Consider the following 72,089-nt stretch of genomic DNA (forward strand, 5'->3'; position numbering starts at 1 on the left):
CAGCAATCGATTTAAATAGTAGGTTACATGGGGTTTAATTTGTCATTTAATGAGATGTAGCCTAATATATGTTGTCCGCCTTCTTAAGTAATGTGTATCTTAATGGTCTAGTGGTAGAGCTTTCGCCAGCCGTGTCAGAGGGTCTGAGTTCGACCCGTCCTCGTATAGTTTTTTTTTTTCTCGTAGAGTTTTTTTCTCTCATCAAAACGATTATGTTCATCAGTGGTTGTATATCAAGCAGGGACACGCAAACGTTTGCATTATGTTTTGTGGTTTCACCAGAACGAATAGATAGTATCCGCAACGGATTGAAGCGCGCGTCCGAGTGAAGACAGTGCGGTGTGTGCGCGAGTCACACGAGAAAACACTGTATCCGCGCCACTGATCGCAGCGGCAACGAGCACTTTGATCACTTGATTAAAAAAAAAACACATTTCAGCGCTAGTCTCTTATTTAAAAAACGAACGAAATGAATGCTCTGCCAGTTAACTGGAGATGTTTTATTTATTTGTAGAATTGCATGAGTACACCGAAGAAAATTCCTAATCTGTGAAACCTTTCATTGACAAATATCACATAGCACATCCTGTTTTTGATTTGAACATTGTCTAGAGTTTATCTTATTTTTTATTCAGTGTACATAAGAGTTGCCTATACAGTTTTATCGGTAGACGCTAAGAGACATTTATTTATATATTACCTGTTTGCAAACTTTTTCACATTTTCCTGACCTTTTTGCTCCCCCATGTGCTTTACAGCTTTACAGGGGGAGCTTTACAGGGGGTTTGGCTTATCTAAATGATATGTAAATGAGCCCTATTGTCACTCCCAGCAGGAGAGAGAGGTGAGAACTTCACAATCTTTGGAGGGGTTTTCTCCCCTTTGAGCTTTTTTGAGTGCCTACCTGCCTACGTAGTTTTAAGAAATTGTTAGGTTAGGGGTAGGGGTAGGCTTAGTGGCTCAAACTATTTTTGAACGCTATATTGTTAATAAAACTGCAATTTCCCTACACATATCTGTCCATTACGTTTTATCCTTTTAATATTGTCAATAAAATGGGTATGTTTAAGTGTGGGAGTAGGGTTAAGGGATCTTACATTTATAATCTTTATAAAATGGCAACGTTAAAAAGGAATTTATACAGATATTTATGATATGAAATATTTGTAAATAGTTTACGTTTTTTAGCTGTAAAAACTTAATAATGTTACGTTTAAACGTTGCAGATACGTCCATATGATCCGTTTCAGCATACATCCAAACGTACAAAACAGTACGTTTTCTATCTTTGAAAATGACGTATTAATACCTACGTATTAACAATGAGACCAGGCTGAAATAAAGCAGCAAGTCTTGATCTGGACTGCTCACTTTAAACCAAAGAATAACAGTTACTTAAGCACTATGATATATAACACATTGACAATGAAAATGCCTATTTCTCTCTTTAATCAAATAGTGTATTGTAACTCTGTGCACAATCATAACACCAGAAAGGCAAATAAAGGTCATATAACGACCCCCTATCCAAAAAGTAATTTTATGAAGAAAACCGTCCTGTACAGAGCTATTGTCATCTGGAATAACATTCCCATTGTTCGTCAGCTTTGTAATAAGCTGTCATTTAAAAGAAGTCTAAGGTGTTATGTGTTGATGTAGGTTCTTATATTTTTTGATTAAGGTAATTGTAAATCATATTGTATTTATGTTTCGCCTTGTTATGAATCGAAACTAGATTGTATGTATGTACGACTGTGTGTTTGTGTATGTATATATATGAAATGTGTATATGTGTTAACTGTGATGATCGAAATGTTGTTGTTGTTGTTGTTGTTGTTGTTGTTGTTGTAGTTTTTTAGACTGGACCCCATGAAGACTACTGTAGCTGATTGACTTTCAGCTAATGGGATCCTTAAAAAATAAACAAATAAATAAAACTACACTCTATTGACTTTTTACTTTATGTAGTGTCACAGATAGGGTACAGTAAACATTTCTCAAGATGTGCTCAAAGAAAGTAGCCTATATAAAAGATTATTAAAGCTTGAGGATCATATTTTACTGAAGCAAATTTGTTTACTAATAATGTCATACTGTTGTATCAAAAAAATGCAAGCGGTGACTAAACAGACTTGAAACTGACTGACTGAAATTGTTCTGTCAGCAATGCTGAAAGATGTTTTCATCTAAAACATTTATGGTATTTCATGTTTATAATAATTTATTTTACATTACTTCCTTTGTATGATGCGACAAAGCTTTCAAGTCACTCGAGAAATGTCACTGTTTGTCCAACCGGCAGTATGTGGCTTTTATACCGTCCCTCATCCTCTCTGTTGATCATCACTTGGCAAATCTCAGAAGGTTTACTTCCTTCTTTCTTTTCACATTTACCAGGTGTGGTACTTTTTGAGAGGTCAGTCTGACTTCATTACTATGCATTACAGGAATGCAAAAAGTTACATATTTCTGTGCTCAGCTTCTTAACCCTTTAACTTTTACCCCTAGAAGCAACCAATGAAAAAAATTCTTATTATTGGACATGGACATGTTTTTTTTTTTTTTTTTGGCCAAATGTATCTAAAAGATGAAAAATAAACATACCTAGAACAATGTCTTAGATATACCTTCTATAATTATCAGGGTCTACATTAAATTAAATTTATTTAAAAAGGGTGTTTAGAAATAAATAATACATATAATTTTATATTGTGGTATTGTGGTGGCCATTTCCAGTGATTGTAATTCATAACAGTTTCGATAAATTCAGCAAATTTCAGTAAATTCAACAATTAAAAGCATTTTACACAAAAGGTGGAAAAAAATTCACATCAGGAATACTGCAATCTTTGTAAAATTTCTAAGTCCACTTACAGTATCGTCCTTGAATTATTTTTTTTAGTCATTTTACTTGAGATATTGGATGTTCAAACCATAGTTATTTATTTATTTATTTATTTATTTGACTTTTTTGATTCTGCTGACAGGTACAACCAACCTTTTCAAAGTGCTTTTATACATGTTTTACTAAGCACTCTCTTAGACTGAAATCATACACTATGTATGTGTTTAAATGCAAATACTGGCTACACTTGCTTGATTTCATACATTGTAAAATCAATTACCAATATTTGCAAAATAGACACTATTACTGTTGCAATAATTGTCTTCTTCTATGTCAGTTTTCTCTTACTACTTCGCATACTGTCAGAGTACTACATTTCAAAGAGAACTTAGTTCATGACCAATAAAAAAATGATATGTTCTATATGAATGCAATCCAGACATGCTACATCTGCCATTTTGGCATTGCAATATAAATTGTGTTGCTTACACACACTTTACAAATCCTCTTCCAAAGCTTCATGTGATAGTAAAGTGTCCTTTGTTTGCGTACTTCAAAATATTGCAAAATAGTAGTAGGTCATCCAGGTAGTTTTCTTCTACTTTTTATGAATTCTGTGAATTCAGACTCTCCTAATATAGCCTATTTTTTTTTTTGCCTTATAAATAGTGGGGAGAAATGAGAGAATGAGAGAAACCTGAGGCACAGAACTGAAACAATTCAAAACCCATCCAAACATAACACAAACTCAGATTATCCCTATGACAATATCTTGTTTGATTCATTTGATGACAATCAGCAACTTCATTCTTTTGTGTGACAGACTGAAGTGTGCAAACTGATGCTATCACCTGACAACTGAAAAGTCCCAAAACTCCATGCCTAAATCAGACAGGTTGGTACAGCTGTTGAAGATTGTCTCATTCTTTTTACTGATAACTATATGCCTCTCCTTCTTCTAAAGAAGATATTTAAGGAAATGACTCATTGTTTTTGTCCACACATCACTCTGTTAAGCGTCACTGAGGGAGTCGTATGCGGGCAACTGGTTTACTTCCTTCTTCCTTTTCACATTTACCATGTGTGGTGTTTTTTATTTTTTATTGTTTTGAGGTGACACTTCTTAGCATGCATTACAGGAATGCAAAAACAAGAACTATTGATTTCTGTTCGTAGCTTCTTAATACTGACTAGGGGTGTAACCAGACACTAAGCTCACGAGAACGTATTATTAAGAAAGTATTTAAGAAATCCCCAATGACAAAATTCATGACTGGAAAAATAGTCTGCAGGTGTATTTTGAAATGTTTTAACTGATCATTTATTCACCCTCATGTCGTCCCAAACCTGTATGCCTTTCCTTATATCTAGAAGATATTTTGAGAAATGTCTCATTGTTTTTGTCCATACATGGAGGTCTTTATCTTCTATCAAAATATCTTATTTTGTGTTCAGCAGAAGAACGAAAGGCATGCAGGTTTGGAATGACATGCGGGTGAGTAAATTATGACAGAATTGTCATGCACTGCGTATACACAATATGCCATTTTACAAGCTATATAAATATATATCATTTTTTTAATAAATGTTATTCAATAAAAAAATTAATGCATTATTATGTTGGTTAATGGTTTATATGAATATATGTCACAGGCCGGGGTGGAGCGCCAGCGGGCCGCCCACCCCTCCGCTTGCGTGCCGCCCCTGAGGAGCCGGCCGTGGACACGAAGGAAATGGCGGACACAGAATTCAAAATAAATATACTCTTTATTAAGTAATAAAAACAATTAAGTCTCTTCAGCATTCTCTTCTTTTGGAGAGCAGGTTCTTCACTAGACTCAGAGAGTGGAGGAAACGTATAACTCACAGCATTAGCAGGCTCTTCACTAACATTAGCAGGCCCTTCCAGCATTAGCAGGCTCTTCCAGCATTAGCAGGCTCTTCCAGCATTAGCAGGCTCTTCACTAGCCCCAGACGGAGAGTGGAGAATACGTATAACTCACAGCATTAGCAGGCTCTTCACTAACATTAGCAGGCCCTTCCAGCATTAGCAGGCTCTTCCAGCATTAGCAGGCTCTTCCAGCATTAGCAGGCTCTTCCAGCATTAGCAGGCTCTTCCAGCATTAGCAGGCTCTTCCAGCATTAGCAGGCTCTTCATTGGACTCAGGCAGAGAGTGGAGGAAACGTATAACTCACAGCATTAGCAGGCTCTTCACTAGCCCCAGACAGAGAGTGGAGAATACGTATAACTCACAGCATTAGCAGGCTCTTCACTAACATTAACAGGCCCTTCCAGCATTAGCAGGCTCTTCCAGCATTAGCAGGCTCTTCATTGGACTCAGGCAGAGAGTGGAGGATACGTGTAACTCACAGCATTCGCAGGCTCTTCACTAGCATTTGCAGGCCCTTCCAGCATTAGCCGGCTCTTCCAGCATTAGCCGGCTCTTCCAGCACTAGTAGGCTCCTCACCAGCCCCAGGCAGAGAGCGGAGGACACATGTAACTCACAGCATTAGCAGGCTCTTCACTAGCATTAGCAGGCCCTTCCAGCATTAGCAGGCTCTTTCAGCATTAGCAGGTTCTTCCTTGAACTCAGGCAGAGAGAGGAATGGATACGGGTAACTCACAGCATTAACAGGTTCTTCACTGGACTCAGGCAGAGAGAGGAGAATATGTATAACTCACAGCATTAGCCGGCTCTTCACTGGACTCAGGCAGAGAGAGGAATGGACACGTGTAACTCACAGCGTTAGCAGGTTCTTCACTGGACTCAGATAGAGGGCGGAATAGACACGTGTAACTCACAGCATTAGCAGGCTCTTCACTGGACTCAGACAGAGGGAGGAATAGACACGTGTAACTCACAGCATTAGCAGGCTCTTCCAGCATTAGCAGGCTCTGGGCTGTCTCAAAATGGTAAGTTGGGCGCTTGATATCTCAAAACCTTCCTTGGAGACAGCGGGTGAAAGACTGTAAGGAGAGAGTGCACAGCAGACTACTAATACTTCTCCACACGATGAACTTCACTCCATAACACAAACCGTGTGAATCGTCACTTCAGGCACTGCATTCGACTCGCACACCGTGCATTCGGGCCAGCACTCACCCACCAGTCTTTCTCCCACCAAAACTCTCGTCTCTCGCGAGGGCTCATCTTCTCTCAGAGACAGCCAAAACGGATGTAGCAATCGTCACATTCAGTGAAGGAAGAACAAAGGTTGGAGACAGATCAATAATTCACTCGGTGTAATAGTTCACTCGTGCCACACGCTTTCCAGACTCTCCACACCACTTCAGTGTCAGTGCATATAAACAACGGATCAAATACTCATCACTTTGCGTCTCTCCCACTGCTGACGATATCCCTTGGGTTTTCGTTGACAAAACTTCACTCTCTCCTTTCCATTTCTCGGCTTCAATCTTCGCCCTGCTGCACAGTCCAGCTTCAAATATAAACAACCTGCCGACAAAACACAGTATCTCACAGGAGGAGAACCACCCAGGCAGGGAGGAAAACCACCCGGGCAGGGAGGAAAACTACCCTCGACAGTCTGCTTCCTCTCTCTTTTTAAAGCCCCATCTGAATACGTGTCCTTCTCACAGCGCTCTCCGTAATTACTCCACACCTGTTGTCGATCGGACAATTGGCCTTGCTGCCATGGCAACAGATTCGCAGTGCAAGGAGACAGATGTCCACAGGAGGTCTCCAAATAACACCATTCACAAGGGCTTTAATCTCTTTTCTAATTTTTGTCACACCGTGACATACCCCCCCGCCAATCCGCTCCAGTCCCTGGAGCGGGACGCCGAAGAAAAGAAAAAAAAAAGGAGAAGAAAACAAAAAAAAGAAACAAAGCAAAAACAAACAAAAAAAGGGAAAAAAACTGGTCGCCATACCTTCGGCCCACGGTTGCTCAACTCAGGGCGGCATCCTGCCGACTACGCCATTTTACGTCGCAGGCCGGGGTGGAGCGCCAGCGGGCCGCCCACCCCTCCGCTTGCGTGCCGCCCCTGAGGAGCCGGCCGTGGACACGAAGGAAATGGCGGACACAGAATTCAAAATAAATATACTCTTTATTAAATAATAAAAACAATCTTAAAAGTCTCTTCAACATTCTTTTCTTTTGGAGAGCAGGTTCTTCACTAGACTCAGAGAGTGGAGGAAACGAATAACTCACAGCATTAGCAGGCTCTTCACTAGCCCCAGACGGAGAGTGGAGAATACGTATAACTCACAGCATTAGCAGGCTCTTCACTAACATTAGCAGGCCCTTCCAGCATTAGCAGGCTCTTCATTGGACTCAGGCAGAGAGTGGAGGATACGTGTAACTCTCAGCATTAGCAGGTTCTTCACTAGCCTCAGACAGAGAATGGAGAATACGTATAACTCACAGCATTAGCAGGCTCTTCACTAGCATTAGCAGGCCCTTCCAGCATTAGCCGGCTCTTCCAGCATTAGCAGGCTCTTCATTGAACTCAGGCAGAGACAGGAATGGATACGGGTAACTCACAGCATTAACAGGTTCTTCACTAGCATTAGCAGGCCCTTCCAGCATTAGCCGGCTCTTCCAGCATTAGCAGGCTCTTCATTGAACTCAGGCAGAGAGAGGAATGGATACGGGTAACTCACAGCATTAACAGGTTCTTCACTGGACTCAGGCAGAGAGAGGAGAATATGTATAACTCACAGCATTAGCCGGCTCTTCACGGGACTCAGGCAGAGAGAGGAATGGATACGTGTAACTCACAGCGTTAGCAAGTTCTTCACCGGACTCAGGCAGAGAGAGGAATGGATACGTGTAACTCACAGCGTTAGCAGGTTCTTCAAGCATTAGCAGGCTCTTCCAGCATTAGCAGGCTCTGGGCTGTCTCAAAATGGCAAGTTGGGCGCTTGATATATCAAAACCTTCCTTGGAGACAGCGGGTGAAAGACTGTAAGGAGAGAGTGCACAGCAGACTACTAATACTTCTCCACACGATGAACTTCACTCCATAACACAAACCGTATGAATCGTCACTTCAGGCACTGCATTCCACTCGCACACCGTGCATTCGGGCCAGCACTCACCCACCAGTCTTTCTCCCACCAAAACTCTCGTCTCTCGCGAGGGCTCAACTTCTCTCCAGAGACAGCAGAAGACGGGTACAGCAATCGTCACATTCAGCGGGGAGAGGACAAAAGTTAGAGACAGATCAACAATTCACTCGGTGTACTAGTTCACTCGTGCCACACGCTTTCCGAACTCTCAACACCACTTCAGTGTTAGTGCATATAAACAACGGATCTAATACTCATCACTTTGCGTCTTTCCCACTGCTGACGATATCCCTTGGGTTTTCGTTGACCAACACTTCACTCTCTTCTTTCCATTTCTCAGCTTCAGCCTTCGCCCGCTTCACAGCCCAGCCTCAAATACAAACAACCCGCCGACAAACACAGTATCTCACGGGAGGAGAACCAACCGGGCAGGGAGGAAAACCACCCTTGACAGTCTGCCTCCTCTCTCTTTTTAAAGCCCCATCTGAATACGTGTCCTTCTCACAGCGCTCTCCGTAATTACTCCACACCTGTTGTCAATCGGACAATTGGCCTTGCTGCCATGGCAACAGATTCGCAGTGCAAGGAGACAGATGTCCACAGGAGGTCTCCAAATAACACCATTCACAAGGGCTTTAATCTCTTTTCTAATTTTTGTCACACCGTGACATATATACATGATATTCAAGTTCACAAGATTCACCTGAAGGTAAAATGTTTCAGAATGTAAGTGGTCTGTGTTTTGATGTCATTTATTTCAGTGTCCTTGAGGATATTTGGGGATATTTACTTTAATTAATCAATCAACGATACTATTGATCAGCATTACCAAACGTAGACGTTCCACTAGAAACAAACATTGATGTATTGTTCTAATTTATTACTGTGAAGCTGCTTTGATACAACCTGTGTTGTGAAAAGCGCTATATAAATAAACTTGACTTGACTTGACTTGACTTGTCCTTGCAGATCTTGTCTAAAAGTGTGGACTATGTATTATTATTATGACTATTTTCCACGTTTTAGAATAATGATTGGTTATTAAAATATAATATAATATAAATAAGGCTATTTTTGCAGTATGTGGGTGTATGTGTGCTGTTTGTCAATCATTTAACTATTTAATCAGACATCAGGTGATGACCTGTAATGTGTATAGTTTTGTGCCTATATGGTTTGCTATTTCAAGCACTTCTCTTTCCGTGCCTGTGTTTTGCAGCAGGGGAGATTGGGGTAAGATGAGCCAGTGGGCGTCAAAGCAAATTTTTACCAGACAAAACTACCCAGGGACCCCTAACATTACATTACAGCACACCTTAAAAGACAATAACAATTCAGATTTTTTTTTTGTGAACTGGTTTCAGCATTGAAGCACAAGGAAGGAGGAACATTTCATATTATCCAACTTTCAATTTTGTTTTGTTTCCCTTTGTGTACGTGATTAAGTGCAAACTGTTTTTCCTTGCCTTGATTTACTGCATGCTATGAATCATTAGTTAGTAAATAGTTAATTTATCATTTATAAAGCAAAGTCCCTACATTAATAGACATTTGTAAGAAGTTATACATACAGCTATAAATGCTTCATTCTTCATGTATAAGCATATCTAAAATGTGTTTAATAATTGTAATTTAATACTTTATTAATAATCAATTTTAATTTCTAAATTATTACATTATACAAATTAGGAGTTGTCAGTGCTTCATAAGATCATTTATAAAGTGTAAGTAAATGATAAATAAACTATTTAAATATACATTTATACATATTCATACAAATAGTAATAGTTACTCAATGTGTCAATAATGCTTTTTTAACACATATTCCTACAGAAATCCATAATTAATTCAGGTAGTTATAAAACATTTAGTAGTTGTCAACTATTTTTGTGAGCTCATCTAAAGTGAGGACTTTTTATGCCTCTTAAAGCTTTTAAAAGGGAGATTTAAAGTCTCAGTTATCTTCTTAACAGAAAAAGGGAACAAATACAACACATAGTGATACAGAACATGGAAATATTTATTTCAAGATACAAAAATGTAAAGTGTACAGCGTTGGAGCAGCTGTACACTTGATATAAAATGAAAAATAAACCTCTGCAATGTCATATAAAATATAAAAAGAAACAAAATAAGCAATTAAATTAACAAAAAAAAAAACAAAATAAGCAAGAATATAAATAAAAAATATTTACTTTATAAATATAAAGTATTAAATATATATTTAATATACTTTTTTAAATATTTTTTTTTTAAAAAGCAACAAAACTAACAAAAAGCAACAACATTAGGAAAATAGGCTAAGCAAAACATTTAGGTCAAGTAAGAAGGTTTTCTTGTTTCAGTTTCATGGCTGATAGAAAATTCAGTGCAAACAGTGAGTCACAAAATTTCAATACTAAACAACCGCTCACATGCGGCACTGGCAGGTACACCAGTATTGCACTTAATGAAGACTGTCTTCATTTTTGATAGATGCTGAAAAGCACTATCATGTGTGTTTGCTGTAGACTGTAGAGAAATGTTCAATTCATCCAAAACATTCTCCTGGTGTCTGGAGAAGTAGTCTGTGATCTCATCACTTTCATTTTCTGGCTTCCTTGAAACAATTGTCTCTGCAACATGTTGACTGTGTATGTGAAGCCGTTACCATGAGATATCTTTTACCGGAAAGGTAACTGAACCTTCAGTGACTGCAACTTCTCAACAAGATTGTTGATTGTGGGGACCAAGACTCCGAAGAATGCCATTTTGTCTGACTGGGGAACATCTAGGGCCTTGGACAATGGTGCCATGACCTGCGAAATTACACATAAAACATGGCTGTATGCATTACTCATATTTGCATAAGTCAAATCACAGGATGCATAAGTCACGAAGATGATTATATTCTTAAGAGTTATTAATAGGTACTTAACTTTAAAATAATTTACTAAAGAATTACTAAAGTCATTTAGGTTTAATAAAAATAATATAGAACATATACCAAAAATATTTTTATGATAAAAATATGGGATTCTATGAAACACTAAAAATATTTACATAAAATGATTGATTCAGTACATCTAAGCCAGTTCAAACTCACCATGACATATTCTTTGATGAATTTTGTTATGTATGCATCAATATGCTATAATAACATATATTATTCTATTTGTGTTTCAGAATACACACGAGGGAAACCGGAGATCTGACTGCACTGTTTCAACCCCATTTGAACACAGCGACCCCATTGGAACTCAATTGAGACAAGTGAAGCCCATTTTTAGCGATTTCTTAGCACTTCCTTTCCTGACGCGCAGACTCAAACCGAGCAAAGCATTACACGGACCACGTGAGCAACCCGTCTGTCTTCTAGTAGCTGTGCCAAGAGAAATCTAAATCATTCCCTTCTGAAACTTGCAGAGACGGAGAGCGTGAGTAGGAATTGTCCATGAGCTAGGAGCAGGAGCAACTTTTGCTAGGTATTCTGATTAATTATATTGTCATTTTGCCTCCACGTCCCCCCGATTGCCCGCGAGCTTCTCCTCCCGTCCTTACGGTAATCTCTGTGCGACAGAGAGTCGCGTGGTTATGACGCATTCGTTAGCCTACTTTTACAAAAACTGCTTCTACGGGGCCATAACATAAGCTACAAGGTAATGGAGCATTTTATACATTGTCTTGTTTCTTTAGAAATAAATAATGGACAAATGGAGTCTTCAAAAGCATCAGATGTAAAGTTATTCGCTGTCAAAGTGACGCCAAAATGAATGGGAGTCAATGGGATGCTAACTGCAGGTGAAGTTCTGCTACAAGATGGTGGCACGTGGCCGGCTTCAACTTCCGGTCGACTTCCTTCCCGCCTGGTTTCAACTGGTTTATTCGGCACACTGTCTGCAACAACAACCAACAGCACGGGGGTGCCCTCTAGTGGCCCTCAGGTATTGTAACAACTCAAATACATTACAAATGTAATCTCTGATGGCTTCAGTCGTGGAAAGTCCATTTTCTCACAAACATCATGGAGCTCTTGAGGTTTCTCTTCAATTCAAGTTATCATACGATCCATTGCATTATATATAGAATTCCAACGAGTTACATTAGGCACAACAGCATGCATCCAAGAGTCAGGGTTCTGTCACGTCTGTCTGGTTTAATTAGTTTGGTGACAGAGCTCTGACTTTCCCGGGTTGTCATGTTCTTGTGTTCTAGTCCTGTCTGTTGTGAGCACATGGCTTGTGTTTTCTTGTGCCATGTGCTCTCCTGTCTATTGTCTAGCTCCTCCCATCTTGTTATCTGATTATTGATTAATTTGTCCCACCTGCCTTACTCGTTACACTCCTTTGTTTGCTCCCCTATTTAGTCTCCCTGTGTTTGTAGTCCAGTGCTGGTTCATTATATCTATGTTTCCTCGTGGTCCTGCTAAAGACCTGTTTGTCTTGTTTGCCTGCTTTGTTTTCATTTGTACTAGGGATGGGGAAATGACGCCTCATGAATCACTGAGGCTTTCCCCTGACTGTTCCGGGAAAAGATTCAAAGCTTCGAGAGTGTCGAGAACAGCGCCGAGAACAGCGCCACCTGGTGCTTATTTAAAATAAAGCAGCCAGAAGCCTGTGTTAGAAGCTCTGGCAGATGAAGCAACCACAACACACTCCATAGTTTCAATGTTATGTGTACAAATAAAAGCCTTACATGTTTGTGTTTGATTTGTTCATTAAATAAATTCATTTTCCCATTAAAGTGTGACAATAAAACATAGTTGCTTATATGATTCAATAAGATTTAATGTAGTCTCTCTCTCTCTCTCTCTCTAATTCAATTTTCAATTCAAATGAGCTTTATTAGCATGACTGTGTAACACAATGTTGCCAAAGCATCAACATATTATATATAAATAATTAAACAAACAAACAAAACATATATGTATATATCATGTCATATGTAGCATAGTAAATATAAATAAATAGATAAATAAACACAATTTATCCTAATAAATGAATAAGTACAGTGGGTCTCTCTAGAGAATTAGCTGACTCTGGCGTTGTGAATAGCTAACACATATTTAGCCGCTAGTGCAGCTGTACTATCTTCTTCTCCCAGTAAGAAGGACATTTTCTCAGTGTCACTCAGTTCAAAGAACGATGGAATCAAGATTTCAAATCTGGGCAGAAAGGTTTCTCTTATACTGGAGTATTTAGAGCAGAAGAGCAGAAAGTGTTCCTCATCCTCGATGTGCTGTAGATCACAGTGTCTACAGATCCTCTGCTCTCTCTCTGTCCATGTTTGTCTATGTCTTCCTCTCTCTATCTCTAGATCATGGTCACTTAATCTGTATTTGGAGAGGATTTGTCTTTCTTTAAAATGTTTAATAAATAGATAACTGGCCAATTTAGTGGTTCTATTGAGGGTCGAGTAACATTGGAGTTTATTCTGGAGGGCAAAATGTGCTTTTAGTGATTCATCATGGGTGTCTTAGATGTTTGTGGATTTCTTTAATGATAGGTTTGTGTCAGGCTGCAGGGTAGATGAAGTAGGAGGCAAACTCGCAGATGAAGTAATCCAAGGTTTTAATTCACAATCTCACAAAAACAAGGAACAGGGAGCATGTGCTCAGGCAAAGATCGCCTAACATAAAACATTGACCGACAAGTGAAGACTGAAACACTCAGGGCTTAAATACAGGGGAGAACAGATCAGGGAAACAAGACACAGCTGACAAGACTAACGAGGAACCAGGTGATACAAATGAACTAATGAGGGTAACCATGGAAACCAAGGAGTGGCGGGAAAACAGAACAAAGGAAGACATGTGACCAGTGACAAAAACACTCAAACAGAACAGAACTGTGACATAATTCCCCCCTCCCGGTAGGCGCGTCCTCGCGCCGTAGACAGACCAACAAATAGGGTGGGAGGGTGGGCGCCCTGGAGGCTGACAAGGGCGTGGCTTGACAGGACAGGGAGCCTCCAGGGCGGAGCTGGCCGTTCAGGTGACCAGGGCGAAGACAGCCTTTCAGGCGGCCATGGCGGAGAAGACCCCTTGGATGGCCATGGCGGTGCGGACCCTTCGGGCGACCACGGCGGAGACAACCCCTCGGGTGGCCATGGCGGTGCGGACCCTTCGGGTGGCCATGGCGGAGACGACCCCTCAGGTGGCCATGGCGGAGACGACCCCTCGGGTGGCCACGGCGGAGACGACCCCTCGGGTGGCCACGGCGGTGAAGACCCCTCGGGTGGCCACGGCGGTGAAGACCCCTCGGGTGGCCACGGCGGAGAAGACCCCTCGGGTGGCCATGGCGGAGAAGACCCTTCAGGTGGCCATGGCGGAGAAGACCCTTCGGGTGGCCATGGTGGTGAAGACCCTTCAGGTGGCCACGGCGGTGAAGACCCTTCAGGTGGCCATGGTGGTGAAGACCCTTCAGGTGGCCATGGTGGTGAGGACCCCTCAGGTGGCCATGGTGGTGAGGACCCCTCAGGTGGCCATGGCCCCTCGAGTGGCCAGGACGGAGCCCTATGGCCCCCCCCCAAAAAATACTTGGGAAAAGTCCCGGGTACCAGAGAGGGCTCGGTGCAGGGCAGCGACGAGGGCTCGGTGCTGGGCAGATCCAGCGACGAAGGCTCGGTGCTGGGCAGATCCAGCGACGAGGGCTCGGTGCTGGGCAGATCCAGCGACGAGGGCTCGGTGCTGGGCAGATCCAGCGACGAGGGCTTTGTGCTGGGCAGATCCAGCGGTGAGGGCCTTGTGCTGGGCAGATCCAGCGGTGAGGGCTTTGTGCTGGGCAGGACCAGCGGTGAAGGCTTTGTGCTGGGCAGGACCAGCGGTGAAGGCTTTGTGCTGGGCAGGACCAGCGGTGAAGGCTTTGTGCTGGGCAGGACCAGCGGTGAAGGCTTTGTGCTGGGCGGGACCAGCGGCGAAGAGGGCTCTGAGCTGGGCGGGACCAGCGGCGAAGAGGGCTCTGAGCTGGGCGGGACCAGCGGCGAAGAGGGCTCTGAGCTGGGCGGGACCAGCGGCGAAGAGGGCTCTGAGCTGGGCGGGACCAGCGGCGAAGAGGGCTCTGAGCTGGGCGGGACCAGCGGCGAAGAGGGCTCTGAGCTGGGCGGGACCAGCGGCGAAGAGGGCTCTGAGCTGGGCGGGACCAGCGGCGAAGAGGGCTCTGAGCTGGGCGGGACCAGCGGCGAAGAGGGCTCTGAGCTGGGCGGGACCAGCGGCGAAGAGGGCTCTGAGCTGGGCGGGACCAGCGGCGAAGAGGGCTCTGAGCTGGGCGGAACCAGCGGCGAAGAGGGCTCTGAGCTGGGCGGAACCAGCGGTGAAGAGGGCTCTGAGCTGGGCGGAACCAGCGGCGAAGAGGGCTCTGAGCTGGGCGGAACCAGCGGCGAAGAGGGCTCTGAGCTGGGCGGAACCAGCGGCGAAGAGGGCTTTAAGCTGGACAGGACCAGCAGCGAAGAGGGCTTTAAGCTGGGCGGAACCAGCGGCGAAGAGGGCTCTGAGCTGGACAGGACCAGCGATGAAGAGGGCTCTGTGCTGGACGGAACCAGCGGTGAAGGCTTTGAGCTGGACGGAACCAGCGGCGAAGGGAGCTTCAGGGTCGACGGAACAAAAGAAAACAAAAGCTCTGCGGGCATGACGCTGTCTGTCACAGGCGCAGCGGGCATAACGCTCACAGTCTCAGGGGCGGCGGGCATGACGCATACTGCCTTGGCTTCGGCAGATCTGGCGTGAAGTGCAGGCTCGGCTGGACTGGCGTGAAGTGCAGGCTCGGCTGGACTGGCGTGAAGTGCAGGCTCGGCTGGACTGGCGTGAAGTGCAGGCTCGGCTGGACCGGCGTGAAGTGCAGGCTCGGCTGGACGGGCGTGAAGTGCAGGCTCGGCTGGACGGGCGTGAAGTGCAGGCTCGGCTGGACGGGCGTGAAGTGCAGGCTCGGCTGGACGGGCGTGAAGTGCAGGCTCGGCTGGACTGATGAGAGGGAGATCAGAGAAGTCATCATCCCTGGAGATTGGTTTGATTGAACTGATGAGATGAGGATAGGACTGGGTGTGAAGATCTGGTTGGACACGTAGATGTTGGCTCTGGAGAAAGTGTCCGGCCCCATATCGCCCACATCCTCCCCTGTGACCTCCACGGGTCCCCCTGAACACAGCTTGGCGGGTTCCCACAAAGGCCTGCCTCCATGTCTCCATATTTTTTTAAGGTCGGTCAATCTGTCAGGCTGCAGGGTAGATGAAGTAGGAGGCAAACTCGCAGATGAAGTAATCCAAGGTTTTAATTCACAATCTCACAAAAACAAGGAACAGGGAGCATGTGCTCAGGCAAAGATCGCCTAACATAAAACATTGACCGACAAGTGAAGACTGAAACACTCAGGGCTTAAATACAGGGGAGAACAGATCAGGGAAACAAGACACAGCTGACAAGACTAACGAGGAACCAGGTGATACAAATGAACTAATGAGGGTAACCATGGAAACCAAGGAGTGGCGGGAAAACAGAACAAAGGAAGACATGTGACCAGTGACAAAAACACTCAAACAGAACAGAACTGTGACAGTTTGGGGTTGATGGGGAGTATATTCTGATGGACGAGTTGGAGAGCGAGTGTGTTCAGAGGATGAGGTTCTGCTGAGGTTTCATTGGCGAGGAGGGCTTTATATTGCACTGACTCTGGATCAGACTGATGGAGATGATGCCAGAACTGAACACATCTCTTCTGGATCTCGATGTTCAGCGGGTACAAGCCCAGCTCAGCCCTGCAGGCGGCAGTGGGCGTATTTCTGTGAACCCCTAAAATATTTTTGGCAATTTCCAATTGTAGTTTTTCTACTGATGTTTTATCCCAATTTTTTTAAATTTAGTACTGGTCCCCAAATTTCACATCCTTATAAAAGAATTGGTTTTATTATTGAATTATATAATTTTATCCAGGTTTTAATGGGTAATTTTAAGTGTCCACATCGTGACTTTATAGCATAGAAAGCCCTCCGAGCCTTTTCACCGAGTGTTTTCACAGCCAGACCGAAGCGTCCCGAAGCGCTGATGTCGATGCCCAGATAGCTGTAGCTAGAGCTGTGCTGCAGAACCTGGCCTTTATATATGAACTGGTGTTTGTGTCCCTGAGATCGGGCTTTCTTCTGGAACACCATGACTCTGGTTTTGTCCAGATTGACTGTCAGGGCCCAGTCGTGACAGTATTGTTCCAGCAGGGACAGGCTCTGCTGAAGGCCCTCAGGTGTGCGGGACTGGACAGCAGGACCAGGTCGTCCGCGTACAGCAGACATCTGACCCCTGTAGAGTGAGGCCGGGCGCAGTAGAGCGCTCCAGCGCTGATGCCAGATCATTGATGTAGATGTTGAATAGAGTTGGGCTCAGACTGCAGCCCTGCCTCACTCCACGGCCCTGCTGGAAGAACGCGGTTCTGTGGTTACCGATCTTCACCGCACTTTTGCTGTTGGTGTGCAGAGATTTTATAATGTCAAATGTTTTTCCGCCGATGCCAATTTGTAGGATTTTGTACAATAGACCATCATGCCAAATTGAATCAAATGCTTTTTTAAAGTCTATAAAACATGCGAATATTTTCCTTTGTTTGTCATTGATGTTCTTGTTGATTAGAGTGTGGAGAGAATAGATGTGGTCGGATGTGCGATGTTTTGGTAAAAAGCCAATCTGAGCTTTATTTAAGATGTTGTGTGAGACGATGCGTATGTTGATGATACTGCAAAACAGTTTTCCCAGCACACTGCCCACACTTATCCCGCGGTAGTTATTGGGGTCGAATCGATCACCGCTCTTAAATATGGGGGTGATGAGTCCTTCAGACCAGATCTCAGGGAAGTGTCCAGACCAGAACACCAGATTAAATAATTTGGCTATTGTTTGAATCATGCTGGGACTGCTGAGTTTAAGCATTTCGTTATTAATGTGATCTTGTCCACATGCTTTCTTTAATTTAAGATTTTTAATATGTTCTAATATTTCAGATATTGTTATTGATTTATCTAATGGATTTTGATAATTCTTAATAGTTTTTTCCATGTCTTCTAGTGTTTTCTTTATTTTACTCTGAGGTTGGTTGAGGTCAGCCGGCTCAATTTTTTGGTACAGATTTTCAAAGTAAGATTTCCAAATTGTGCCATTCTGGAGTGATATCTCTAATTTGGGTTTTTCGAGTTTTTTATATAAGGTCCAGAAAGTGTTTTGATCTATTGAATCGTCAATTTCTTCAATTTTAGTTAGAAAATATTTTTCTCTTTTTTTTCCAGAGAAGTGTTTTGTACTTTTGCAGACAGTCTGAATAAGAAAGTCGTAATGTCTGGCTGGACGGATCTTTGTGCTTTTTGTTGGAAAGTCTCCTTAGTTCTTTTCTGAGACCGGCACATTCACAATCAAACCAGACATCCTTTCTCTTTCTATGTTGATTGGTTCTATGTTTGGTTTGCTGTTTAATATTAAATAGAGTTATCAATGTTATGAATATGTAATTTAAGTTTTTTGTTGCTAAATTTATTCCATCAATATCTAAGGTGAAATCAGTGGACATAAAGTCATGTAGCATTTTTAATATAGTCGGATTGTTCATATTTTCTTTGAATTGTTCTGAGTTGGATTGATTCCACTTGAGTTTATGTTTCAGAGGAAACAGTTTTTCAGATTCAGGTGGAGCAGTTTTGGTTATTTGACATGGGGCTTTCAGATAAAGCACAGTTTGACGATGGCTTCTTGGTGGCTGAGAGCTTCGCCTGTTATCAGAGTTTCTGTTGTTTCTTGCTGTGTTTCCAAGGGCTGTGCTTTTCAGCACTCTGGCGAAGACTTTCACTCCTTGCTTATTGAGATGTATGTGGTCATACATATGATGAGGCTGTATGTCTTTGTGATGGGCAAGATGAAGATTGGGAATGAGTGCGCAGCTTCTGGAGAGTTCCACATTATTCCCGTGGATCACGTGGAACGGCACATCGGTGCGTGGCAGCAGTGTGGACAGAGTTACTCTAGCCTCTGGGAAGCGTTGTGTGGCTCTGATCGCCACCTCTCTCATCACAGGAGCCACACGGCCCTTCATGGCCCTTAAATCATTCGTCCCTGTGTGGATTACGATGTGCTTGTAGTTTTCATGTTTACTCTCAGACAGGATCTGAAAAGCACTTCTTGTGTTTGGGCACCAGATTTTCTTGACTCTCATGTTTGGTAGTAGAAGTCTCTCATTGACATATTTCCCGTTAGAGTCAGTCAGGATAAGAGCATGTGTTTCTCCCGGGTCCTGTGCAGAGGAGCTGTGTATCTGGTGCTGGATCAGTCGAACAGTGAGGCTCTTCTTCCACTGGCAGCTGTTCAGGTTGAGGGTTTTCCATGAGCATCTCTGGACGAGTCAAGGGTTTGGCAGAAGACTCTTTAGGTGCTGAAACAGAATCGAGTCTTTCTTTCGATCTGTGATAAGTTCATCTTTGGTGTGGGGTACTGACTTCAAGGCCGATAATTCCTCCTGCATTTCTTTCCTAACTTCTGTTAGTTGTCTTCCTAAAGTTGATTTAACTTCCCTTAGTTCATCTTTGGTTTTCTGAAGTTCTTCTGTCATTTCTTCTCTGTGTCTCTGCAGAGATTCAACTTCTTGTTTTAAGTTATTTATGTCAATTGTCACTTGTTCCATGTTGTTGTCTTTCAGTGGGATAGTATTAATTATTTTATCTCCACGGTCTCTACTTCCAGAAGTGAAAAGTTGTCTTTCATTCTTGACATTGGAGATGGAATGGCAGTTGCTGAAGTCACTGTCGTCTTTAGAACTGATTTTTCAGGAGAGGGAACAATGTTCATATTCTTGTCCACTTCATCAGACAGTGCCAGCTTTTTTATTAATTCAAAATCTTCAATGAAGACCTTGAGAGCAGACTCTGATCCCTGGATCATGACAGTGCCATTTTGATACAAGTTCAGGGTCAAAAATCTTGTTTCATCATTGTTTTCAGCATCTTCAAATGCTAAGATCTGTCTGCCTTTACAGATGCCTCTTTTCTTGGTAAAGGTCAGATGTTGACAGAAGGCAGTGTGCCATAAAGGGTGTAAAAGAGCAGGTTGTTCATGGCACTGTGGTCCTGTAGATCCGCAAACAGTGTGTCAGGCCTCTCCTTCATCTGCTTGTGTCTGAGCATCAGCCTGGAGGCCTCAGAGCTCTTCTGAGGGTAGATGAAGGGGCGGGGCCAAGATGATGCTTTGGCCATCATTGATTTGGAATGTAAACAATCAACTGAAATAACTGCCACTGTTTTGAATTGTTTTTGTTTATCATCTCCCAGTGGAGTTATAAAACTGGTAAAAATGAGTAAATAAGCCAAAAATGGGGAAAATATGACTTTCACTGATTTCTTTAAAATTCCAGTTGTGTCCAAAATGTCCAAGAATGTTTTTTCTGTGCTGTTCTTTCAAACAGGAATCAAGCAAAAGTCCAAAGAGAGATAAATAGCACTGTCTATTCAAAATGTTTTTACCTCTCTTTTCCTCCAAGTTTTCTTATAGTGGCTGTTGTTGTTGTTTTGCTTGATGTTATCCTTTTCCAACATGTGTATCGTCTTCTGCAGAGGTTATCCTGTGATCAGCTTCTCTTGAACTTTTCCTCAAATTCAGGTGTGACAGTGTAAAAAAAAAAAAAAAACTGTCCAGATTCAACAAAATCTTTGTTTAGATGTTGTCTAGATGTTGTTGTATGTTGAATCCTCTCTTTTCATTAGCTTGTTAGCAAATAAATCTTATTTTTCTTGCAATTTATCTGGAGCTCAACTCAAGTGTGACTTGTCTCCTTGAGTTTCTCTCCCTCTTTCTCTCTCTCTCTCTCTCTCTCTCTATCCACACACACACACACACAATGAATAAGGACATTGTCTGATAGGATCATCTGTTATTAAATGTCAATAATTGTAAATATCAACCAGACCGACTGAGGCAACAATGACTCGTTAAATACGATCTGGAGTTCGAGCCTTCTGACACCCAAACATAGGGCACCCAAAGCGAAACGCGCATTACCGTAGATTACCGTATGGACAGGAGGAGAAGCTCGCGGGCAATCGGGGGGGCGTGGAGGCAAAATGACTAAATAATTAATCAGAATACTTAGCAAAAGTTTCTCCTGCTCCTAGCTCATGGACACCTCCTACTCACACTCTCCATCTCTGCAAGTTTCAGAAGGGAATGATTCAGATTTCTCTTGGCACAGCTACTGGAAGACAGACGGGTTGCTCACGTCACATCTACGTCATCAAGCTCAGTTTGAGTCTGCGCAGTACGCTCAGCCATCAGGAAGTGAGTGCTTCTAATTGACTTCACTTTTCTCCGTTGAAACCTATGGGGTCGCAGTGTCCAGTTTATATACTGTCTATGTGGCTTCACTGTTTATGACGTCATGAGCTATCCAGTCATTCTATATAGAACAGTGGGCTGCCCACACAAATGTTGGAAGTTATGTGAACGTTAAACAGCATTACTGGCATTTGAAAAATGCACGTTAAACTCACAGCACATGCAGTGATGGAGTTTGCAGAATTTACTGTGAAAGAAGAATGTGAATCACAAGCAGCTAGTGTGTTTTCGCTCTGAAACCAGTCCAACAACTCTATACACCAATTTAATTAGATCAAAGCCTTTGTCGTTTGATAAACACACAACAATTGCTATATCCCAGATAGCATGTAACCATTGAAACAATGTTGAGTCAGTGTTGATGCGTCAACGCTGATTACATTGAAATAACGTTAGAAAGTGATGTTGCTTTACCATCACTCTTGCACCCTCAGTTAATATTGAAATAATGTTCAGATTTCAACCACAAATCAATAGTGTTAATATTGCTTCAACATTAAAAAGTGATGTTGTTTCAATGTCACTTTTGCACCCTCGGTTAATATTGAAATAATGTTCAGATTTCAATCACAAATCAATGGTGTTAATATTGCTTCAACATTACAAAGTGATGTTGTTTCAATGTCACTTTTGCACCCTCAGTTAATGCTGAAGCAATGTTGATATTTCAACCAAAAATCAACAGTAATAGTATTGATTCAACATTACAAAGTGATTTTTTATCAACATCACTTTTGCACCCTCAGTTAATGTTGAATCAACATTAAACTATGATTGATTCTACATCACTTCTATTGAATCAACACTGAAATTAACACAAATAATCAATGGTAATATTGAATCAACGTTACACTAAGATGTTGAATCTACATCACTGCTGTTGAATCAACACTGAAATTAACTAAAATAAATCGATGGTAATATTGTTGAATCAATGTTACACTATGATGTTGAATCTACATCACTGCTGTTGAATCAACACTGAAATTAACTTAAATAAATCGATGGTAATATTGTTGAATCAACGTTACACTATGATGTTGAATCTACATCACTGCTATTGAATCAACTCTGAAATTAACTAAAATAAATTGATGGTAATATTGTTGAATCAATGTTACACTATGATGTTGAGGCCACATTTACACATAGCCGGGTATTTAGAGAAACGAATATTTCTCCCTCTCCGTTTTCAAAAATAACATCGTGCACACAACATCATTTTCAAAAGAAGTTGTCGTTTACATCAACCCGCATAAATACAATGGGCGGCAGTGTAGGGAGAAGGATAAAGCCATGCAAGCCAATCAGAATCCTCAAAATCGACAACAACGAATAGCACGAGCGACTTCCTGTTCCTTTCAAAACAACAGACATGGCGCGAGGTTAGTTCGTGTGGACAGACAGCGAAGCAAATGCAAACAGGCCAAAAGCGTTTGCACAAAAGTAAAAATGAGTACCACTTTAACAGCATCCATGATCAAATAGTAGCCAAACAAACTCTAAACATAGGGCGCTCACATGACGTAAGCATTTTCTGGCGCATAATGTGACGTTTGAGAACCTAAAACCCCGTTTCTCCCAGTTGACACGGCAACACATAACCGGCGTGTTCAGAAATCTCCACTTTGGCCGGAGTTTTTAGAAATAATCGTTTTCTGGGATAAAAACGTCGTTTTCGTGTAAATGACAGGCCAAAACGCAGGGAAATATTTGCCTTTTCCCATTTTGTAAACGGGGCCTGAATCTACTACATCACTGCTGTTGAATCAACTCTGAAATTAACTAAAATAATCTTTGGTAATATGGTTTGATCAATGTTACAATGTGATGTTGATTCTAAATACATTTTGTTGAAACACTGAAAATACAACTGAAAAGGAATGTCAACCAATGTTGCCATCTGATGTACTAAGTTAATGTTGAAACAACATTAATATTTCAACTACACTTCAGTGATGCGTCAACAAATTCCTGACCAAAAATTTGGCAAAAACCTTTTAAAATATAAATGACACATTTCCAGCAGTTGAGTTAATTTATTTTATTCAATCAATCAATGACAAAAATATATTAAAAGATAATTCTTTAAAAAAGGAAGGGGGAGAAATAGGACAAAAGCATTTCAACCTTTAAAAATAAAATTGGCATCAGAAGTCTGATGTCATAACTACAGGTGGTCCAACGGTTCAGGTTTTTAAAAATCTGTCATACATCGGACTACTGCCTCTTTTCCTCTGGGTTCTCTGAAATCTGAAAAAGAAAGCATGATGTTACTCGAGAACAAGTCAATTCAGTTGCCACATTCAAGAATGTTAATATACTAAACACAATACGATTCGCTTTTTAAAAAAAGTTGCTGAACACAAAATATTCTAACTATGATTAAAGTATCGTTAAATTCTGATTATTTCATTTTTTTTTTAAATCTATTAATGCTTCGATATAAAAAAAAATCACTACGGCAGGGGTGTCCGATTTTATCTCCAGCCCTAATTAAACACACCTGAAGCAGCTAATCAAGCTAATCAAGGTCATTGGGATCAATGGAAACTTCCAGGCAGGTGTTGGAGCTAAACTCATGACTTCATGAAGAGGAACAAACACCTATGGGCTATAGCCATTAACAATATCTCAGTTCAATTTCTGTGAAACTACATAGCATTCAAGTAACACGTTTATCTTGTAGAATAAAAGAGCTTAGGTTTTTACAATGAAAATTTCTTTAAAGGGATGGTTCAGCCCAAAATGAAAATTCTGTCATCATTTACTCACCCTCAAGTTGTTCCAAACCTGTATGAGTTTCTTTCTTCTGTTGAACACAAAAGAAGATATTTTAAAGAATGTTGGTAACCAGAAAGTTGACGATGGCCATTGATTTCCATAGTAGAAAATAAATACCATGGAAGTCAATGGCTACCATCAACTGTCTGGTTACCAACATTCTTCACTCTCTTCTTTTGTGTGCAGCAGAAGAAAGAAATTCATACAGGTTTGGAACAACTTGAGGGTGAATAAATGATGACAGAATTTTCATTTCGGGATGAACTATCCCTTTGAAGCTGCAGATTCACCTTATGTAGAACTTAATCTCTTCAAATATCACAAAATAAAATAGCCATGTCAGTCACTTTCTTAATAAACAAGATGTTTTTTGTTATTGTGTTTCAGTGGAAATTTCTCAAATTTAATACAGATTCAGGAATATGAATGATTACCTGATTAAGCAGTGATAAGGCACAGGATATCATCAAGTCCCAGGTCAGGTGATTATGCTGTCGACAACAACTCGGTGTATAATCAATGTCAGCATTATCAGGAGGGGGGTGCTTTCTATTTATTTATTGTCCATCTTCGTCGGCCTTCATTCATACTAAAGGAGCAATGTGCTCTGCATGCAAGCACTGATGGATGCAAGACATGGGCTATGTTTGCAGTGTAACTTTCTTGCTCATGTTCATGTCTTCTGCACTTCAAGAAATGTGTTAAATGACGTTAGAACTTTAATCAGGAAATTCGTAATAAACTTTACTAAAGTAATGTGCATTTTTTAAGTATGTAGATGCACCATTGTTTGAAACTGTGCTAGAGAAGTCATGTAAGTATGTCAGGTGCTTCAACAAACCAGACTTCTGTATAGGATGCACCTATATTTTCTCTCTAATGAGGAAGCATTACACTACTGAGAAGTGCACATGAGAAGTGCACATGCAAAACCAAAATGGGCGTTTACCAATCAGTGGCCAATTTCAAACTACAATAAATGTTTTTCAACCATTTTTCAACAGACTTGCTAAACCACCCCACCCCTAAACCAAGCCCCCACTGGATTAGAGCAAATCAGGTAAAGCGGTTGAAAATGCCCATTGTGGTTTGAAAACGCCTCAATGATAGACAAACACCCACTAGTGTTCTTCAGAGATACCTGCCTGTATGATCTTGTGCTCATCAACTACAAATCACTGTTAGTTCAATGTCACTGTCTCCACCCATGTGTGCTGTTGGCTTTCATCAAAATTTCAATGCTGATCCAACACACTTTAAACACTGAAATGTCAATCTCAACCAAAATTAAGGTTTGGATCAAAACTCAACATTGTAATAATGTTCCCATGCTATCTGTGCGATTTATTTCAACACTTTACTTACTTGGAAAATTAATGTATGTTAGTAGATTTAGTAACAATAAATAAAATGCAAGTAAAAAGCATGCTAAAAACAGAAATACATTATATGCACCATTGTTTGAAACTCAGAGAGTTCATGCATGTCAAACACACAAGACTTCTGTATCGGATGCACCAGGGCCGTGCACAGACCTTTTGAGGGGCATGTGCTGAAACTGAAAAAGGGCACCCCCCCCCCATTTTCAATAACACAAAATAATAGTCTCAAAAGCTTTAGATTTATTCACGATTAATAACAACCATAATAATAATAATAATAATATAGATAATATAGATAAACAGGGTTTTAAGGGCTTCTTTAAACCTAATTACAACAGCAACCTCCTGTGAGCCAGGGATGTTGGTCTCTTGAAGGTCTCTTATTCACTACACTTTCCCTAAAATAAGCCAGCAATAAAAAAAAATAAATAAATAAAAAAATAGTGTGAAAAGTACAGTTGCAGTGAAAAGCATTTCTGAAGGATCAAGTGACACTGAAAATGCAGCTTTGATCACAGAAATCAATTACATTTTAAAATATATTCAAATAGAAAAAAGTTATTTTAAATTGTACAAATATTTCACAATATTTTTGCTGTATTTTGGATCAAATAAATGAAGCCTTGGAATGAATTAAATCATGAATTACATGCTGCATGATAAAATATAAAGATTTCACAGTGATCTTCTGTAATGTTTTTTTTTTTGTTACTACTACAACATTACTGTAGTAAAACCATGTTTTACTACATTTTATACATGTGAGGATGAGGGGAGAGTATAGAATACTATAGATTAAAAAAATAGCTAGATAGCGAATACGTGCATATCAACAGCCTTGAATTAACCATAATTTAATATTATTACGATAACATGATTAGCCTAAATGTTAATAAATTTAATTGTATCAACAATCATAAATCAAAGAAGAAATTTCTTACTTCTTAGAAATATGTTACCTAGGTGACGAGGATCACTCGTCGCTTTGTGTAAGTTCCAGTACGAAACAGCGCGGGGGCGCACGCACCTGTTATGATTTTCCGATGGTAAAAAAACTAATTATACTGTATGTTGTTGTATTACTTATCAATATATAGTTTTTGACTAGCGAATGTGCATTTTTTGTCCATCATTAAAACGGCGCCGGCGGCATCACATTACATTTTCATCAACAGGTTATAAACTAGTTTGTTGTAGCTATAGGCTATAGGCGGGGCGCTCAGTTTTTCCTGTTGTAAAATATTTGGCCAAAATCGCATTTTATAAAATATGAAATGCTACTGTATGCACAGGCTATTTAAGTGTATGCTATGTATTGGCTATGACTAGATGGCAAATGTTAGCCTAGACCTCTCTCTCAGGCGACGTCCCACATGTCTCAGTCAGTGAGTCAGACATCAAATAAATAAAATATGAGCCTTTATAGACATAGTGTTTAGTAGTACTTATTCAAACAACAAGATATTTATTTACCCTTCGCAAAACTTCGTTCAGCTGCTGTCTACATGCGGCTGCTGTGGAACTTCAGTTGATTCAGTGAATAGAGGGGACGGAGTTATCAGCTTACTGACAGCTTGAGGATCGAATAAGATTTACACAAGCTCGTTTTAAGAACTTTCATTGGCTAAATATTTCTAAAACAGGCAGACAGACGTAAAGGGTGACCAATAGCATTAATAAAAAAATAAAATAAATAAACACCACCAAAAAAAGGGCACTTCGAGTGTAAGGGCAAAAAGGGCATGTGCTCTGCACAGGTTGAGCCCTACCTGTGCACGTGCCTGGGATGCACCTTGTCTTTTCTCTCTAATAAGGAAGCATCAATTAACTACTGAGAAGCCCACATGCAAAACCAAAATGGGCGTATACCAATTAGTGCCAACTTTCAAACTACAATTGGTTTTTCAAAAGACTTGCTAAAATCATGAGGGCCCACCCCTAAACCAAACCCCCAGTGTATTAGAACAAATGAGGTAACACCATTGAAAGTGCCCATCATGAACTGAAACGCCCCACTGATTGGGAAACACCCAGTAGTGTTTTGCACAGATACATGCCTGCAAGATCTTGTGCTCATAAACTAAGTCTCACTGTTAGTTCAATGTCTCTGTCTTCAACCATGTGTGCCGTTCCCTTTCATCAACATTTCAATGCTGATCCAACACACTTTAAACATTGAAATTTTGATGTCAACCAAAATGATGGTTTGGATCAAAACTCAATATTGAATCAATGTTACCATGCTGTCTGGGATCGCAATTAAATTTTATTTTCGACTGACTAATTGACAAACAAAACGATAGCGCAAATGTTAGTGGTCTTTTATGTTCATTACCAAACTGGCAGACAGACCATGACGGGTCACTGAAATTAAATCAGAAATAGAAATTTTATGTAGAGAGCAATAAACCAGGATAATGAATGCATTTAAAATGGCTATTAGGCTACTCACCTGTATGTGCGTCCTTAAATGTGTGCTTGAGGTCTTCGACGTAGACAGCGTTTTAAACTTTGGTTTGCAAAGATTGCATATAAAAGTGTAACATTTACTTGTCGTGTCCTTGAGAGACATGAACTTGGACAAAATAAGGCCATAGATAATAAGTTGTTTCTCCATCCTCCGATCCTGTCGCCATGTCTTGCTCCACCATTGATAATATAGGATGGGTGTGTGGAATGTCAGTGAGTGATCCGTAAGCCGCAAGATGCGTGATTAAACAACAGGTGCCGGTAATGCACAAATTTACTTTGTGATCTAATAAGAAGAAGCTACGCTGCTTCAATGCATTGTTGCCAGATTGGGCGGGTTCCCGCCCAATTGGGCTGTTTTGAATTTGATTGTGCGGGTAAAAAAATTGGGCTGGTTTGGGGTCAGTTCGGCGGTTTTCAAACATCTACAGTACATGTCTAATTGGTTAAAAAACTAAACTAAAGTGTGCATGTAGTCGTCCATAAAATCAGTCATCATGACATTACTGTACACACGCCCATGCAGAGTCAGCTGGTGTTGGCGCACTTTTAGCCAATCAGCGATCCGCAGGCAGATGCGATTGAGCGCGATGAGTTGTAGCTGTATATTCAAGTGATCGCTAATGCCAAAGTGATGATAGCCTACAGTAAGTTGTATCTACAGTAAAGAGTCAGATAGTGAGCAACTCTAAAAACGTACACATGTAGTGGGAGATGACTCAATGGTGAATATAACTCTGAGAGGAGAGAGCACAGTTGAATGACTTGAATTGAAATCAAATATGGGACGACTCCGGTCATGTGCACACTAGCCTAACCAGACATCTGCAACTTTTACCATCCAGACTGCACTCTGTCCCTGACAGCTGCTGAAAAAGGTTTGAATCAACGATAAATCCGTTTTGACTGCTAAATTCAGTGTTATGTTCTGCAATGTGTTCTTCCGAGGGTTAAAGTCATCAGTTTATTTCTTGATTGCTGTTTTGACAGTGTCCACCTGGACATTTTAGTTATATTGGCTAATTCTCCTTAATTATTGCCCTGTTTTGATCTGTTCTCCTGGAAAAATTATTTATTTTTTATTTTATTTTATCATCATTTATTTTGTTTTAAGGAGATACTAATTGTGCTTATATCAACTTTGAATGACATGGTAATGAAATTATATAACATTATTTTGGCAGTAAAATTTTGGGCGTTTTTTTTTCTTGTAGTGGGCGGGTTTTGGTGAGCTTTTGGCCTGGATCACCGTCCAAATCTGGCAACACTGATCGCAGGCTCAACAAAACACAATGTAGATTTTGTTCACGCTAGTACGCTACACCGCTACTTGCTGCAAAAAAGTAGTTAGCTACTGGAAAAGCTGCACTCAATAACTCAGGGAAACAGATAAAACACCTCAAAATAAATGGAGACAGGACAAAGAACTGATCAGAACACAAGGCTTAAATACACAGGGACTAATGAGTAATTTAACGAGTAATCTCCAGGTGAACAGGACAACTAATCAGACACACTGGAAAACTGTGTGACAGGGAAACATGGAAAAAAAAACACATTGAAAAATGGGAAACCTGACAGTTACTTTCCTGTACGCAAGATTTATTTTGCAAATCGAGCACTTTTTTGCCTGCAGCTTCAGTGGCTACTGCAAGTTTAAAAGCAGTCTCAAATGACAGATTTGTTTCTGAAAGCAAATGTTTCTGAATCTGAAAATCTATGCCACAAACAAGTCAATCCCTCAGCATTTGGTCTAAAGTTAATTGTTAATCCATAATTGCAGTCTTGCGCTAAGCAACGCAACTCCGCTACATACTCTGTCGTTCATACATTTCATTCTCTTAGTTCTCAAATCAAATTTAAATCTCTGTACAATCTCACTTGCCTGAGGATTGAAATTATTTTTGAGCATTGTTACCAGTTGCTGATAAGCCCTTTCACTTGGTTTTGTAGGGCTGAGAAGATCACCCTGTATATTTGTGGTCCCACAACACTTATGAGAATAGCTCTTTGCTTACTCTCATCTTCGATTCCATTAGCCACGAAAAATTGCTCCAGTATTTAAGAATATTCTTCCCATGTTTGAGCTTTTGCATCAAATGCTGCTAGTGAGCAAATCGTTCCTGTAGCCATAGTTCCTCTTCTTCTCTCTATCCTTTAGATTATGTATTGAGTTGAACTTGACACTTAACTTTCTGTTTGCAGCAGTTACTGCAGCAGACATTAACACTCCATGCCACCTACTTTGGACATCTTCAACTACCTTTACAGGTAAGAGAAGACAACACTTGTAATACAAAAACGACACCTAGTGGTAATCCAGGATATTACAAAAAACTTTGCAGGATTTACAATGCTGATGATCTTTAAAAGGCATCATCACAGTCTGTGAAAAGGGTCCATCTTTTCCATCACAGCATGAGTTTATCAGTGGCTGAGTTCTGGACTCTCACCAAAACTCCCATTATAATCAATGATTACGTCTACTCTGCACAATGAATCTCCTAATTAAATCATGTTTGCATTCTTAGATATGATGAAAGATTTGTGAATGTGCAGATATCCACAGATCACTGCATTCATGTCTGTCATCAGCTACAATGCTCATTGCTGCAACCTCTCATGGGAAGGGAGATCTTAATATGATGCTAAAATCAAAACTTCACATGATTATTCTCGAGAGCTGTAATAGTAAAAACATAGTCAATGTTTTCGAGAGAGTTCCATGTGTAATACTTATTTCATATGCAAAGATGTTCAATCATAGCAGTGGCAGATTATACTGAAGTCTCACAGCAGACACATCCCTTCCAACAGCGTTTAAATCAGAGAGCTAAAATCTAAATTATTTCTAAATTATAACCCTTTATAATTGTACATTTAAATAGTTTATTAATCACCTTTTAAGTGATCTTTTGAACCACTGACAGTGACAACTCCTAAATAACTTGGTGTAAATTATGCAATACTTCATTTAGAAATGATAAATTGATCATTAATATGAAAATACAATTATTAAACACATTATAGATATGCTTACAAATCAAGAATAAAGAATTTATAGCTGTATTTATAGTATTAACAGCTTATTAATGCCTTATAAATTATGAATTAACTGTTTACTAATGCTTAACTAACGATTAATAAATAGCGTGCAGTTATTATAAAGTGTTACCATTTTTTATTTAAAGTCATACTAACATTATAAGTGCACTTCATTATTAAATAATAAAGACATTGGAAAAGTAGCAGATTTACAACTTGCATTTTATTGACTTTTTTTCTGGCTTTTCTTATCCGCAGGATATATGCATTTGTACACAACTGCATTTAAAATGAATAAATAAATAAATAAAACATTTACATAAAAGTAAAATAGTAATGAATTAAGTCAAGGCAAGTATCCTCTTCCCTTCAGCTAATGATAGCCTAATTAAGGTTGATTATTTCAGCAGTTAGCTGTACATTATAGTTTGTCTTTAAGGTCACAGTGCCCAAAGTCCGAGTTCCTATGCATGAGAACTGGAATTCATATACACCAGGAATGCTGGCAGAAGAACAACCCTGATGTTTGGTTATTTGGTCAATTTCAATTTATTTAGTTTAAAAAAGAGACAATGTACATTAATCAACATTCATGAATGTAAATGTACTCAAATTAGATTATTTCCTGCTGTATTAATGCGGGCTACTGGGGCTCATGGGGCTCCTGGGGGTCCTGGGGGTCCTGGGGGTCCTGGAGGTCCTGGAGGTCCAGGTGGGCCTGCTACACCTTGTGGACCTGGAAAAATTAAATATTTGATATTGATACATACAGAATATCATATTTGTAATCTTGGCTCTGTTGGTCAGTTATGGTATCTGGCTTAAATAATTAAAAAGAAAGTGAGGTTGGTGGCTTTATGTTGAAGGAATATTTAAAGGCCATGTTTAATGTACAGTATGACTGGCTTACCAGGTTGTCCTTGAGGTCCTATGAAGGAATTGGTGTCTGAAAGGTAATGCATTTATGTTACATGTTTGTACTATAAGCCTAAGTGTTCACATTAAATGTGAAAAAACTATTTTAAACGTGAAAGAGGCCCCAAAGCCAGGCAAAACCCAAAGAAGCAAGCGAAAGGCAGAAATGACTAAACAGCTTACAAAGGCTTGGCACAGTTCATGAAACAGTGCTTGACAGTTGTGATATCCAAATGTATTAATATATGTCACTGCACCAGTACAGTGTACAGCAAAAAATAAATTACTCAAGCAGTGTCAGGTTTAGAGATTTTACAGTGAATTAATTGCCATTTTAAGGTAAATAGGTCATGTGCACAACAACATTACTTTTCTTTTTCCTTTCAATTAAGAGAAAACAAACACTTGTCTAACCTCTTTTCCAATGTCTGTAATGTTGATGCCACCAACACAAGGTGAACTAAACCATGGTGACCATGCGAACAGATTGTAAAATGTCTTCAATACCTGTTTGCCTATACTACCATAAATCAACCTCTACAAGCACATAAAAAGGCAGTAAGAAGCTTAGAAATTTGCAGTCAGAGGAAGAAGATTTATGTATGACCACACAGCAAATAATCATTCAAGAGCTCTAATACTGTGGTGCCTTACCAGTTTCAATCCAAGGGTTGAGGTCGAAGGCGGGGATATCCCCACAGTTAACGAAACTGGCTGAACTTGTGAAGCGGAAAGGATCTCTGGGAACTCTGCTGATTCCAGTGTTGTCACAGATGATGCGGGCCAGCGACACAGAGGCCAGTGATGCTTTTTGTTGGGTGGTAAACACTCCTTTGTTCTCCCACCATAACCTGAACACAACGTGCAACTTGGCATTTACACCACTCAAACACATGCTGTTCTCTTAGACTAAATCAGGGATGTCCAATCTTGCTCCTGGAGGGCCAGTGTCCTGCAGAGTTTAGCTCCAACCTGCCACAGGACATTTACCTGGAGATTTCCTGAAGACCTTGATTAGCAGGTTCTCTCTTCCAGGAGAGGGATTGGACACCCCTGGACTAAATACACAGAAATCTTTACCTGTCACCCTCGCGAATGTGCTGGAACTGTGTAGAGATAAGGCAGGCAAAAAGAGAGCCAACACGACCACCAGGAACAAAAGGCTCAGCAACACCTCCCAACCAAATGTCAATGTTCTCAGGGGTGCCATAAAGCTCAATCAGCCTGCGAGCCAATTCAGTGTTGTTCATCACCACAGCCAATTCTTGCTCATTCTGAGGTACCGACAGTCCACAGAACCGACGCCATGCATTATAGCCTTATGAGGAACAACAGATGGATACCGGTAAGTCTTCTCTCAAAAACACATGCAGTGGTAATGCACCATGAAGCTGAGTTGGCTTCACATGGTTCAGGTTAAAGGGTTCCAAGACTTGGTGTGCATGTTGTGTATGAGTCCAGAATATTTACCTGGTATAGCGTGGTCACGGCCTCTTTGCATATTGAGGGCAGCCAAGTCCAAAGCAATGTGGGCTGTAAAGGCAAACAGTCTCTCTCTAAGAGCATTCACCATCATGTGGTCTTGCGTGTTCAATTTTGCCGGCCGACCAATCAGTCCACGCAGCAGAGGATCGATGCCCCCTACGCAAAAAGCAAAGCAGAAATAAAGTGAGCTTGAAAGAAGACAGATTTAGGTCTCTGTAGGTATGCTGCAAGCCCCACAAACTCACCCTCGAATATCACCCTCCATGGCGAGAAGAAGGCCTCATAGAGGGGCACACTTGAAAATTGAGGATGGTTCTGGTAATTTTTATCAAGACGAGGTATGATGGGTTGGATGGCCAGGTGGGCAAAACGGAAAGCTGCAGTGGCAAAGACGTTTGCAATGGTAGGGTCCACATTTTCATTGTAACCTGGATATTGTCCAAGGCGACTATTGTAAGCTTCAGGACCCACAATTATCGGCAAGTAGTCCTTAATCACCAAGATCTAAAAGAGAAAGGAGAGGTTGAATATATTAATATATATGTTGAATATATGTTGTACTCCGCATGTAACTGTTTGTGCTTGTGTTAATGCACTGAGTGTGCACATTGAGTGTCTTTACCTGGTTGTAGGCACCCACAATTTTTCTTGCCTCTTGATAGAGGGTTTCACTATTCCAGGTAGGATTTTGCACATGGAGGGCACGAGCCAATCTATTGTGCTCTCTCAAGAAAAGTGCATGTACTGAGGTAAGAGCAATGTTCTCAACAACACGAACATCCCCTGCACACATCAAGAGTTCATTAGCATTTGCAAATAGTAGGCATATACCACACATTTTAGATGCTGCATTTACCAATGACAACTAGGAAAATGCCTGATACTTGCATATGAAGGCATAAGATTTTCTAAGAATGAAAAAGTTACTGACCTGCAATGAAGCAAGGCACCTCTGTTAGGGTGGTGTCATTGAGGGTTTTACTACGAGTGGCACACATGTTACTTTTTACACTAGTAAAGGGCAGGTGATCTCGTCCATTATCCTTGAACTGATCGTTGACACGCAGAAGACCACCATCATTAGTCAGGTCTCGTAGTTCCTTTGCTAGCCCATCCTCATTCCCGTAAACCTGTCCAGCATCTAGGAAAGCTGTTAGAGTGTTGATCTGTTCCCGAACTTTGGGGACACCACCAAACATATAGGCAGTGTTCCCAGAACCACAGGCCGGTGACGAACGGAAGAAAGGGAGACAGGAGTCAGGACGCAGGCGTTGATCTCCTGGAGGAGCCTGTGTTTTGACAATAAGTATAGCATGAAAGATCATTATTATACAACAACAATAGTGGGATAATATCTGAAAGAAAGGACAATCTTTAACTGACCGGAATTGGGAAGCAGGGTTCAGAGCGCTCACAGCTCTCGTCACAGTTGAGGCCACTGCTGAAGGACCTAATGCTTGGTGAGGTGGGCGTAAAAGTCAGATCGTGGTCAACCCATTGCCCAAAGATGGTAAGCATGAAGGTAAAGTCATGATCACTCTCTACGTCAGCATCTGCAGTGCTTAGAATACGATTGGAAACCAGTCTGACCTGTAATCAATGAGGTAGACAGAATTAGGACATTATTATCTGATTGGTTAGGCCAAGTAGATTGTCAAGTAGACTTCTGTAAACTATTCATTATCATCATACCAGGGGCAGCGCTGCACCATTAAGCAATCTGTTGGGATCCCATCCTTTGGCCTGGGATATGCCATCCTCATAGACAGCAGGCAACCATCGGGCAAAAGGGGTGTTGGATGCACCAAGAAGTGGTTTCCTCCTGGGAATGATAAATTCAGTTGTTTAGCAAGGCAAACACTGAGTCTTTGATTAAGACTCCTCTGAATAACGAGGGCAAGACAGACCTGTTGTTGCAGACATTGCTGGCAGTTCGATACTTGTTTATGTGGGGTGTGGTCCTACAAGAAGGGGGCCGAACTTGAGCAGCACAGCCTGTCAGACGTGTGATCGTGTTAAGCTCGTCTTGAGTGAGCAGATCTAGGGGACAAACACATAACAACAATTTATAGAAAGGAACATCAGTCAGTGATGGATCTTTTCTGAGCTTTGCAAGTTTTGCAACATGTTTTACTCATACTTGTAGCATTGATGGACCTCTTTTGTACATGATGGGCTTTCTCACTGATCAGTCTGAGCGCTTGCCCCATGTAGTCTGCGGCTCTCACAGCGTCTCGTGTCTTTCGAGCTGGCTGTTTCAGCAGACGTAGCTTGTCGGAAGGCTTGATGACATCTCTGCGCACCCTTGCTAAGCTCCTGGAAGAGGGGAGATTTATAAAAATAAAATGGATCAATGACCAATGATGGCACAGGAATATTAAGCAACATTCTTACAAACTTTACTCACTCATCACGAGAATACTTGTAAGCAGCATCTACTATTTGCTTTGCTTCCTCGATTGAATCTAGAATGAAACGTCTCCTGGCACTCTCTTCTTCTGCTAAAAAAAAGAAAAGGGTATTAAATCATCAAATCATTGCCCCATAAATACTAATAATGACTAATTGTATTGTACCTGTATTTTTTTTATTGCTAATCATTAGCTGATTAATTTTTGAAAGGCCCCCAATATATTTCAAGTGAAATTGAAGAATGGAAAAGGACGTTTTGTACAAAATCAGGCCTAGATGAAGTTCATTTTGGCAGTTCGAAACAGCTTTGCAAAGCTAACTTTCCAGAAAACTTCGCTCCAGCTGGTAAACACCTTCGTACTACCATTGGTCCAAGGTGATTACTTAATAGGTTGGTGTGCGCAGAGGCTCCGTTTTTCTTTTGATAAGGAAATCTCTGGTTCATTTCTTCTGTTCAGTCTGTCAGACGTCCGCAAGAAGAACATGAGATGCTTTATAGAAGAGAATTAAGTTGTACTTTGGATAACATGAGACACTGACACCGTTTTTCATGTTTAATACTGTAAAGTTGCTTGATTTTAAGAAATCTATTGTTTAAACTAAACTATTTAAACTAAGTGATAAATGAAGACTTCAGATGCAAAAGCCTCTAAGTCCGTCTAATGTTTTTCTTTAATATTAACATTTTTATCAGGCTCCTATGTATAGGTTTCTACATAAGTACCGACATTTCTGAATGGGATGAGGCTGGGATTTAGTGAGTTTGAAGTGAAAGTATTTGATGTACTAAGTGCGGAGAGCATTCACTCAATATTATTATCTTACTTTTTAATAGGTGGCTTTTAGAGGCTTTCGCATCGGAGGTCTTCATATATAAACTTGACGTGACTTTACTGGAGTGCCGATTTGCTGAGCTCGTGCAAACATATCCAAGTTGGTATGATCAGATGCTTTTCTTATGTTTTCTTTAAAAAAGCTTGCTGTTTTCTGTTTTTTGTTGTATGTTTATTTTGTTATTGAGAGGAAAGCATGCAGCACATATTTACAAATTCATCTAAAACATTGCGATGTTCGCTAACAGTATATCGCTGGTCACGTATTTTCAAAGCGAAGAACGAAAAAGAACTTAGAGTCCTTGAGTATATCAGGGCCTTAACTGATAAACTTACCACCCATTGAAAGGGCACAACAGCACCCGACCACAAAAAGCAAGGTGCAATGATTCATCTCTGAAACACAAAGTGTGACCATATATGAAAAACATTGCTTATGAAAATTGCACTTTTTGTTTTATGCATTTCCTCAGTTTTGGAAGATAAATTCCTCTACATTTAAGTAAAAAAAAAAAAAGTATTAAAATAAATAAATTAGATTAAAAGTAAGATTAAAATGTTATTTTATACTGTAGTCATTTGGAGTATAATATATGATAGCAGTTTTTAAACAAAATAAATATGTTTCAATATTGAGCATATTTTACATTTGAAGAGACACAGGAAAAATAATACAGATTTATTGTGAAAGAATCTGAAAAAATTGACAATTAAAAAAACATTCTAGAGTGAGAAGTGTCTATACAATGTAACAAATAATAAGATTTAAAAATACATTTGCATTTATACTTTGCATTTGCAATCAGCATCACAGAGTTTCACAACAACTACGTAAAAAGTGCAATTAAATTTATTTACAACAACAACAAAAAAAGCCATCTAACGATAAGGTTTAGATTGGTTGCATTTCTCACCTGGTTACAGGTCTCAGGCTCTCTGGTTCCGGACTCAAGGCTCTGAGAGTGTGTTGGACTGACTGGATGGACTGTGCTTTATACCGTCCTTCATCCTCACTCTGTTAAGCATCACTGAGGGAGTCCTAGGCGGGGCAACTAGTTTACTTCCTTCTTCCTTTTCACATTTACATGTGTGGTGTTTCTTTAATTGTTTTGAGGTGACACTTCTTAGTATGCATTAAGGAATGCAAAAACAATTAGCTACGTATTTCTGTACGCAATACTGTCTTAATACTGACACAAGGGGTAGTTCATCAAAATAATTTAATTCTGTCATCATTTATTCACTCATTAAACTGAAGAAAGGACATTATGTAGTTACCAAAATTCCAAAAACTATCTTAAATAGTGGTCAAAGTAAAAGTGTAAAACTCTCTTAGATCTCAGAATTACAACACAGGAGTTTGATGGGCACTTGTTGGCTTTTCTTTCATTGTCTGCTCCAGTTCACCCATTAAATAATAATAATAAAAATAAATACAATAAAATTTTATGTATATATATATATATAATATATATAAAGTCACACTTTAGATTAGGGTCCATTTCTCACTGGCTAACTATTAATTTTGACTCACCATAATTTTCCTCAGTAAACTCCAAATCACTGCTTATTAATAGTTAAGGTAGTTGTTAAGTTTAGGTATTGGGTAGGATTAAGGGATGTAGAATATGGTCATGCAGAAAAGGGTGTGCTTTATTAGTACTAACAAACTGACAATATCCTTGTAATATTCATGCTAATTAAAGCAACTAGTTAATAGTGTGAATTGGACACTAAACTAAAAAATCATATTCATACATTAACACAATTTATATTGTCCACACATTTTAAGAATTCAAGCACAAGACTTTAAGAGAAAACGTTTTAAGGTCATGCAGGGCAACAAATTCAAATGAAGTGGGTTGAAACATTTGACTGGTAGACAGTGTATATTACAAAACGTTTGTTTTTTAAACTTTTATAACATTTAGGAAATTAAAAAAAAATCTAAAATAAGTTGAAACTAAAATTGTTTAAATTGAAACTAAAATTGTTTAAATTGTTTAACAGCCTATTGACCTATAATCTATCACTGAGATCAGGAAGCACTTTTTTGTGTTAATTTTTACCAGCACTCCACTTTATGACATCAAACCCCATGCATGTGATGAATCAGAGCCTGATTATGAAGTTATGATATGCTTTGCTTTCCTGGTCACAGAATTATTTCATGTAAAACATGCTGGCACACACAAGGGCTCTACCAGTAAAAATATATTTAATACTCACCTTAAACCTATCATTTATCAAAATATTTTCAATCAAATGTGTTATCAGGTCATTTGTTTTTTGTCCAATTCACTACTTTTTACTGGGCAATGTCTGTGTGTTTTTAATTTCTTTTAATTTCTGTTTTTCAAAAATCCTCATTATGCAATTTCACTACTAAAAGTAAACGCCTGCACAACTGATTCATTTTTCTGGCCTTGCAGAATTTTTCAGATATGTTGAAAGTATTTACTTGAACTTTCTTAACTGTTGGCTAAGAGAAGGCAAACCTCAAGACAAATTTTCAATAGAGTCATTAATATTAGATGAACTACAAACTGTCACGTATTAATATACAGATCTGAGACTCTCAAGTGTTGTGATTGAACTTATTGTCATGGTATAAGTCAATCCAAACTTAGTTTAATTTAACATTTAATTACACTTCCATGAACTTTCAGTTTGTTTTCTTCAGTCACATATTTCTTTGTCTTTGTTTCCTGCCACTAACACTACTCTTGATTGATTAAAATCACTTCGTATTGGATCCTGTGTACCTTCGTTTTAATCTTCGTGACAGTCTCATCTTTAGCACAACTTTAATAATGTCAGAAGATTTGTCTAAAGATCAACAAAACTGAGTGCGTGTGACAGAGACGTGTCTTTGTGATTTGAGATCCATTTTATGCAACACAGGCTCGTTGGAAAAAAAAACGTACCTGTGGCAACATTTTGTATCTCTACAGTTTCCAACAGGAATGAACTCTAGAGGCAGTAAGACAGCAAGCACTTTTAATCGTTTTCACACACAATTATGATTACAGGAGCAGATTATAGATTAGGCTAATAAAGACTTTTTTCACGTGGCTCCTTGCACAATTATGTCATAACCCCAAAACACTCTTTACCATAGTAAACGAATATATTTTGGAGTTTGCATCACTTAACCAGCTCCATTTGTTGTTTACTAAGCTTGCTCAGTAGCTCATCTGGTACAAAATTGTACTTGTGATGCGGAGAGCTTGGTAAAAGACGAGTCACGATTAAAGAGCTCAGAGGCAAGAGTTCAAAAACAAGTTGCTAAAGTGTTATGGTTACGATTGCGTTTTTTGGTCACATATGCTTTAGTAAACACTATAGGGTAGGTTTAGGGTTAGTGTAGGTGTACGTTAGCCTGACGTCGTCATACTCAGATTCTAGACAATAAATGAGTCTGATACTGCTCCATTGGGCTGTGATTAAGGGGCGTGTTTCAACCGGACCAAGAAAATAGGCTTGTTCGACTTGAACCGCTGCACAGACCGATCGGTGAATGACATCAAAGTACCGCGAGAGTGAATAGAAAGTAGATGGCTCCTAATGCTTTTTAATTGCTCTTGCGGTACTTTGATGTCATTCACCGATCGGTCTGTGCAGCGCCGGTTCAAGTCGAACAAGCCTAAAGGCCCTTTCACACCGGATGCGTAACGAAAAAGCGAAACGGAAAAGCAAATAGTTCGTGTGCGAATAGTTCGCGTTAAAACCATTCACATCAGCCGCGACGCGAATTTGTGACCTCTGTGACGTTCAGAGAGCTTCAACATTCCAAAACTTTCTCGCAGACAGCTGAGAAAACATGGACACTTCATCATCATCATCCAGTGAAGACGAGCTTTTCATTTTCTTTAAAAGACAGAAAAGAAGGTTTTGGGTGCACCCAATCTTAAAGAACAGAGAGTCTGAAGGGGAGTATGCTAATGTGCAGTGTTTTTGCATCTTCAACTAAACACAGTGCATTTTGTCACTACACATTTACATGTAACACACGAAGTAAGTAAGTTAAAATCATTCGACTAGAAACTGTAGATATCACACAAAGAATGTATAGTACTGTATACTAAAAGCAGCCCTAAATAGTCTCACTACATTTTAACGTTACATGTTCAAAGTAAACACGGTCTCTGTGTCTATCTTTGACGATAATAGTGTTAGCTTTCTATCCCAAATGTAGTTTAGCCTGCTAGCCTACACAGCACAGGACTATACAACGACTAAAACTATCACACAACATACTCACAGTCGTGATAACCGAGTTGGTTGGCAATGGTACGCCACACATTGTCTTTCAAATCGTTGTCCTGGCAGTATATGATTGGCTGAAGCCTTTTCTGTCGCTGCAAAAGTAAAAAAAAAAAATCGACATCGAAGCGAAAAAAATAAAAGTAGTTTTTTCGCCGCAACAGATTCGCGTTCGGTGTTGAAGCACTCATTACACAAACAGCTGATCAAAAAATAAAACCATCGCGCAAATTATTCGTGTGTCAAAATCGCGTCCAGTGTGAAAGGGCCTTAATGCCTCTGCACTAAATTGGATAGACCTACAACCAATCAGAGCAACGGAGTAAGTGACGTATGTTCTTCATTCATCTTTCCGGTCGACAAATGCCTTGATCGTGGTTCTCTGTTCCTCTTTTAAAATTAATGCGCTGTCGATATCTTCTATAACAGACGCGATGGCGGAATCTATGAATCTCAATTCTCCAGCGGCAGCCATCTTTGTTGTAAACGAATTCAACCCAAGCGCTCTTTGGTGACGTGGATGATTCTGTTACTGTTGATCATCTTTCCATCATCGTATAAAGCCCGCCCGCATAGTTGCTCCACAACAGATCAGTCCAGACCTAACTTCTTGACCTCAAATTTTGTGAGCGGGGCTAAGTTCGGTTGGCATCCAGGCTAGGTGTAAATTATTTTAATATGGCATTGAGCTTTTAGAGCCACTCACCCGACATTTAAATTCAGAACTGGGTGATAGCCAACTCCAACATAATAAAACGTAGCCATATTTATGATCATCTGTTACAGAAAAAAAAAAAAATGTAACATGCTTTTAGCGCCACTTACTGAACATTTCGCTTTGAAACTGTCGTAAAATGAGCACGACACAACGTGTTCTGCAAAATTGTTGCCACAGGTACGTTTTTCTAGGAGCCCCATGACATGCAGAGAAAAAATAGTAGGCTAAATCGTGCGCACGATTTACTAATTCGTTCCCACGATTTATAAATTGTGTGCACGATTTAGACCATAAGTATGGAGCCAAATCAATCTCATTAATAATTCATGCAAAAAACATGATTCATACATGCGTAGACAATTTCACATTCATGAAACCTAATTCACGCACCCAAAAAGAATTTTCACGTGCATGAAAAAAATATATATTCACAAAAAGCAATTCACATGCGCAAAATAAAATTATATATTCGTAAAATATATTTCACAAATGCAAACACAATTCGTAGATATACAACTGTGCTCAAAAACCTTTGAATGTTTAAAATGTACGAGTTTATCCTTGAATGTGAATGTGCAAATCGTCACTCATGTGTGTGAATCGCCTTGGATGTGTGTGTGTGTGTGTGTGTGTGTGTTTGAGACTTTCCTGGCAGCACAATCCTCTTCGAGGTCTCCAGTCTCTTTAGCCGATAAGATTTAAGCTTATCAATCGACCAATCAGTATCACGTGAGGGCGGGCCTACATGCATGTTACGTCATCAGCTTTCGACCAGTTCTTGGCTAAGCAGAGGTATGTGCAGTTGATCGTTCATTGCTGTTAAACACTTGTTGTTTCCCTGCATTTTTCAGGATTACTCACCTTATGACATCCGGATAGCAGTCACAAACATCTTAATTCATGTTGTTTCTTCATTCTCTTTTATACTTTATTTTCTTGTATTAATGTCTTGGTAACACTTTACAATAACGTTTCATTAGTTAACATGAACTAATAATGAACTGCATGTATACAGTGGTGTGAAAAAGTGTTTGCACCCTTGGTAAATATGATCAAATATGGATGTAAAAAATAAATCTGCATTTTTAATCAAATCAAAATGTGCAAAAATCTAACCTTTCATTGAAGTAAAATAATTGAAAGTGGGGGGAAAATCACATTATGAAATAAATGTTTTTCTCCAAAAAAACAATGTTTTTCTCCCTTTTATTAAATACTTTTTGCAACCTCTTTTTTCCAAGATAACAGCTCTGAGTCTTCTCCTATGATGCCTGATGAGTTTGGAGAACACCTGACAAGAGATCAGAGACCATTCCTCCATACAGAATCTCTCCATCCTGTTCTCCGTTATAAGATTTCTAGCACAGGCTGTCAGGTTTAGATTTTTTATCTGTTGGTATTTGTTCAAATCTGTGATGCCATGTATCTGAACAAGATGTCCAGGACCCCTGGCAGAAAGTTAGGCCCACAGCATTAAAGATACAGCAGAGTATTTCATTTTACACATGGGTTACTTTTTTTATCCCTGTGTGCACCAAACCCATCTTAAGTGTTTGCTGCCAAAAAAGCTAATGTTTTTGTTTCATCTGACCATAGAACATTTGAAAAGTAACTGACACTACTGGAACTTCAAACGGGATGGGTTCTATGGTCAGATGATGCAGCCTGGTCTCATTGTTAATAGCCTACGTAGTATTAATACGTAATTTTCAAAAGGTAGAAAACGTACGTTTTGTACATTTGGATAGATGCTGAAACGTATGATATGGACGTATCTGCAACAATTAAACGTAACAATATTACGTTTTTTACAGCTACAAAACGTAAAATATTTACGAATCTTTCATATCATGAAAGATGTTTTCATCTTTGTTCACTTTGTTCACAAACAGATCACTGTTTTCAACATTGATAATAATAAGAAATGTTTCCTGAGCTGTAAATCAGCATATTAAAATCAATTATTATCATGACTGGAGTAATGATGCCGAAAATTCAGCTTTGATCACTTGAATAAATTACAGTTTAGTATGACATAGAAAACAGATAGCCTATGTTAAATTGTAATATTACAGTTTTTACCGTATTTTTGATAAAAAAAATGCAGAACAGAATTAAAAGTCTTACAGACCCCAAACTTTTGAACATTAGGCTAGTGTACAATAGTACTTTTACTATAATTAGGGTAGTTTTGTAAAAGTCACTGACTAATAATAATTACAGGCGAGTTGAGAGCACAAATCACAAAATATTTAGTATTCATGAAAACGTATTCAGATTTAGCATATTAATGATGCATTCACCTCATAAATCATGACACACTGCTCTAGCACAGGAAAGTGCATACAAGCTCAAGTGCATGCTTTTAAAATGAAAAAGTATTGGTATCGATATCGGCGATACTGGCCCTGTATTTCGGTATCGGATCGATACCGAAATTTGCAGTATCGCCCACCCCTAGTACAGAGCAGAATTTAAGTTATTTATCCATGAAAATGTTAATCCGGCTTCGCTCTGTGTGAAGGCAGAAAACACATTTTGTGTCTCACTGTAAATAAATTAAATATTACAAAATGGTTAAACGATTAAATAAGGTATGTTTAAGGTTTTAAAGTGTATTCTTGTGTAACTGCATGTAGGCTAATCCTCCAAAACGAGTTTGCAGCAGAAGGCACGAACAGAGCGAATGGTTATTAGCCTATTTCTTGAGTAAACTGCATTTAATAATAATAAATGCGACTGAAAACGTAATTGATAAGACATTTGAATGCAATACAGTCAAAACATTAATGCCACGATTTTAATATGCATAAATAAGAATACGTACAAATAGGTACGTCGGCAGAGTTGTTCATACGTAAATAATTTACGTTTTTGTGCTGTTAATACGTAAATATTTTACGTTTTAGTGCTGTAAATACGTCAGTATTATACGTTTCTGTGTGTATAAAACGTAAGTAAATGTACGTATGGTAGAATTACACTTTATGTAAAAATACACACGTATTCTCATGAGATCACGTTGGATGATGAGGTTTTTACTATTTTAAAATATCAGACCAATATATTATATGTCCTAACAGAGAGGTCTAGTGATGACTGGATTGAACAATTCATTTGTTAACTTTTCACTTGATGTATTGCACTTATATTTATACTTAAAAGCAAAGAAGACTCTGACTGGATCTCACAGCTCTGGAAGAGATATGTGGGCAGATGACAAATAAGGGTGAAACAGCATTTTTGAAAACAAAGTTCTAAATTGCTAAAAAAGTTCAAATACTGTTGTTTTTGAAATTGTAAGAGGTTAGCAGATTTTTTTTTTCTCATCATGTATTTTATTAAGCTTTTCTCACAGCTCCAGGCAAAATATGTCCTGCGGTGTGACATGACATTACTATAAAATTCAAATATTGAAATATGATTAATTTCAAATACAAATCAGGTATGTTTCAAGTTTAACAAGCATTCTTAAAGAATGATCATTAAAATTCTGCATATATTTTTTTTTCACCGCTGTTTTTTGACTATATTCTTTGCTTGTGCCATCTTTTACCACTCTCTCCAGTGGAAATATTGTGTAAAATGAGAAAAAATATTTGAAAATGTTTATTTTTTTTTATATAGTTATATTATGAAATGTTTTCAAATGCATATAATCATTTAAGCTAGTTAACATAGTAAAAGTCGTTTAATTGTGTTTGAAGTGATGTCACACCACAGGACATCCCGCCACACCACAGGACGAAATGAAACACTGTATGAACATTTATGGTGAAATGTATTGAATATTTTTGTAACAAACAAATTCATTTGCATCTCTATTTGAACATTAATGAAAATGCAACATATCAGTACAATCTTATTACTTAGTGTATGAATTTGAACTAAAAACATAGTAAACAAGACATACTGAATAATTAACATTTTGGAGGCGTCAAATCTGACCCAGTCATAAAGACCATTCATTCCTATTTTTAACTTAAAAGACGAAACAAATATCTTGTTTTTCAGGAGAAAGTCATTAAAATCATGCTAAAATAATTAAAAGCATGTTAAAATCATCAATTCAGCTCTTTGAACAAAGATTCCAGTGAACAAAAGAAATTTGACTTCATCCTATGCTAACCTTTCCCTGTACCTCCTTGTCCTTTCTTTGCTCATGCCTAAAAACTGACAAAAATCACTTTAAAAACAATGATCAGTGACTGTTAACATACACATACAACAAACAAATGAAGACAGATATATATTTAAGTTTAATATATGTATAATATAGGTATATTATGTATAATGAAGACAGATATATATTTATGTTTAATATTATATATAATATACCTATATTATACATATATTTGCAATATTTGTTTAATATATATATAGAGAGACAGAGATATATTTATATTTATGTTTAATATTGCAAAGATAACAGTCTAGAATCTAGCTAGACATCTGACTTAATTATGTCACACTACAGGACAGGCTGTCACACCACAGGACTTTTTCACTTTTGCAGCCATTTTGAGTAATTGCTATACAAGATTGACCTTGGGCATTACAGGAACATTTGTGTTTCAAAACTAAATGTACTGTAAATATTATTTTAGTACTTTTTAGCATTTTGAAAACTTAAGTTAATTAAGTAAATACATACAAAATAATGCCAAGGCATTTATTAGCTGCTCCAAACATATCTGCTTTATTTTACTAATATTTACATTTGATGAGTCATCAATGTTACAGTCACACCGCAGGACATTTTGCTATTCACCTTGAAATATGAACAACACCAAATACATTTTACGTCCCAAAATCATAATATTAAAATAAAATGATGTTCTATGCCCCACTGGCATGTGTTGTTTTAGTTGAGAAATGCAGTTCAGTAAACATTTACACTTAGTTACAGAAAAAACAGGCGTCACGTCATCTGCCCATATATTTCTCTGTACTGAATGTTGTGCTTCATACTTAAGATTGTCAGTTCATGATCTTCATATGTAACAGGAACATTAATCATTATCAAGTAATTTTATGTATATTTTGTTCCCAAAGGATTCGGAAACTTTCAAATGAATAAAATGTGTACATCAAATGTAACTATGTCTTTGCATCTTTTAATTCTGACAAGAACATTTAATAATGCATGAATAGCAGTGCTTTATTCCTAGAGTGTGTACATATAGTCCGCAGGAGACAAATGAATACAGTAACAATGCATCACTTTCAACCTCTTGTTGAAACAACTGTCAAAATGGATGGCTTGCAACATGACTGTTTTGAACGAATTAAAGTAGGAATGGTAAGATCACAGTACTGGTTGTCTGCATCTTCATACATCATGTGTCTCGGAAATCTGAAACAATAAAACTACATAATATATGCAGCTTAAAACAAAACATGTCTCCTATGCACATCATTACATACATTAATGTGTGGTGGACAGCACAGGACATGAAAATCAATCAATATTAACAATAAATGTTTATGTTCACATGTGGACTTAACTTCAGTTAACACACGATGTTATGCCCTAAATTAATACATGATTAACTAACTTGCATTGCTGTTAAATGAGTTTTATGAATGAATGGCTTGCTCTAACTGTTGCTGGTCTTCGTCAACAACACGCACTTTTGCACCACCTGCTGGTGAGGTTGACTAACAGCAGATGGAGAGTATCTCGGTAATCTATTGCTTTTCCTGCAGTTCCGTTGAATTTACTGTCGAATTTGAACCACTGAATTTGTGGAAGCGAATTTGCAAAGCGAAATAAAATGGACCGAAAATTGCCTGTTGAATATTATAGGTTGTATTTTTAAACAGTTTGAATATTTTGGAAGTGAAATATGAAAGGTGAATATGGATTATTGAATTTTTAATAATGAAAATGTGTTTGAAATGTTTTTAATTGAAATATTCACAGCTTAAATATTCAACCATGCTGAATTTCAGCCCATAAAAATGCAAGCCCTAAAAATACAATGCATTAAAATGCAAGCATGGTTAATGCAATGCCTATTTTTTTTTCAAGTAGTGCAATTCAACAGGCTTTTTGTTTCAAAAACATTTGACATTATTTTACTTCCATAGGTGCAAGACTTACAAACCCACACACGTGTAAACTGTGAGAGCTCAGTCATACTTGAGGTTTCAGGCCTCATGTGGAAATAAATCTGATAGGAATCTGAAACATGAGTTTGCACCATAGACTGTAAAAAATAGGTTTGCACCTGCCGTGTAAGCGGACAGATCGGATATTCCCCGTCAATGCGAGTCGTAAGAATGTGACTTTGTGAAACATTTTGCGTTACAGATATATCTATAACAAATTAAACAACTCTAGTTGACTAGCAGACTATTAATTTTGTTCGATTGTGTGAAATAAGAGGCAATCTGGCGCTGAAATGTGTTGCTTTTGAAATCACGAGTGCTCATTGCCGATGCTGTCAGTTTAGTGTCAAGCAGTTTTTCTAAATAACAAAGGATGCACAAAGAAAAATAAATTACTTTCCTATATAAGTGTCTGCAATTTACATCAAATTGTTAATGTGCCAACAAGAATCTTTAACAACAAGGTGGGCATTACAACAGCAACATGTATTAACCACATTTACACTAATGTACCAGAACTGTGTACTGATGTTGTGTCAACACCAGCAGGGTTTAGTGACCATAATCTCATTGCTGTTAATAAGAAAGCTAAAGTCCCTAAAGCTAAAGCTATTTTTGGTACTCATAAAAGGTTTTATAAAGTATTCGCTATTGAAAAGATTGTGGGAGAAGTAAAAAAATGTTGATTGGAAAGATGTGTACAGTGGCCACAACCCAGGAGATTCTTTGGATGCTTTCATGAGTAATTAAATTATGGGTAGAAATAGAAATGCATCACCTTCTTTTGTAGAGTCTGATGGAGGTTTTATAACAGAATCTAAAGACATTGCAGATTATTTTAATAATTATTTTATAAAGAAAGGGTTTTAGAACACAAGACTTTAAATACTGTGAAATCATGTCTGATAAAATGTGTAACTTTAACTTTAATTGTGTGCAAACTGCAGAAGTGATGGCCCTGTTAAAGTCTCTTCCAGCACATGGTAGTCCAGGCACAGACAACTTGGACAGCCTAGTATTGAATTAAACAGCTGAATATATTGCTGCTCCGTTGTGTCATATATTTAATCAGTGTATAGCGAGTGGGATTTATCCATCTCTGTGGAAGGAAGAGAAAATAATTCCATTGATAAAAGACAATTGATTATCTTATAATGGGCATAACTGTGCAGACCTATAACAGAACAGAAATCATGAGTTAACAATCGCAATTTTGTCCGGTGGAAAATTGCGCTAAAAAATGCAAGTGGTGACTAAACAGACTTGAAACTGACTGACTCAGGGTTGCCAACTCTCACGCATCTGGCGTGACAGTCACGCATTCAGCCTCAATCTCACGCTCTCACGCTTAACAAAGAAATCTCACGCTAAATTAGACATTCTTCTGTGCTGTATTTTTTTTCACTCGTGTGCACTAAATTTCAGAATTACTATAAACAATTCAGGCTCTTAACTACTGGATGGACCACTATTTATGGCGCAAATTAGTTAAAATCTCCCGGAATCTAGAGCGAGCACGCATGCGAGACAGAAACTGTAGCGCACGCACGGCGTACGGCAGCGTTGAGCATTGTAGCCAATCACTGACATGTCTGTTGAACGCATTGGCCAATCAGAGGCGTTTAAATGAGTCGCTGTCCTGAAGATGTGTTTTGCGCGAGCTCACCGAGTTCTACACTTTCGCAAACCAGTCATTATTATTGCCTATAAACTTAAGATGCAAATAAAAGATTCACTGCAATGTATTTGATATTCTTGATGCTGTTCTGATGCGCTCCATTACGCACCGCTCTGTTTGGTGTTAGGATGACTAAAAGTTCAGCGGTCTAGCTCTTCAATGTCAGAATGATTAAAGAAGTGAACGAATGCCTGGCAAAATGTAAGTGGAAAACATTTAATATTTGACTGTTTTACAATAGAAATGTTCAACTACCGACAGTATCCGGTGACGCGAATTACTCAAATTTTTATTTATTTACGTTACTAAATTTAGCCTTTTTGAATTGAAAATATGCTATAATTTCTTTGATTCATTTAGAGAGAATGCATGCATAATTAAAAATAAAATGTTATTTGCAAATAGTTACAATTATTTCACTAATACAATAAGCTTTTTTTCTTTATTCCCTTAAATCGCTTTTATAATTAATTCCTTTAAATAAAAATACCCCCAAAAAATTGGGTTGGAATACCCCCCCCCCCCCCCCCCCCCGTTGAAATATATCCCCCCCCCCCCCCCGTTGGAGAAGTGTCACTCCGAGCTAAACTCAAAAGTTGGCAACCCTGCTGACTGAAATTGTTCTGTCAGCAATGCTGAAAGATGTTTTCATCTAAAACATTTATGGTATTTCATGTTTCTAAGAATTTATTTTACATTACTTCCTTTGTATGATGCGACAAAGCTTTCAAGTCACTCGAGAAATGTCACTGTTCGTCACAATGATTCTTGGAAGTAAGGCTATTTTGGCAGTATGTGGCTTTATACCGTCCCTCATCCTCTCTGTTGATCATCACTTGGCAAATCTCAGAAGGTTTACTTCCTTCTTTCTTTTCACATTTACCAGGTGTGGTACTTTTTGAGAGGTCAGTCTGACTTCATTACTATGCATTACAGGAATGCAAAAAGTTACATATTTCTGTGCTCAGCTTCTTAACCCTTTAACTTTTACCACTAGAAGCAACCAATGAAAAAAAATCTTATTATTGGACATGGACATATAAAAAAAATACCTCAAGCTGTTTTTTGTTTGTTTGTTTTTTTGGCCAAATGTATCTAAAAAATTAAAAATAAACATACCTAGAACAATGTCTTAGATATACCTTCCATAATTAAATTATTTTATCAGGGTCTACATTAAATTAAATTTATTTAGAAAGGGTGTTTAGAAATAAATAATACATATCATTTTATATTGTGGTATTGTGGTGGCCATTTTCAGTGATTGTAATTCATAACAGTTTCGATAAATTCAGCAAATTTCAGTAAATTCAACAATTAAAAGCATTTTACACAAAAGGTGGAAAAAAATTCACATCAGGAATACTGCAATCTTTGTAAAATTTTACTTGAGATATTGGATGTTCAAACCATAGTTATTTATTTATTTATTTATTTATTTATTTTACTTTTTTGATTCTGCTGACAGGTACAATCAACCTTTTTAGTGCTTTTATACATGTTTTACTAAGCACTCTCTTTGACTGAAATCATACACTATGTATGTGTTTAAATGCAAATACTGGCTACACTTGCTTGATTTCATACATTGTAAAATCAGTTGCCAATATTTGCAAAATAGACACTATTACTGTTGCAATAATTGTCTTCTTCTACGTCAGTTTTCTCTTACTACTTCGCATACTGTCAGAGTACTACATTTCAAAGAGAACTTAGTTCATGACCAATAAAAAAATGATATGTTCTATACAATCCAGACATGCTACATCTGCCATTTTGGCATTGCAATATAAATTGTGTTGCTTACACACACTTTACAAATCCTCTTCCAAAGCTTCATGTGATAGTAAAGTGTCCTTTGTTTGCGTACTTCAAAATATTGCAAAATATAATAGTAGTAGGTCATCCAGGTAGTTTTCGTCTACTTTTTATGAATTCTATGAATTCAGACTCTCCTAATAATATTAGGAGAGTCTGAATTCACAGAATTCATAAAAAGTAGATTATATTATATATTCATATATTATAGCCTATTGTTTTTTTTTTACCTGATAAATAGTGGGGAGAAATGAGAGAATGAGAGAAACCTGAGGCACAGAACTGAAACATAATTCAAAACCCATCCAAACATAATACAAACTCAGATTATCCCTATGACAATATCTTGTTTGATTAATTTGATGACGATCAGCAACTTCATTCTTTTGTGTGACAGACTGAAGTGTGCAAACTGACAGTGACGTGCGGTCTGGGTAGGCAAACTAGGCACTGCCTACCCTGCCAAAATTCAAAAATAAAATGGTTTATTAAATAATAAACTTGTATTTGTATTTTTACTGTTTATTCTTGTGATTTATATATGCAATATGTGTGTTATTTCAATTATTTAGACGTTATGATGACAAATGTAGCAGTTACGCATAATCAAATAAAAAACAAATCGTAGAATAAGCAGTGCTTTTACTGTCCATTCATTGCAGACGGCAAGCGAAAAACCCATGTTGCGCATGCGCACTTCGATCCTGTATTCTTTAACATGTACGTCAAAAAGCACATCTCTGCTGTGCCTTTGGACGTAAATATGGTATGCCCGTAACATCTCCGTAACATATCAGACATGGACCAATTAAAATCAAGATATTACTGGACATTTGCGCAGCTAACGTGATTAACGTTACACACCACAGATAGCCTACATGCCTAATCCCCGCGGCAAATTCAAAGCCAAAATGACAGCACCAGAGTTAAAAGGCTGTCATCAGAGAGTTAAATGTTTTAAATTGAGAGCCAGAGACTGTGCAAACTGAAGGCCCGTAAAGATGAGTTTTACAAAGCTGTGATCGACGTCTTCATGAGGAAATGGCGGCGGATGAATTTGATGTAGGCTACAAATAATCTACCGATTGGTGAGTCAAAAACTATTTTGGGCTTAATATTGAATTGATAAATATGGTTGAATTAATGCAAGCCATGTGACTTCATATTCAATTGAGCGGTGTGTGATTTTACTTTTACTTTTGGCCGCTGTGCAACAATAAGGATTAATGGTTGCATTCTAATGCTGAAGTGGAGTGGACATAAACTACTGTTACTCGCGGTGTGTGCCTGTGCCGCTCTTGTGTGTGTGCGACGTGCGTGTGTGTGTGTGTGTGTGAGAGAGAGAGAGAGAGAGAGAGAGAGAGAGAGAGAGAGAGAGAGAGAGAGAGAGAGAGAGAGAGAGAGAATACACGCGATATACATCCTGATTTGTACATTTCTTGATATGCCGCGCTTGTGCGTAATGTTTACTGGTATTATTAGCCTTTAAACAATAAATCAGGTAATATTTCATAACTCAGTGCCTAGCCTCTTTAAGACATCACCGCACGTCACTGCAAACTGATGCTATCACCTGACAAATGAAAAGTCCCAAAACTCCATGCCTAAATCAGACAGGTTGGTACAGCTGTTGAAGATTTTTGTCTCATTCTTTTGACTGATAACTATATGCCTCTCCTTCTTCTAAAGAAGATATTTAAAGAAATGTCTCATTCACTGTAAAATGTAATACGTTGACTTTACTTAGAAAAGGTGAGGAAACCGATTGCCTTAAAATTTCCAAGTAAAGTAGTGTATTATGTTGTTAATCAAGTAAACTCAAGCACTCTTGAATCAAAATCATTAGTTGTGTTAACTTCTCATTAGAGTTCACATTACTAGGAAAATATCAGGAAACCGATTGCTCTAAAAAAAGCAAGTAAAGTGAAATAGGAATAGTATGTGGTACTGACAAATGCTTAGTTAGTATAGTTCACTTACACAAGAGTTCCTGTAACTAAAAAATAACTGTAGAGAGTACTTGATAATTTACTTTAAATGAAATGTATTTGTCACCATGGTTGTGTTTTGCATGCTGAATGATGAAGTCTGTGTGAGTCAAGCATGATCAATTACAAGATTTTCACAAATATAGAGGGATTATATAAGCCCAATAACTGTTTCAGAAGGTGTTTAGGCATAAACAGTAGCAACAAAATTATAAAAGATCACTAATTGACACGATTTACATTATACACCATTCATATTTTCTCTCACACACACAAATATATATATATATATATATATATGTGTGTGTGTGTGTGTGTGTGTGTGTGTGTGTGTGTGTGTGTGTGTGGTATTACTTCTCTTTCTTTGACACTAAACAACTGATTTATTGTTGCATCACTGCATCAACAGAAAGAGAATCATAATAAAGAAACGTCTCGGTTACGGATGTAACCCTCGTTCCCTGAGTGGGAACGGAGACGTTACGTCGGATGACGACGATTGGGGTTTCGCTTAGAAGCCTATCACCTTCGAGTATTAGAAAACGAGCCAATGGCAATGAAATGCCATGGGTCTGCGGAATTTGCATAGCGTAACTCCGCCCGCCGCAGGGGGTATATAAGGAAGTACGCGAGCACAATGCAGACATGCCTTCGCTGAGGAGCCGAGACTGGCCCCAGGCGTTTTTCAGCGGTACAGCGGAAGTGGCAGGAAGACGTAACGTCTCCGTTCCCACTCAGGGAACGAGGGTTACATCCGTAACCGAGACGTTCCCTTTCGTGGTCACTCCGAGTTACGTCGGATGACGACGATTGGGGTTCCAGTCTAATCACGCCACCTCGGCTGTCTTCCAGTGCCCTGCGTAAGTCTGAGCTCCCTGTTGTGAGACTAGCACGAACGAAGGAGTCCCACTTAACACAGGGATACCAAGGTACACTGGGAAGCATATCTCCAGAGAGAAATATGCAATCATGCCCAGCCATTGATGGGGGGGACTTGGAATACACATATGGCCAGAGGCTGCATATGGAAGATCACTGAGGTGTCCAGCCGCAGGTGGAATTTTAAACCCCAGGGGTGGCAAGGTGGCTTGCCAAGGGAAAGACACACGCTCACAAGGAGACTTACAGCGGAATACACATGTGGGGGTCGCCCAGAGGGGGGACCATGCACATGGTGGCACCTAGTCAAGCGCAAAAGCTGAGTATGGAATTTTGGCATAACTCAGGCGTTGACATAAGCAGTGCTGGAGGAAACTCAGAGCTTATCAGACTCACCTGAGGAATATATCGTACGTATCCCGTCCGTGGAGGGGAATGGCGAGCAAGCGAAGACACCTGAGCAGAATCTAGCACCGGCTGGTTGAAGCGAGTACATGAGAAGAAACTGGCTCTACTCGGAGATTATAAAATCTCGCGAATGTGTTGGGTGTCGCCCAGCCTGCAGCTCTACAAATGTCTGTTAGCGAGGCGCCATGCGCTAGAGCCCAAGAGGAAGCCACACTACGTGTGGAGTGGGCTTTCACACCAAGGGGGCACGGACGACCTTGCTGCTGGTATGCCAAAGCAATGGTATCCACTATCCAGTGTGATAACCTTTGCTTTGAGAGAGCCTTTCCCTTCAGCTTCCCACCATGACAGACAAAGAGCTGGTCTGAGGTCCTGAAACACTGCGTTCTGTCTACATAGGCACGGAGGGCGCGTACTGGACAGAGCAGTGCCAAGGCTGGGTCTGCCTCCTCCGAGGGCAGCGCTTGCAGGTACACTACCTGGTCTCGAAAGGGTGTGGTAGGAACCTTGGGCACATATCCAAGCCGGGGTCTCAGGATCACGTGAGAGTCAGCCGGCCCGAATTCCAGGCACGCTTCGTCAACCGAAAATGCCTGCAGGTCCCCTACCCTCTTGATGGAGGCCAATGCAACCAGGAGCGCTGTCTTCATTGACAGGAACTTAAGCTCCACTGATTGCAAAGGCTCAAATGGAGCGCTCTGCAGGGCAGTTAGAACCACTGAGAGATCCCAAGAGGGAACGAGGGGAGGACGAGGAGGATTTAGTCTCCTGGCTCCCCTCAGGAACCTGACGACCAGGTCGTGCTTTCCCAGAGACTTACCATCGACTGCTTCGTGATGGGCGGCAATGGCGGCCACATACACTTTCAGGGTGGAGGGAGACAGCCTTCGCTCCAACCCTTCTTGCAGGAAGGAAAGCACGACACTGATGGGGCATTTCGTGGGTTCTTGATGTTTAGAAGAACACCAGTTGACGAAGAGGTTCCACTTCAACGCATAGGCATGTCTCGTGGACGATGCTCTAGCGGAAGTGATGGTAGCCACCACCGCAGGTGGTAGGGTACTCAAACCTGCCTCGTCCCGTCCAGGAGCCACACGTGGAGGTTCCAAAGATCGGGACGAGGGTGCCATAAGGTGCCCCGTCCCTGAGAAAGGAGGTCCTTCCTCAGAGGAATTGGCCAGGGAGGTGCTGTCGCGAGGAGTACTAGTTCGGAGAACCAGGTCCGGTTGGGCCAATACGGGGCAACCAAAGTGACCTGCTCCCCGTCCTCCCTGATCTTGCGCAAGGTCTGCGCAAGGAGGCTCACTGGGGGAAACGCATATTTGCGTAGGCCCCGCGGCCAGCTGTGCGCCAGTGCATCCGTGCCGAGCGTGCCCTCGGTCAGGGAATAAAACAGGTCGCAGTGGGACGAGTCGTGGGAGGCAAACAGGTCTACCTGTGCGTCGCCGAACTGATCCCAAATCAGCTGAACCGTCCGGGGATGGAGCCGCCATTCTCCAGCGAGAGGCCGAACTCGAGACAGCTCGTCGGCCGCCTGGTTCAGGTGTCCCGGGATATAAATGGCTCGAAGCGACCTCAGATGCTTCTGACTCCATATGAGGAGGTGGCGAGCGAGTTGCGACATACGGCGGGAGCGTAGACCACCTTGATGGTTGATGTACGCTACTGTTGCGGTATTGTCTGATCGGACTAGTACGTGCTGGCCCCTGAGCAACGCCCGGAAGCGGTGCAGGGCGAGACGTACAGCCAGCAACTCGAGGCAATTGACATGCCAAAGGCGCTGAGGTCCTGTCCAGGAGCCCGCGGCAGCATGACCATTGCACATGGCGCCCCAGCCCGTGTTGGAGGCATCTGTTGATACAACAACATGCCGGGAAACTCGTTCTAAGGGCACTCCGGCCCGTAGAAAATTGAGGTTCGCCCACGGGGAGAAGGTCTGACGGCAGGCTGGAGTCACTGGGACTTGGAGCGTGCCGTGTTGCCATGCCCACCTCGGGACTCGATCGCGAAGCCAAAGCTGAAGCGGTCTCATATGAAGCAATCCCAGCGGCGTTACTGCGGCTGCGGATGCCATATGCCCCAGGAGCCTCTGAAAAAGTTTCAGTGGAACCGCACTCTTGCCCTCGAACTGACGAAGACAAGTCAGCAGTGACTGCGCGCGCTCGCTCGTAAGCTGCGCGCACATGGCGACCGAGTCGATCTCCATACCGAGAAAAGAGATCCTCTGCACGGGGCAGAGTTTGCTCTTCTCCCAGTTGACCCGAAGGCCCAGACGAACTAGGTGCCGGAGCACTAGGTCCCTGTGTTCGCAAACCTGGTCTCGAGAGTGAGCTAGGATCAGCCAGTCGTCGAGATAGTTCAGGATGCGAACCCCGTGTTCCCGGAGGGGAACAAGGGCTGCCTCGACGACCTTCGTAAAGACGCGAGGAGACAGGGCTAGTCCGAAAGGGAGAACCGCGTACTGGTATGCCTGCCCCTCGAAAGCAAACCGTAGAAACGGTCTGTGTCGAGGTAAAATGGAGACATGGAAGTAGGCGTCCTTCAGGTCGATCGCTGCAAACCAATCCTGCGGCCGCACACACTGGAGGATGTGTTTGGCCGTTAGCATCTTGAACGGCAGCCTGTGAAGGGAGCGGTTCAAGACGCGTAGGTCGAGGATTGGCCGTAACCCACCGGACTTCTTGGGTACAATGAAGTAAGGGCTGTAGAAGCCGGACTTCATTTCGGCTGGAGGGACAATCTCGATCGCACCCTTCGCCAGCAGGGTGGCGACCTCCGCTCTCATGACAGGGGCATTGCCACCGACCATAGTGAAGCGGACTCCCCTGAAGCGGGGAGGGGATCGCGCGAACTGAATCGCGTAGCCGAGCCTGATGGTTCTCGCGACCCAGCGGGACAGTCTGGGAAGCTCTAGCCAGGCCTCCAGAAAGTGCACCAGCGGGGTCATACGAACCACAGACGTACCGTCGGTGGGGCAGCGAGGCGGAATGACCGGCACCGGCGAGGGTGGCATAGCGGCCCTGTGCGGGGGCACGGTCATTAACCGCGTCCTGCCAGAGGAGGCCAGGGGAGGGCGCGCGTCCCACGGGGGCGTGCTCTGGCAGGGGTCTGGCGACAGAGGGGGATGAGAGGAGCGAGGCCCGTGGGCGGCGCGTGCTGTCATCCCGCACCTCTGGGACAGAGGAGGGCGGCAGTGGCGGGACCCGAGGGTGGCGCGCACTGCGGCCCTCGGGCTCTGTGGGCTCAGGATTGGGGATTTCGATTCTGTTTTTAACCACATTAGGGTGCTGCCCGTCGTGGGACGAGCAGCGGGGAGTGGAGAACAAAAGATTCTCCCCCGGCCCTCCACCGGGGGAAGGAGTGGCCCTGCTACCACCTCCTGTACAGAAAAGAAAGCCAATCCTGAGCTGCCCGTCTCATGAGCGCCGCTTAGCCTGGCGTTTAGCGGGCGGCGGGGCTGGAGAGGGCTGTGGCGCCTTCCTGCGGCTTCCTCCACGACGCGACCCCGATGACTGCTGCTGGGGCCGTGCGGGAGGGGCGGGAGCCGCAGGAGGGCGCCCTCGGCGGCGAGCAGGCTGAGGACTCTGAACCGGTGGCTTAGCAGCAACAGCACGCCGGGGCAGAATATGTTTGATGGCCTCAGACTGCTTCTGAGCAGTCGAGAACTGCTGGGCAAAGTCCTCGACTGCACCACCGAAGAGGCCGGCCTGGGATATGGGAGCGTTGAGCAGACGAGTCCGCTCAGGCTCACGCATATCGGCCAGGTTCAGCCACAGGTGTCTCTCCTGGACCACAGCTGTGGACATCACCAAACCCAGGGAGCGCGCGGTCACTTTCGTCGCCCGGAGAGCGAGGTCAGTGGCGGCGCGCAGCTCATCGAAGAGCCCTGGGTCTGTCCTACCCTCGTGCATGTCACGGAGCATCTTGGCCTGGTAGACCTGTAAGATGGCCATGGCATGCAGTGAAGCAGCTGCCTGTCCCGCCGCTCTGTAAGATTTCGCCACCATAGTAGACGAGAATCTACAGGCCTTGGAAGGGTGCTTTGGATCACCACGTGATGAAGCGCTTGCCGGACACAGCTGCATCGCGACAGAACGTTCAACCGTGGGAATCCCAGTGTACCCACAAGCATCAGCTTTATCGAGGGGAGGAAAGGCGGAGAAAGCCGACGAACGATCACGAGAAGACATGGGAGCCTTCCAGGACCGCGTGACTTCCTCATGCACTTCCGGGAAGAATGGTATTGGGGTTGGGCGGCGACGGGTGTCAGCGGCCGCTCCCAAAAACCAATCGTCCAGCCGCGAGCGCACTGGATCAGGTGGCGGGGACCACTCAACACCAATGGCCGCGGCTGCCCGGGAAAGAATGGCGGTCAGCTCGGGATCAGACTCGGGCAACGCTGGCACGCCCGAGGGCGGCAACGCAGCCGAATCCTCACTTCCCGAGGACTCGCGCCCACCTTGTGATGCCGCGATCGACATAGTATCCTCCTCTGGAGCTCCAAACGAGACGCGCTGGGGCTCCGAAGAGGGACCAGCGGTCTCAGTTTGTACACTCGCGGGTACCACTGCTGAAGAGGGGTGTGTGGACCGCGGACGTGTCGGCGGTATGTCCCACACAGTCACCCTCAGGTCACCCCGGCCACCAGCCGAAGTACTAGCCCTCTCGGAGTCAGTAGATCGGGGTGTGGGTAGGGGGACTCTCGCTCTGGTGAGCTCATTGAGTCTCGACCGCAGCATGGAGATGGTCATGTTCCCGCAGTGAGAACATGAGTCATCCATGAACGCTGCTTTAGCGTGATCAACGCCCAAACACGCTAAGCAGTGTTCATGCCCATCAGAGAAGAATATCTCGCGACCGCAACCAGAAGTGCACGGGCGAGGCATCTTTAAAAAGACGTGCCGTGTGCAAGCTCTTTTTGTGAGAGGATAAACTCCGCGGATGCTGAAGCGAACAGGGAGAAAACACACTAACTGTCAGATCACTGAGCAGATCAGCAGGGTAGTGAGCACTCGCTGAAATCGCCGTCACACCAACACCGGAGAGTTCGCTCGTCTCGAAGGTAAGAGAAGACTAACTCAGAATATTTGGCTTGCAGGAGTGGAGAAGTTCTCGGCTCCGAAGCGAAAGCATGTCTGCATTGTGCTCGCGTACTTCCTTATATACCCCCTGCGGCGGGCGGAGTTACGCTATGCAAATTCCGCAGACCCATGGCATTTCATTGCCATTGGCTCGTTTTCTAATACTCGAAGGTGATAGGCTTCTAAGCGAAACCCCAATCGTCGTCATCCGACGTAACTCGGAGTGACCACGAAAGGGAAATATAGTTCCAAGTGCCCAACCAAAGGGATCACTAATCGCCATAATGGTGACTAAAAATATTTTAGGAAAATCAAAATCAATTTATGAAGTCAAGTTATGTTATGTTCTTACAAATTTTTCAGTTGTATTGACAATTCAACATTCAAGATTACTTTGGGAAATGAGTAAATGCAAACAAAGACAAATAACTGCAGAAGTGGAGGAAATGAGTGAAAGGTCCATTAAGAATTTCCCTGCCTCAAAAACCACACTCAAACCAATCAATTAATCTTAACTTGGGTTTTCTGAGTAAATAAAACATAGTATGTGAATAGTACAGATTACTCGATTTTTACAATTAAGTTAAGACATTAAGTAAAGTTAACTAAAAAAGTTTTAGTAAGAACCACTGTTGGATTTTACAGTGTTGTTTTTGTCCACACATCACTCTGTTAAGCGTCACTGAGGGAGTCGTATGCGGGCAACTGGTTTACTTCCTTCTTCCTTTTCACATTTACCATGTGTGGTGTTTTTTTATTTTTTATTGTTTTGAGGTGACACTTCTTAGCATGCATTACAGGAATGCAAAAACAAGAACTATGGATTTCTGTTCGTAGATTCTTAATACTGACTAGGGGTGTAACCAGACACTAAGCTCACGAGAACGTATTATTAAGAAAGTATTTAAGAAATCCCCAATGACAAAATTCATGACTGGAAAAATAGTCTGCAGGTGTATTTTGAAATGTTTTAACTGATCATTTATTCACCCTCATGTCGTCCCAAACCTGTATGCCTTTTCTTATCTAGAAGATATTTTGAGAAATGTCTCATTGTTTTTGTCCATACATGGAGGTCTTTATCTTCTATCAAAATATCTTATTTTGTGTTCAGCAGAAGAACGAAAGGCATGCAGGTTTGGAATGACATGCGGGTGAGTAAATTATGACAGAATTGTCATGCACTGCGTATACTACAATATGCCATTTTATAAGCTATATAAATATATATCATTTTTTTAATAAATGTTATTCAATAAAAAAATTAATGCATTATTATGTTGGTTGATGGTTTATATGAATATATACATGATATTCAAGTTCACAAGATTCACCAGAAGGTAAAATGTTTCAGAATGTATAAGTGGTCTGTGTTTTGATGTCATTTATTTCAGTGTCCTTGCAGATCTTGTCTAAAAGTGTGGACTATGTATTATTATTATGACTATTTTCCACGTTTTAGAATAATGATTGGTTATTAAAATATAATATAATATAAATAAGGCTATTTTTGCAGTATGTGGGTGTATGTGTGCTGTTTGTCAATCATTTAACTATTTAATCAGACATCAGGTGATGACCTGTAATGTGTATAGTTTTGTGCCTATATGGTTTGCTATTTCAAGCACTTCTCTTTCCGTGCCTGTGTTTTGCAGCAGGGGAGAGTGGGGTAAGATGAGCCAGTGGGTGTCAAAGCAAATTTTTACCAGACAAAACTACCCAGGGACCCCTAACATTACATTACAGCACACCTTAAAAGACTGAAGCTGCAGTGGATTCCAATCCACCCCCTTCATGGAATCCACTGCTGCTTCAAGACAATAGCAGTTCAAACTGGTTTCAGCATTGAAGCACAAGGAAGGAGGAACATTTCATATTATCCAACTTTCAATTTTGTTTTGTTTCCCTTTGTGTACGTGATTAAGTGCAAACTGTTTTTCCTTGCCTTGATTTACTGCATGCTATGAATCATTAGTTAGTAAATAGTTAATTTATCATTTATAAAGCAAAGTCCCTACATTAATAGACATTTGTAAGCAGTTATACATACAGCTACACATGCTTTAGTTTTCATGTATAAGCATATCTAAAATGTGTTTAATAATTGTAATTTAATACTTTATTAATAATCAATTTTAATTTCTAAATTAATTATTAAATTATTTACAAATTAGGAGTTGTCAGTGCTTCATAAGATCATTTATAAAGTGTAAGTAAATGATTAATAAACTATTTAAATATACATTTATACATATTCATACAAATAGTAATAGTTACTCAATGTGTCAATAAATGCTATTTTTACACATATTCCTACTGAAATTCATAATTAATTCAGGTAGTTATAAAACATTTAGTAGTTGTCAACTATTTTTGTGAGCTCATCTAAAGTGAGGACTTTTTATGCCTCTTAAAGCTTTTAAAAAGGAGATTTAAAGGCTCAGTTATCTTCTAAACAGAAAAAGGGAACAAATACAACACATAGTGATACAGAACATGGAAATATTTATTTCAAGATACAAAAATGTAAACTGTACAGCTGTACACTTGATATAAAATGAAAAATAAACCTCTGCAATGTCATATGAAATATAAAAAGAAACAAAATAAGCAATTAAAGGAACAAAAAAAAGCAAGAAAATAAATAAAAAATATTTACTTTATATATATAAAGTATTAAATATATATTTAATATACGTAAAAAAACAAAAGCAAAAAAACTAACAAAAAACAACAACATTAGGAAAATAGGCTAAGCAAAACATTTAGGTCAAGTAAGAAGGTTTTCTTGTTTCAGTTTCATGGCTGAGAGAAAATTCAGTGCAAACAGTAAGTCACAAAAAAGTTCCAAAAAATTTCACATAAAATCTTCATATATAAAATTCTACATATAAATCAAAACTGCCTAATGTTAGATGAGCTATAGGACTGTGCAAGCATTAGGGGTGTTGATGGACTCTGTCTACTCGTCTGTCTCTGTCTCCTTTATTTTAATCATCTGGATCTAGTCTTTGACAAAAACTCGATTTTCTCAGCTTTTTGCTCAAAATGTTGCTTTTTTATGCAACTTACCCACAATCAAGTGTTGATAAAAAAACTATGCATTTTTGATTGTTTCAAAAAAGCAGAGGGTTCTTACTTTTGACATAATGTTCAAATATTCATACAACGAAATATTCTGAGGGCCATGAAACTTTTGTGAACATGATCAAAAATGCTGACAGTGGCTGGCAACTGTTTAAAAAACGGACGGGGAAAGAGTTAAAGTGCAACAAATTATTATCCATCACATTACATCACATTTACATTCTAAATTGTACTTCAAATAGATGAATACATGAAATTATAGATTTAATTATGAATTAATTACTTAAAAACAAACAGAATATTTACACAAAAGCACTTACATGCCTGCTAAATTTAATCCAAACATCAATAAAAACATCACCTAGGCTTATATCAAAAATAAATGTCATTGAGTTTACTTGAAAAGTGCAGCACGGCCATAACTAAACTCAGGAGGAATGTGGCTATCCAGGTCCAGGAATGTGGAATCCATGCTTTACTGACATGCAGACACACGTTTTACACAGAAAGAGAATGATGCATGCATTACAAACAATAAAAGTTATTAATGATGTGTCCACCTTATGTTTACTGTAAGAGTGGGCGTGGCCATTTATTACTTAAATGTGCAAGGCTTGTGATGTCATCCTGAAGTCTCGCATATTCAAAAAAATCGCTTACTTTCGTGTTGCGAAAAAAGGTGGATGGATTCACCACTATGACAATACATCTGTCCATTCTATTTCCAACTTAATTTTCAACTCAAATAGGGTTGGTGAATGGTGATAGGAAGAAATTCATATGATATTCTTAAACATTTTAGCTAATAACATACCGAGAATTATGAAATAATTTAAAGGGGCATTTCACCCATTTGAACATTGCTTTTTAGCAATTAAAAGTGGGTCATATATGTTGTCGAAATGTAAAAGAAATTTTGAATTTGGTGCCTTTGTGACCGAGAAAAGACAAAAAATAACTTCAGGACGCATTTGTATGAAAGACAACAACTCCCACAATGCACCACATTGCACAGCTCCGCAAGCCACTCCCACTAATCCAGAAAGCGCATAATCTGCCTATAAGAGAAATCACTCTTCCGTCTACAAGGCTAGCTACTACCAGAGCTTGAAATTAATTTCACATTCACACAAAATGTCTAGTTAGTTGGCGAACTCATTAGTGTATTACTCCTCGTTTGTATTTCTTTCGAAAAGGTGAATTATTGCATGGTACCTGGATGTTCAGTCAGAACATATGCGGTGCGAAACTAGGAAACTTGTTCACAACACAAACGTCCGTGTCCTCGTCTGATTCAGAGATTTCGTCCAGGAGAAATTGTCATCGTTGAAATTCTTTGCCGCAGACGGACTCTATCTCTGTGTTCATAGCGGTTCGTAGCTGCATAGTGAGATCACCGGCGCCACCGGTCCGCCCTAACCCGAGCCAGTCCGGGCTCCTCGTCCGCGGCAGGCAGGTCTTCTGCCTCGGCTGCTCTTCGCTATAATGCGGCTTGTAAAGGTAGCCACAAACACCTGATTCAAGCATCAGACTTCCGAAATCCTCTTCCTCTAGTCTATATCATATTGAGCACTCTATTGTCATAACTTTACATCTGTCTCCACAGCGCCTGTTAGCTTAGCTTCAAACAAGATGGAGGATATTGCTTTCAGTTTCAGAGCGTAAAGTCCCACCCACTGCTCTGTAATAGGTCTGTAGCGTGAGCGGGTCCCGCCCCCTGGGAGAGATGAGGAACTAGTGCTTGTAGTCTCAACAGAAATCCCCCCCTCTTACACTTCCTCCTACAATGACGCAAAATGACGATTTTTGCGTCATTGTAGGAGGAAGTGTAAGAGGTAAATAACAGATTTCTCCCATCTCAGGGGAAAATGAGAGAGTGTTGCACGACCATTCAATAGTATGACTGGGTTTCTAACAATGCAAAGCTTAATGCAAATGGGTGAAGTGTCCCTTTAAACAAATGACTAAAAAGCAATTATCCTTGTGACAAAAACCAATAGAAGACCTTTCACAAACATGATTTATTTTTAAAATTTAATCAGTCATGTAGGCTACAATAAAAAAAGACTTCACATTTTTCTTCAAAATGCAGTTTTATGATATCTATGCTGTGTTGCTGTTCTGTGCTGTTGTTGCAATAACACCATTCAATAATGCCAGCAGGGTTTAGTCGAGGGTCTTAACCACACAACCAGTCAATGCTTCTGCTGATGTAAGTTTCATGAATTTGTATGATTTGTTTAAAGCGAGACAGTGCTGAAAGTAACAATAATTTGCAGTTTTATAAGTTACTCTGATATCAGCATCTGATTCAATTAGTTTATTCAGAAAACTTATTAATAAGACTGATTATTTTTCTTTCTTTCTTTTTACTTACAAATGGAGAAAGAGAAAATAAGATATGTTAAAACAATTCTGGGGGACAGAAACTTCTGACTGCATGGTTTGCATGCTCACTGCAATTAGAACTAATCAATAAGAAAAACATACATGGCTGAAGAGTTGGCTGCTTTTCTTCAACCATAATAAAAAATAATATATATATATATCTTTTTTTGCAGGGAACCAGACAGTAAAAGGGTAAATCTCCTAACATGTTAGTGAACTGTGGTCCTATCACACTGCCACTGAGTGCTGGTTAGAGGCTTTAAAATGGCTTTGCATATTCATCAAGATTCATCAGATTACATCAGATTCATCAAGTCAGCAGGCCCTATTAAATACATAGTTCCCACAGGCCAATTAATGTCACGTGACCTCCCCGGAGACGCCATCTTTGATGTCATAAGCTGCTGTGTTTACCTACCGTCTATGGTGTTTACAAAGTTTTACAAGCAAATTTTGAATATTTCTTTCTGTTTATAATGTTACGAAAATCATGAAGAGACAAAGTGACAGAGATTATAAAGAGACTCTATTTACACAAGACAGAGAGAGGTACAATGTGAAAATTTCAGTCATAAATGGTGTGGATCCGTATGCGCTAACGCTGTGTGTGTGTGTGAGTGAGTGAGTGAGAGAGAGGCGCGGCCCGGGCGTGATCAAACAGTGGAAACAATGTTGTTTTTGTATGTTTTTAATACCTTGTCATTTTGTTCATACAGGACATCATTCAAACTGCAAAGTGTTAACTTATATTTGTGTACACTCGCAATAAAACACAACATTGTGCACCTGACACAAAGTGCTCTGAGCAAATTCTTGCGTGTTTTGAGGGAGTTTCTTTCCTGTTTATCCTCGCCAGCCATAACCTCTGTCGTTGTTCTGACAAAAGCTTAGTTTTCGAACATTCATGAAGTCTAATGACGGGTATACTGTAAAATCCCAATTTAACTGAACCTCCGGCACGATTTGAACATCCATTGACCCAGCAGGAGATCACCATTTTCACTTTTTATCACGAAATTAACTCGTTTCAGCTTCTTCTTCTAATGTTCTGCCCACAACATGCCCACAGAACTGGCGCTGGGTCAGCAAATGCCTGTATGTTGTGACGTCATGTAGGAACTATGTATAAGAAAGCTGCATCTCACAGTTTTAACATTGGTGAACGGGTGCTGGCATTGATTCTGGTTGTGACGGCCCCTTTCAGGCAAATTTTGCAGGCCCATATAAGGCATTTCACACCCCTCAAATTAGAAATATTTATTTGAGACAAGTCTGTATATTAACCTATTAAAGCCTTATCTTTCCTCCGTATCTTCCATTGATGACAACCATTTTTCTTTATTTTACCATGATGAGGTTGCTGGGGGACATCTGAAAAATTCTGAGGTACTTGCTGATTTGCGCAGAATTTCTATCTTATTTTTCTGCTGAAGAAAGATGACATCATTGAGCTTGTTCAGTGTTTTCTTTCCTTATTCCTTGACAATTACTATTTTGAAACACAACGAAGATGTAGATTAGGCTCAGCCTATTGAACAACATGCCTACAGAGTTAACCCTGTAAGCATGGGTACTTCCCAGTTCCGATCAAATGCGTATGCGGGAATTTCAGATCCAATTTGAGCTTCTGATGCGTTTACATTTTTAAACTTCTGCGGCTAGACCGTATGCGACCGGCTGACAGGATGTGATGTATTCTAATCAAAACTATCAGCACAAAGTTAGAATTAACATTATTCTGTAAACACTATTTCTGTAAAAAGGCGGTTATTAATAATTATGGTCGATTTAATTGTTTTATAATTATAAAATCAATATTTATGTTGATTAGATCTATAAAATCTACTATGCTTTTATTTTAGATGTATTGAGGGACATTTGTTTTGTTTCTCACAGTCACATATAGGCCATAAGGCCTTCAAAACACACTTTTCCCACAATTGTGTTCAATTGTGTTCTAAACACACTTTTTCCACAATTGATTTCTATAGGATAAATAACATATTTCATCAGTAGATGCTGACCTGAACACTAATGAAAACTGAAAAGGAGGTTGCAAAATATCTTTCTCTGTATTAGAGAAAAACATTTCATAATCAGTTGTTTTACTTCAATGAAAGGTTAGGTTTTTGTAAATATTTTTGTTAATTGTTTTGTTCATATTTGCCAAGGGTGCCAATAATTCTGAGAACGGCTATATGTATCCAAGTAATACAAGTGTCTTCTTTGAAACACAGCATTAATGTTGAGGAGTGGCTTTTTTCTTGCAACCCTCCCATACAAGCCACATTTGTGGAGAATTTATGATATTGTTGTCACATGCACACAATGACTACTCTTTGTCATGAACTCCTGCCACTGCTTCAGAGTTGCTGTAGGTCTCTTGGTAGCCTCTCTGACCAGTTTCCTCCTGGCTCTTTCATCCAGTTTGGAGCGATGTCCTGGGGAGGGTCTGTGTTGTACCAAATACCTTCCACTTCTTAATAATAGACTTCACTGTGCTTCTAGGCACTGATAAAGCCTTTGACATTTATAAAAATAAAAACATAAAAAAACATAATCTCTGAGTTGGAAAAAGGATCACCCCCTTGTTTCAGTATTTTTGTTGAACCACCTTTTGCTTTAATTACAGCCTTTAGTCTGTTGAGATATGTCTCTACTAACTTTGCACATCTAGACGTTGCAATATTTGACCACTCTTCTTTGCAGAACTGCTCAAGTTCAGTTAAATTTGATGGTGACAGTTTGTGGACTGCTGTCTTCAAGTCATTCCACAGATTTTCAATGGGGTTTAAGTCTGGGCTCTGACAAGGCCATGCAAGGACATTCAGCTTTTTCTCCTTCAACCACTGTGTGGTCAGTTTTGCTGTGTGCTTTGGGTCATTGTCATGTTGGAAGGTAAATCTTCTTCCCATTGACAACTTTCTGGCAGAGAGCAGCAGATTTTCCTCAAGAATTTGACAGTATTTTGCCCCATCAATTTCCCTTCTATCCTGACAAGTGCTCCAGTCCATGCTGCAGAGAAACAACCCCATAACATGATATTACCACCTCCATGCTTTACTGTAGGAATGGTGTTATTTGGATGGTGAGCTGTATTGGATTTTCGCCAGACATCGTTTGGCGTTGAGGCCAAATAATTAAATTTTAGTCTCATCTGACCATAACACCTTTTTCCGCGTGGCCTTAGAATCTTCAAGGTGCGTTTTGGCAAAGCTCCTTTCTAGGCCACAACTGCCCAAAGGCATGTTGTTTCAGTGTGTAAAGGTCCAACTTGCAGAATGAGATCAGTAGTGATGTATACAGTACATGGCGGGTCCCCAGGGGGCGTCCATCTAGCGCCGCCACTGCCAAAGTAGAGTCGCAAGGAATTAGTGGTATCTTATGCTGTCGGACTAAATTTTCATGAATAAAGTTGCCTGCGACCCTCAAATCTAACAAGGCCATAGTGGTGATGGTATCTGACTGAAATGTTCATTTTACGGGCACTTACAGTAAATACAAGCAGTGGTTTGAATATGATGCAGCGTTCATGCTCCTCTGAGGAGAGATGAGTTAGATCGACTTGCATAGGCTCAGCATCATCACTTGATTGATTCGTTTGACTGAGAGGGCTGGTAAATCGGTTAGATCTCCTGGAGCGAAGAGGATTGCCAATGCTAATAGCGAGGTCAATGAATTGATCCAGGTCTCTGACCCCATCACGGCAGGCCAGCTCTGATTGCATGTCTGTGTTCAATCCTTGACGAAACAGCAGTTTTAATGTGTCCTCCACCCGTCTGCACAACGAGAGTGCGAAAATACCAAATTCAGTGGTGGTATTTCTTCTCTGGCGAAATGCAAGCTGTTGTTCCCCAGCACTCCTTCCTCCCTCAGAATGTTTGAATACCTCACATAGTCATTGAATAAAGTCATTTAAAGTGGTGCGGTTCAATCCTTGATTGGCTCATTCCAACGACTTTCCCATGAGCAGTGAACACACAAGAGAGATCTTACTATCATCAGTTGGGTATAACGAGGGCTGTTGAGACAGGAACATAGAGCATTGCATAAGAAAGCCTTTACACCAGCATTTGTGACAGATGAGCAGTTTGTGGTTCTCTTTATACAGTTGGTCCGTTTTTTTCAACATGATTCAATTAAAATCACAGCGCTACATACATGCTGTGGAACTTTTACCATATGACTACAGCCAGATATGATTTAATAATCTAAGTACATCAATAATGCACTCAGTCATTGAATGTGTCTGCTGCCCTCTAGTGGAAAAAAAAAAAACATTAATCTGCATTTTATGGCCTTCCATGATATATACAGAAATAACTAATTTAAAAAGCTGTGAGATAATCACCATAATGCTGGTAATGAAGATAATGACCAGAGGAAGCATCTTTTCCACCTCAGTGTTAGATTTGAGTGACTATGAAGTTAAGAAAAGAAAATACCCTTGACAAAAATTTACATAAAGTTTTGGATGAAAAATTAAAATTGTTTAGACACAAGATTCTTGTTCCCTCCCCAGGGAGCAACTGAGGTGTCAAAATGACCCGAAGCCAAAAAATAACACCAGAATAACATTTCTGGTTTTTCCACCACAAATCTTAGGTAGTAATCTTAATTGCCTAGCCATAACTAAATATAAGCTTTTTATATATATTTACTTAAATTTCCGAGTGTCTTGGCTTGATGTGTTTTGAACATGAGTTGAACTATCCCTACTGTACACCTTAAAGAGCACCAGGATAGGGATTCTAGCCTACATCCCACTGAGAACTCCTTGCTCCTTTTGCACTCCTTGCTTTATGATGAAATATTATCTTTAAGTTCATGCAGGTTTTTTATTTTATTTTACTCTAAAATCTTGAATAGTTATTTTAAGCATTTTTTGTTTTTGTTTTACATTATTTCACAAAAAAAAGACCTCAAAAAAGACATCAATAATGCACTCAGTCATTGAATGTGTCTGCTGCCCTCTAGTGGAAAAAACAACAACATTAATCTGCATTTTATGATTATTGCCACTAGAGGGGCTTATAGTTTCTCAATGGAAATTCTATTCATAGATGCCACCTACATCACTACCAAATAGAACGCCGCCATATTTACGAGCAATCTCGCCCAGAATGGCCGCCCAAACTGCCCATTTGAATGAGAGAGAGAGAGACAGAGATAGCTGGAGAAAAATTCAATTTTAGGCTCCAATCCTTAGTTTTCTTTTGTTCATTATTAGCTGCCCCAGACTTGCCCCAATTGGCCTTCCATGATACAGAAAAACTTAAGTCATAGAGCTTCATGGCGCGCGTTCATGAGAGTCGGGGCGATGTCATGAATCTATGAATCTGCAGCATGTTCTGCTGGAATGAATGAATCTATCTAATCAGAACAGCAGCACCCGAGTCCAGCTGAGACACCAGCATTAGCACAGCCAGAGACATCAGCCGAAGATCGTAAAAGACTGCCATATCTGTCCGAAAGAACAGATTTTCAATTATAGAGAAGGTTTAAAGGTCCCGTATTATGCCCCTTTTCACAAGATGTAAAATAAGTCTCTGATCAAGTCACACCCCCCCCACCCCCACTGTTCCTTATTTCCATTTCAGAAAGTTGGCAATCATATAGGTGATGTTTTTTGTAATTAAAGTCCACATGAAATCAAAATTGACCATATTTACTTTGTTTGCCTAAATTGATCGTTTTGTGGTGAACAATTCATCCATGCAAGTCAATCCACACACAAAAAAAATGTGGCTTCGTAATCTTTAATCAAAATCTGAAAATGCCCCTCCCCTTTGCATTGGAGGACCTTCTCTGATGACGTAGGTTTGAGGAATTGGTTTGGGAAACGCTTAACAACTCCCCTCAAACCGTTAGTCTGTTATGAGCAGAGATGGAGAGGAGGAGCGCTAGAGTAAAACCCTGCCCTCTGTTCAATATTCCGTTTCACTGGGAAATGCGTCACAACACTGGAGAAAAGTCGTTTGCAACTTCCGGTTCACGGGGACTTTAACTTTTTGAAACGTGAACAGATTTGGTTAATCGTTTATCGGAGGGATGTAAATCTCGCAGGTTTCATTAAAATATGTCAGTTTTCTTTCGAAGATGAACGAAAGTCTTAAATGTTTTGGAACTACTTAAGGGTGAGTGATCATGACAGAATTTAGATTCTATTTAGATATATAGATTCTATTTTCTATTCTATTTAATAGAAAACGTAGTGTTGTTTTTAATTTTACCCAGCTTCTTCAAGTTTGCATGGTGTGTGACATTTGGAACCTCATTATATTGTCATTCTAGGTAAAATTTGAATTACGTTACTTGTTAGTGCCAGTCGTATTTTTTGACAAAGTGTAACGTCTTTTTTCAGTTCAGCTACATTCAATTTGACCAATCAGAGCCAAGCTTTTCAAGTCGAAGTCGAAGCAGACTCGAAGAAATGAAGATACTGCCCTCAGAAGTTACTGGTAAGTTTTATTTGCTGTTTGCATAAATACTTCACAGCTCCTGCTAGTACAAATCTGTGAAACAGCCAATCAGAGCAGAGCTCAACACTACTATTCATGACCGTTCTAAATAAGGTAACAGCCCATTTCACTCTACACTCTCAGAAATAAAGGTACAGAAAAGACAAAAAAAAGGTACAAATGCTCGTCGCTGGGGCAGTACCACCAAGGGGAACAAACTTGTACCATATTAATGGGTACAAAGAAGTACCCCTACAGTTTGTGCCTTTTAGGTACAAATATGTACCTTCTAGGGTACAAATGGCTCGTCGCTGAGGTGGTACCCCCGAGGTACAGCAATGGTACCCTTACCATAGGTACAGAGTTGTACCCTTTTATACTGTACCTTTTGAGAGACAATTGGGTACCTTAGCAATACATTTGTACCTTAATCCACTGGTACAAAAAGGTACCCAATTAGATGGTACCAATTTGTTCTCGTTAGGGGTACCACCCCAGCGACGATGCCATTGTACCTATAAAGTGGCAAAAATGTCCTTGATTAATAGAAAAGAATGAGAGCAAAAGAAAGCAATGTTTTGTTTTCCCACAATCAATGATTTAAAAGAAGTTAAACTGTAAAAATTAAAATACTGGAAAGAGAATAACGACCGCACACCACAATCTTCGTTT

At 40.2% G+C, this 72,089-nt stretch overlaps 1 pseudogene across 1 annotated transcript; it reads right to left on the bottom strand.

Moving 5' to 3' along the window:
* Positions 1 to 31,270: 31,270 nt before the first annotated feature.
* On the bottom strand, positions 31,271 to 36,925 carry LOC308683400 (eosinophil peroxidase-like; annotated as a pseudogene). Its single transcript has 13 exons — positions 36,868 to 36,925; positions 35,694 to 35,787; positions 35,427 to 35,602; positions 35,194 to 35,326; positions 34,979 to 35,108; positions 34,670 to 34,876; positions 34,218 to 34,575; positions 33,909 to 34,069; positions 33,532 to 33,790; positions 33,272 to 33,442; positions 32,882 to 33,119; positions 32,456 to 32,652; positions 31,271 to 31,405 (listed from the first exon to the last, which is right to left on the bottom strand). The product of its transcript is annotated as an eosinophil peroxidase-like (transcript).
* Between the last annotated feature and the right edge of the window lie 35,164 nt (positions 36,926 to 72,089).

This window comes from Scardinius erythrophthalmus, assembly GCF_964197995.2.
Source record: "Scardinius erythrophthalmus genome assembly, chromosome: 23".
Taxonomy (NCBI): Eukaryota; Metazoa; Chordata; class Actinopteri; order Cypriniformes; family Leuciscidae; genus Scardinius; species Scardinius erythrophthalmus.